Source organism: Ascaphus truei, chromosome 18, assembly GCF_040206685.1.
Source record: "Ascaphus truei isolate aAscTru1 chromosome 18, aAscTru1.hap1, whole genome shotgun sequence".
NCBI classification, from domain to species: Eukaryota; Metazoa; Chordata; class Amphibia; order Anura; family Ascaphidae; genus Ascaphus; species Ascaphus truei.
In genome coordinates, this window is record NC_134500.1 from 27,256,142 (window position 1) to 27,328,230 (window position 72,089).

A 72,089-nucleotide genomic window follows, 5' to 3' on the forward strand; every position below is an offset into this window, starting at 1 on the left:
TTGCACCCATCTTTTTGATTACCTCACTTACATAATTGATTACATTATACAATTGGTATGTTCCTGTGATCACTCCCTATCCCTTCGTTGTTTCATTAAGAGACAGTCTCATTATTGGAGAGCAGTGTCACTCATTAAGAGACAGTCTCATTATTGGAGAGCAGTGTCACTCATTAAGAGACAGTCTCATTATTGGAGAGCTGTGACACTCATTAAGAGACAGTCTCATTATTGGAGAGCTGTGACACTCATTAAGACATCCCCGTGTCCTCCCGCCGGTGGCCGCTGGTGGCGCTGCTCTCCCCTCACAATGCAGCTCTGACAGGGCCTGTCCCTTTAACAGCAACCCGGAAGTGAGCTGCAGTGTGACAGTGTGTGTGTATGTGTGTGTTAGAGCAGGTACTGAGACTCACAACACACACAGAGGGATACAACACACACAGTGAACCAAACGGACACACACCGATGTACAACACATACAAAAAACAGACATATATATAACAACACAGCGCACACACAACCCACAGTTAGACAACATACACACCGGGATACAACACAGAAACACAACACACACAGGGATACAACACACAGATACACAACACACACAGGGATACAACACACAGATACACAACCCACACATAAAGACACAGGTGTACAACACATAAAACATCCAGACATAGATACACAACGACACAGCACATCACACACAGAATGTGACACATACACACTGATACACAACACAGAGCCCGCCAAACACACACAGATATACAACACAGACTGTGACACACCTGTACACAATAACACAACAAAGGGCAAAATATCACACACAGAACCTAAAAGGCAAACGCACACAGAACTGCTGACACTCCCCCTATCACACACATCCACATCCATATAACACACACACACACACACACAACACGTCCCTATAACACGCAGTGCATGGCAGGGGAGCATGGCAGCTACAGGCTGGACTCCCCCACGACTGGACAACTTCATACTGACCGAGAGACTGGGCAGTGGGACGTACGCTACTGTGTACAAGGCATATAGGAAGGTAACGTGTGCGTTGGTCTTTGAAGTAAGAGATCCCTTGTGCAGACCCCACCCCTCCTATCTTACTCTACATGTGCAGTGTAAGCTCTGGGGGACTCGCTGTGCTTGTCCTATATGCAGGGATCCCCTCTCTGGGAGCGCTATATGAGGGTAATATATTATTAGGGTAATAAAATCAACCATTTTTATTAACCCCTTCACTGACGGGGAGGTCTGGAAAAGAAAATCTCTAACTGCTCCTATAACTTCTCTAACTGTTCCTATAACTCCTCCCCCTAACTGCTCCTATAACTCCTCTAACTGTTCCTATAACTCCTCCCCCTAACTGCTCCTGTAACTCCTCTAACTGTTCCTATAACTACTCCCCTAACTTCCTATAACCTCTCCCTATAACTCCTCCCCCCTAACTGCTCCTATAACTCCTCCTCTAACTCCTTCTATAAATGCTCCCTATAACTCCTCCCCTAACTGCTCCTATAACTCCTCCCCTAACTGCTCCTATAACTCCTCCCCTAACTGCTCCTATAACTCCTCCCCTAACTGCTCCTGTAACTGCACCTTTGACTGCTCCTGTAACTCCTCCCCTAGCTTTTCCTGTAACTCCTCCCCTAACTGCTCCTGTAACTGCACCTCTGACTGCTCCTGTAACTCCTCCCCTAGCTTTTCCTGTAACTCCTCCCCTAACTGCTCCTCTAACTCCTCCCCTAGCTTTTCCTGTACTCCTCCCCTAGCTTTTTCTGTAACTCCTCCCCTAGCTTTTCCTGTAACTCCTCCCCTAGCTTTTCCTGTAACTCCTCCCCTAGCTTTTTCTGTAACTCCTCCCCTAGCTTTTCCTGTAACTCCTCCCCTAGCTTTTCCTGTAACTCCTCCCCTAGCTTTTCCTGTAACTCCTCCCCTAGCTTTTCCTGTAACTCCTCCCCTAGCTTTTCCTGTAACTCCTCCCCTAGCTTTTCATGTAACTCCTCCCCTAGCTTTTCCTGTAACTCCTCCCCTAGCTTTTCCTGTAACTCCTCCCCTAGCTTTTCCTGTAACTCCTCCCCTAGCTTTTCCTGTAACTCCACCCCTAGCTTTTTCTGTAACTCCTCCCCTAGCTTTTTCTGTAACTCCTCCCCTAGCTTTTCCTGTAACTCCTCCCCTAGCTTTTCCTGTAACTCCTCCCCTAGCTTTTCCTGTAACTCCTCCCCTAGCTTTTCCTGTAACTCCTCCCCTAACTGCTCTCTAACGCCTCCCCTAACTGCTCCTCTAACGCCTCCCCTAACTGCTCCTCTAACTCCTCCCCTAACTGGATAAAATAGGGGAAGGGGAATGGGCTCTTGCTACAGTCTATGGAAATTGTGAGAGGTGCCTGGGGCTAATGGATATACGAGACCACTGGTCTCAGAGAAGACAAGGACAGAAAAAGGCCCCCCTCAACCCCCTCCCTCACCCCCCCCCCCCAGTGGTCTAGCACTCAACTCTTGCATTATGAATACATTTAAATATAACCTTTTATTAGGTATATGTAGTAAAATAGTGTGACACACAAAACTAACACAACAATAACAACACTTAGATTAATAATAGGTATTGGATGTTACCAGTCCACAAAAAGAAAGTATAGTTGGCCCCTATAATGGGGATCGAGTAACTATACTTGAACAGATACCGAAGAAAGGGGCGTCTTGTGGTAGATCACTGTAAACAGTGGAGAATGAGGTACACACGTACCGAGCTAAGTGTGTCTCTATATGCCAACACCAGAAATCTTATCACATAATCGTGGTGTACATTCTCAGTCTGAATATAAACCTACAAAATGCAACGAGTATGAAAAGGAGTACTGTGATAGTGCAACCCTATCTCGAATACATATATAATCAACACTCTTATATACCTAGCTATTGGTGTAGTTGGCAGACTCAGTGATCACCGGTAAACTTAACAGCCTATATTAAAAAATTCTCTCACATTCGCCCCTCGCATTCAAAACGTATCTAAAACCTGTTTCTTTTTCCTCCGCAATAACAAAGATACGCCCTTCCCTCTGTTGCTCGACTGCCCAAACTCTGACTCAGGCCCTCATTCTCTCCCGCCTCGATTACTGGAACCTCCTGCTGTCCGGCCTTCCTGCCTCTCACCTGTCTCCCCTACAATCTATCCTAAACACTGCTGCCAGAATCACTCTACTATTTCCGAAATCTGTCTCAGCGTCTCCCCTGCTGAAATCCCTCTCCTGGCTTTCTATCAAATCCCACATCTCGCACTCAATTCTCCTCCTCACTTTTAAAGCTTTACACTCTTCTGCCCCTCCTTACATCTCAGCCCTAATTTCTCGTTATGCACCATCCCGACTCTTGCGTTCTGCTCAAGGATGTCTTCTCTCTACCCCCTTTGTATCTAAAGCCCTCTCCCGCCTTAAACCTTTCTCACTTTCTGCCCCACACCTCTGGAATGCCCTTCCCCTCAATACCCGACTATCACCCTCTCTATCCACCTTTAAAACCCACCTTAAGACACACTTGCTTAAAGAAGCATATGAATAGCACCGTATCTAATACTATACACGATACATAAAGCTTGGCCCCCTGCAGACGCACTTACCAGAACGCCCTCCTACTGTCTCTGTACGTTCTTCCCACCAATTAGACTGTAAGCTGCTGGGAGCAGGGACTCCTCTTCCTAAATGTTACTTTTATGTCTGAAGCACTTATTCCCATGACCTGTTATTTGCATTACAGTATTTGTTATTTATATGATTGTCACGTGTAGTACTAATGTGAAGCGCTATGTACACTACTAATTGTGTTATATAAATACAGGTATGTGGGTATGTAGCACACCGAAACAGTGCAAATAAATGCAAGAAATGCGATACTTTCGCACAATGCCGGAGCTCCTGGTTCAAGGATGGCCTATCTGCAGCAATCCAAGTATACAGCAACAGGAAAGATGATCCAGGGCTCCACGGGTTTTTAGCAAAATAATTTATTCATAATACACAACGTTTCAGCCTCACTTAGGCCTTTGTCAAGTGACTGGTAATGTCACTTGACAAAAGCCTAAGTACCAGTACCAGTCACTTGACAAAGGCCTAAGTGAGGCCGAAACGTTGTGTATTATGAATAAATTATTTTGCTAAAAACCCGTGGAGCCCTGGATCATCTTTCCTGTTGTTATATAAATAAAGACATACATACATACAATTGCTTAATAGCATATGCAGGTGCTTCCCACAACCCAATGGTAGGGATATAACGAGGTCTAGTTCTTATGGCAACTAATAATGCCTATAAGGAAGGCACTGCCACTATATAATGTGGCGTAGCATGATAGTAGACGTAGGATGGATAGGATACATTACAGGGAGGAATTAACTGGTCATCCTCAGTATAGCAAAGGTAGGTGTATAACTTGGGATCTGCACACAATATGTCCGTGTCTAGCGTGAAACACGACATTTGTGATTGCTGGTAGTGTAGACACCCCACACAGACCACACACACTATAGCAACAAAGATACTCTATAGAGCGATACAAATAGTGTATCAAACATGGCCACCTTGATAAAGAGTCATTGTATGACGGGAAATGCGCGTCGGTGCGCAGTTTGTGGTGCACTATTACAGTACTCCTTTTCATACCCTTGCCAACTGCATCAGTAGCTATGTAAATAAGAGTGTTGATTATATATGTATTCGAGATAGGGTTGCACTATCACAGTACTCCTTTTCACACTCGTTGCATTTTGTAGGTTTATATTCAGACTGAGAATGTACACCACGATTATGTGACGAGATTTCTGGTGTTGGCATATAGAGACACACTTAGCTCGGTACGGGCGGGGGGAGGGGGCTTTTTCTCTCCTTGTTTCCTCCCGTAACTGCTCCTATAACTCCCCCCCGTTAGAATGAAACGCGTGAAGTCGTGGCCGTGAAATGCGTCAGCAAGAAAAGTCTGAACAAAGTGTCGGTGGAAAACCTGCTTACGGAGATCGGGATCCTGAAAACTGTGCATCATCCACACATTCTGGAGCTGAAGGACTTCCAGGTCAGGGGACGAGGTGTCTTTAATACTCTTCCCCCCCCTCGAGAGTCCTGTAATAGGGGGTGGGGAGGCTGAGGTCTGTCAGGAATTCCCTTAACGGGGGGGGATGAGGTCCCTCGGGAGACCTGTAAGAGAAGGGGGGGGGATAAGTCCGTCAGGGAGTCCTGTAACGGGGTATGAGGTCTGTCAGGGAATCCTATAACGGGGGGTATGAGGTCTGTCAGGGAATCCTATAACGGGGGGTATGAGGTCTGTCAGGGAATCCTATAACTGGGGGTATGAGATCTGTCAGGGAATCCTATAACTGGGGGTATGAGGTCTGTCAGGGAATCCTATAACGGGGGGATGAGGTCTGTCAGGGAATCCTATAATGGGATGAAGTTCCTTGGGGGAATCCTATAACGGGGTGAAGTTCCTTGGGGGAATCCTGTAACGGGGTGTAAGAGATGTGTGCAGAGGTACATTTAATGGAGACCAATTAGGTCTCAACCCCTTATCATCATCTCTCCCTCTTCATTCCCCCCTCCTCATCATCAGCTCTCACCCCCTCCTCATCCTCCTCATTTCTTCCCCTCCTCCTCCTCTCTCCCCCCCCTCCTCCTCCTCATTTCTCCTCCTCTCCCCTCATCATCATCTCTCCCCCTCATCATCTCTCCCTCTTCATCTCCCCCTCCTCATCAGCTCTCCCCCCTCCTCATCACCAGCTTTCTCCCCCTCCTCATCTCTCCCCCTTCTCCTCCTGTCTCCCCCTCTCCTCTCTCCCCCTCCCCTCATTTCTCTTCTTGTCTACCCCTCATCATCATCTCTCCCTCTTCATCTTCTCCCACCTCATCATCAGCTTTCTCCCCCCCTCATCATTATCATCATCATCATATCTCCCCCTCCTTAGGGTGAGCAGATTTTCAAATATAAAAAACTGGACACAAGCGCGCCCCCTTTTTTTTCTTTCTTTTCTCCCTCTCCCCCACCCTCACTCTCTCCCTCCCCCCATCCCACCCCTCTGTCCACCCAATCCTCGCACCCATCATCTCTCCTCCCCATCATCTCCCCTCCTCTCTCTCCCCTCCCCATCCTCTCTCCTCCCTTCTCCCCTTGCTCTCTCCTCCCCTTCCTCTCTCCTCCCCTTCCTCTCTCCTCCCCTTCCTCTCTCCTCCCCTTCCTCTCTCCTCCCTTCCCCCCTTCCTCTCTCCTCCCCTTCCTCTCTCCTCCCCTTCCTCTCTCCTCCCTTCCCCCCCATCCTCTCTCCTCCCTTCCCCACCATCCTCTCTCCTCCCTTCCCCCCCATCCTCTCTCCTCCCTTCCCCCCCATCCTCTCTCCTCCCTTCCCCCCCATCCTCTCTCCTCCATCCCCTCCCATCCTCTCTCCTCCCTTCCCCCCATCCTCTCTCCTCCCTTCCCCCCATCCTCTCTCCTCCCCTTCCTCTCTCCTCCCTTCCCCACCATCCTCTCTCCTCCCTTCCCCACCATCCTCTCTCCTCCCTTCCCCCCCATCCTCTCTCCTCCATCCCCTCCCATCCTCTCTCTTCCCTTCCCCCCATCCTCTCTCCTCCCTTCCCCCCATCCTCTCTCCTCCCCTTCCTCTCTCCTCCCTTCCCCCCCATCCTCTCTCCTCCCTTCCCCAATCCTCTCTCCTCCCTTCCCCCCCATCCTCTCTCGTCCCTTCCCCCCCATCCTCTCTCCTGCCTTCCCCCCCATCCTCTCTCCTCCCTTCCCCCCCATCCTCTCTCCTCCCTTCCCCCCCATCCTCTCTCCTCCCTTCCCCCATCCTCTCTCCTCCCTTCCCCCCCATCCTCTCTCCTCCCTTCCCCCATCCTCTCTCCTCCCCTTCCTCTCTCCTCCCTTCCCCCCCATCCTCTCTCCTGCCTTCCCCCCCATCCTCTCTCCTGCCTTCCCCCCCATCCTCTCTCCTCCCTTCCCCCCCATCCTCTCTCCTCTCTTCCCCCCCATCCTCTCTCCTCCCTTCCCCCCATCCTCTCTCCTCCCTTCCCCCCCATCCTCTCTCCTCCATCCCCTCCCATCCTCTGTCTTCCATCCCCTCCCATCCTCTCTCCTCCCTTCCCCCCATCCTCTCTCCTCCCTCCCATCCTCTCTCCTCCATCCCCTCCCATCCTCTCTCTTCCACCCCCTCCCATCCTCTCTCCTCCCTTACCCCCCATCCTCTCTCCTCCCTCCCATCCTCTCTCCTCCATCCCCTCCCATATAAGCACACAAACACACATACCAAACATGCAACATTAGTGTAACACACAAATATACAAATACACATTTATATTCAACATATAAAAAACCCACTAAATATACAATATATATGCACATAATGCATGAAATACACATATGCATTACAAATACACACACACACACACACACACACAACAACACAGACATACACACACACACACTTACCAACACAGACGCATACATGCACGCAACATACACACACACAAGGAACCGGGATATGTAGAGAGGAGCAGCTATGGAGAGCTCTGCAGCGCCACCTTTTGCTCGGAAGTGGTTAAGCAGCCAGACAACCCTGCTCTCCTCCCCCCTCCTACAGCTGATCTGTGATCAACTCCGCACTCCGCAGCCGGCATCCTCCGCTCTCCTCCTATTCGCCCAAGCCTGTCTCTATCTGAAGAGAGACAGATGGGCGGCCGACGGGGGGAGAGCGGGCCCCCACAAGAGCACGGACCCCGGGCCATAGCTACGCCCCTGCATGGCAGTAATAGTAGCGTTTGCAGTATCTAGATCCGTCCTCAGAACCTCCACTTCGGTCCTGGCCACCGAGTACATTGCGAGCACAGTCTTCTGTAGCTCAGCATTATTTTCTCTCTCCAGTTTCACTTCTTCCCGGAGCAGATCACAGTCACGCCTGGCAGCTTGCAGGGCATCTTCAGGGCTGGTCAAAGGATCGTCACTCACTGGTTCCGCTTCCCTGGGATGGCTGGTTGAGGGTTCCTCACTGTTAGCACCGGACCGACACTTCTTTGGGGTACACGACTTCTGCCTTGGGCTCTCTGGATATTCGGACATCCGCGGGACGAATTCTCCATTTTCTCTAGGCTGCAGGGCATCTCAGACCCCCTTTTTCTCCGCGGGATCTGCAGACGTGTCTGTTCCTTCCACGGTAAGTGAAGCACCGCTTTTCTTTTTCCGCCTCTTTGTTTTGGACGACTCCGTCCCATCAGGGATACTGGGGTCTCCTTTATTTGCAACTTCAGCAATATCACTGTATCCGCCATGTTTTCCTTGCAGTTGCGTTAGGTGACGTACATATTCAGTGATCTGCTGCTCCCGCTCTTGCTCCTGCCGATCACTTTCGTCATCATAGAGAGCGGTCTTTTCGGTGCGTACCGAGTTCAGGCACCCCCACCATCCATGGGGTGTTTTTGTGGGTGTGACTCGGTTCGGGTCCCACATACGAGATATCTTCATTCTTATCCGTATCCTCATAGGACCAGAAGGGCCACTCTTCCGTGGGGTCGGGTTCATTACAGGATCACCACATCTTGCCCTCCATTTTGTTTGTGTCAGGTGTAGTTTTCTTCCTGACCTCGGGAGGCGCTATTGCAGCTGTTTTCTCTGTTTTCTCTACACCAGCTGGTAGTCCCACAGGTGGGCAGACTTTGCTTGCAGAGTTTGTAGCTCTCACAGGCGTCTCTGTAGACTTTTTCTTTGTTACTTTGGTAGGTTCTGAAACATCGGCAGTACTGTGCACACACTTTCAGTGATACTGGATGTGCACTTGCTAACAAACTTCTGTACCTTCCTTGTGACCACAGCGCACTGCTTGCTGCTGCAGTTCCTTTGCACGTTGAAAAAAAATATTCCTCTGGCTGCAGCCCTTTTTCTGGGGCCACAGAGGGATCATCCTCATCATCCGAATAAGGCCTGAAGGGACACTGCTCCGTGTGGCTGGGCTCTTTACACCAGGAACACGTTTTCTTCCCCATTCTTGCAGAGTCTGTATTTGACTTTGGCTGGGCGGCCATTTTAAAATCCCATGTTTTTTTTCTTCCCACAAGTGGTGGTCACAGCATCAGTCCCTTGTGTGGGTCGCTGTCTGTCGCCGTCTGTCGCAGTCCCACTGTGGCATTGTGGCTTTCTCCAGGGCAGTGCAGTTTTCCTGCCCTTCAATGCTGGTGACTTCTGCACGTGATTCCTTGTTTAGTTGCCCAGGCTGTTTGCAGGAAGTTATGCAGGCAAAAGCACAACAAATTTCACAGGCAGTTTCCGGGGCCCCTTTTAAATTCAAGGGCCACCTCTCATCGCACTTAAATACACCCGATTAGGATGACATTAAATCCCGGCTTTATTGAGCCTGTCCCTATAAACAGCCCAGCAAACAAAAATATAAAAAAACAACAAATAACTATCCCTATTTACTTCCCCCAGTCCCGCTCTGCAAGGCTGGGGGTTGGGGGAGCCCCCTACCCCTTACCCACCAATCACCCCAAAGTCTAAACCGGTAGCTTTTAAAGCAGGTGGCCCTTCAGGTCAGTGGTGTCCGGGTAGTTGTCTGCTTGAGGCTCCAGGAATAGAGGTCGGGTCCTCTTGTGTCTTGCTGTCAACACACAGTCCTCCTGTGTCCTCAAGACTTTGTCTCTCTCCTGTGTCAGCACTGTTGTGTGCCAAGGAAATCTCCCTCTGTTTCTCACATGAGGCATTTTCTCAGAGTCCTAATTAGCCAGGTGGAGTCTGGTTAATTGCCTGGCTGCAATTAACCAGCTCCCTGCTGGATTTAGAGGCAGTTTCTTAAACAGGGATTAGATTAGTCCCTGTTACAAGGGGGATGAGGTCCCTCAGGGAATCCTATAATGCAGGATAAGGTCCCCCAGGGGGAATCATATAACAGGGGGATGAGGTCCCTCGGGGAATCATATAACAGGGGGATGAGGTCCCTCGGGGAATCATATAACAGGGGGATGAGGTCACTTGGGGGAATCCTATAAGGGGGGATGTAGTCTGTGTCGCGTTTATTTCCCCCTCTTTTCTCCCCTTCTCCCTTTCCTTCATGCCCTCATTCTCACCCCCTCAATCTCTCAATCCCTCACTCACTCCCCTCCTTAATCCCTCACTCTCCCCCCTCACTCCCTCACACTCTCACTCTCTCCCCCCCTTCGCTCCCTCACACTCTCACTCCCCCCTCACACTCTCTCCCCCTCACACTCTCTCCCCCTCACACTCTCTCCCCCTCACACTCTCTCCCCCTCACACTCTCTCCCCCCTCACACTCTCTCCCCTCTCACACTCTCCCCCCTCACACTCTCTCCCCCTCACTCTCTCTCCCCCACTCACTCTCTCCCCCCTCTCCCCCTCTCAGTGGGACCGGGATCACATATTCCTGATCACAGAGTTCTGTGCGGGCGGGGACCTGTCTCGCTTTATCCGAACGCGCAGGATTCTCCCGGAGAAGATTGCCCAGATCTTCCTTCAGCAGCTCGGTATATCTCCCCCCCGCCCCCCATTCCCTCTCCCTCCCCCCATTCCACTCTCCTTCCCCCCATTCCCCTCTCCTTCCCCCCATTCCCCTCTCCCTCCCCCCATTCCCCTCTCCCTCCCCCCATTCCCCTCTCCCTCCCCCCATTCCCCTCTCCTTCCCCCCATTCCTCTCTCTCCCCCCCATTCCCCTCTCCTTCCCCTCATTCCTCTCTCTCCCCCCCATTCCCCTCTCCCTCCCCCCATTCCCCTCTCATTCCCCCATTCCCCTCTCCTTCCCCCCCATTCCTCTCTCTCCCCCCCAATTCCTCTCTCTCCCCACCGTTTTTCTCTCTCCCCCACCCCCCATTCCCCTCTCCTTCCCCCCATTCCCCTCTCCTTCCCCCCATTCCCCTCTCCCTCCCCCCATTCCTCTCTCTCCCCCCCATTCCTCTCTCCCCCCATTCCCCCCCCCCCATTCCTCTCCCCCCCATTCCTCTCTCTCCCCCCCCATTCCTCTCCCCCCCATTCCTCTCTCCGCCCCCCCATTTCCCTCTCTCCCCCCCATTTCCCTCTCTCTCCCCCATTCCCCTCTCTCCCTCCCCCATTCCCCTCTCTCCCTCCCCAATCCCCTCCTCTCACTCTCTCCCCTCCTCTCACACTCTCCCCACCCTCCTCACACAATATCCCCCCTATCATCCTCTCACACTCTCTCCCCCTCCTCACTCACCCCACTCCCCATCTCTCTCACATTCTCTCCCCCCTCCTCAAACTTTCTCTCCCCCCTCCTCACACTTTCTCTCCCCCCGCCTCACACTCTCTTCCCCCCTCCTCTCTCACACTCTCTCCTGCCCTCTCACACTCTCTCCCCCCTCCTCACACTCTCTTCCCCCCTCCTCACACTCTCTTCCCCCCTCCTCACAGTCTCTTCCCCCCTCCTCACACGCTCTCCCCCCCTCCTCACACGCTCTTCCCCCCTCCTCACACTCTCTTCCCCCCTCCTCACACTCTCTTCCCCCCTCCTCACACTCTCTTCCCCACTCCTCTCACACTCTCTTGCCCCCCCTCCTCTAACGCTCTCCCCCCCTCCTCTCTCACACTCTGCCCCATCCTCACACTCTCTGCCCCCCTCCTCTCACGCTCACTCCCCCCCTCCTCACACGCTCACTCCCCCCCTCCTCTCACGCTCACTCTCCCCTCCTCTCACGCTCACTCTCCCCTCCTCTCATGCTCACTCTCCCCTCCTCTCACGTTCACTCCCCCCCTCCTCTCACGCTCTCTTCCCCCCTCCTCTCACGCTCTCTCCCACCTCCTCTCACACTCTTTTCCCCCTCCTCTCTCACACTCTCCCCCCTCCTCATACTCTCTGCCCCCTCCTCTCAAGCTCTCTCTCCCCCTCCTCTAACACATTCCCCCCTCCTCTTACACACACCCTCTCCCCCTCCTCTCACACACACCCCCTCCTCTCACACTCTTCCCCCACCCCTCCTCTCACACATTACCCCCTCCTCTCACACATTCCCCCATCCTCTCACACTCTCTCTCCCCCTCTTCTCTTACTCTCCCCCTCCCCCTCTTCTCTCACTCTCCCCCCCTCTCACTCTCTCTCTCCCCCCCATCTCTCACACTCTCTCCCCTCTTCCCCGCAGCTTGTGCCCTGAAGTTCCTTTACGAAAGGAACATTTCTCACCTGGACCTGAAGCCTCAGAACCTTCTGCTCAGCAGCCTGGACAGACCCCACCTCAAACTGGCCGGTCAGTGCCAGAACCGGGGGGGGGGGCCGCACTGACCCTCTCACTCTGCTCTCTCCCCCCCAGATGTTGGCTTTGCTCAGCACAAGTACGCGCAGGCACCGGGGGGGAGGGGGAGCACTGACCTCTCACTCTTCTCCCTCCCCCCCCCAGATTTCGGCTTTGCTCAGCACATGTACCCCCAGGATGAGCCTCAGGCATTGCGGGGGTCCCCCCTGTATATGGCCCCTGAGATGGTGTGCAGCAAGCAATATGACGCCCGCGTGGATCTGTGGTCTGTGGGGGTCATTTTGTATGGTGAGTTATACTGCAATGTACAGTGGTACTGAGTCATGTACAGTGTTGGGTACTTATACTCAGGCACACACACACACATACACTGATACACACACAGAGAGAGCAGACTGACACACACACTGATACACACACACACACACACACACACAGAGCAGACTGACACACACACTGATACACACACACACAGAGCAGACTGACACAGACACAAACATACAAGACACAAACATACAAGACACAGAGCAGACTGATGCACACACTGATACACACAGAGCAGACTGACGCGCACACTGATACACACAGAGCAGACTGACGCACACACTGATACACACAGAGCAGACTGATGCACACTGATACACACACACAGAGCAGACTGACGCACACACTGATACACACAGAGCAGACTGACGCACACACTGATACACACAGAGCAGACTGATGCACACTGATACACACACACAGAGCAGACTGACGCACACACTGATACACACAGAGCAGACTGATGCACACACTGATACACACAGAGCAGACTGACGCACACACTGATACACACAGAGCAGACTGACACACACACTGATGCACACAGAGCAGACTGACGCGCACACTGATACACACAGAGCAGACTGACGCACACACTGATACACAGAGCAGACTGACGCGCACACTGATACACACAGAGCAGACTGACGCACACACTGATACACACAGAGCAGACTGATGCACACACTGATACACACAGTGCAGACTGACACGCACACTGATGCACACAGAGCAGACTGACGCACACACTGATACACACAGAGCAGACTGACGCACACACTGATACACACAGAGCAGACTGACGCACACACTGATACACACAGAGCAGACTGACACACAAACACACACTAATACACACAGAGAAGACTGACGCACACACTGATACACACAGAGCAGACTGACACGCACACTGATACACACAGAGCAGACTGACGCACACACACACACACTGATACACACAGAGCAGACTGACGCACACACTGATACACACAGAGAAGACTGACGCACACACTGATACACACAGAGCAGACTGACGCACACACACACACTGATACACACAGAGAAGGCTGACACACACTGATACACACAGAGCAGACTGACGCACACTGATACACAGAGTAGACTGACACACACACACACACTGATACACACAGAGCAGACTGACACACACACTGATACACACAGAGAAGGCTGACACACACTGATACACAGAGAGCAGACTGACACACACACACACACTGATACACACAGAGCAGACTGACGCACACACTGATACACACAGAGCAGACTGACGCACACACTGATACACACAGAGCAGACTGACACACACACTGATACACACAGAGCAGACTGACGCGCACACTGATACACACAGAGCAGACTGACGCACACACACTGATACACACAGAGCAGACTGACGCACACACTGATACACACAGAGCAGACTGACACACACACTGATACACACAGAGCAGACTGACGCGCACACTGATACACACAGAGCAGACTGACGCACACACTGATACACACAGAGCAGACTGACGCGCACACTGATACAGAGCAGACTGACGCGCACACTGATACACACAGAGCAGACTGACGCACACTGATACACACAGAGCAGACTGATGCACACTGATACACACAGAGCAGACTGACGCACACACTGATACACACAGAGCAGACTGATGCACACACTGATACACACAAAGCAGACTGACGCGCACACTGATACACACAGAGCAGACTGACGCACACACTGATACACACAGAGCAGACTGACGCACACACTGATACACACAGAGCAGACTGACGCACACACTGATACACACAGAGCAGACTGACGCACACACTGATACACACAGAGCAGACTGACGCACACACTGATACACACAGAGCAGACTGACGCACACACTGATACACACAGAGCAGACTGACGCACACACTGATACACACAGAGCAGACTGACGCACACACTGATACACACAGAGCAGACTGACGCACACACTGATACACACAGAGCAGACTGACATGCACACTGATACACACAGAGCAGACTGACGCACACACACACACTGATACACACAGAGCAGACTGACGCGCACACTGATACACACAGAGCAGACTGACGCACACACTGATACACACAGAGCAGACTGACGCGCACACTGATACACACAGAGCAGACTGACGTACACACTGATACACACAGAGCAGACTGATGCACACACTGATACACACAGAGCAGACTGACGCGCACACTGATACACACAGAGCAGACTGACGCGCACACTGATACACACAGAGCAGACTGACGCACACACTGATACACACAGAGCAGACTGACGCACACACTGATACACACAGAGCAGACTGACGCACACACTGATACACACAGAGCAGACTGACGCACACACTAATACACACAGAGCAGACTGACGCACACACTGATACACACAGAGCAGACTGACGCACACACTGATACACACAGAGCAGACTGATGCACACACTGATACACACAGAGCAGACTGACGCGCACACTGATACACACAGAGCAGACTGACGGGCACACTGATACACACAGAGCAGACTGACGCGCACACTGATACACACAGAGCAGACTGACGCACACACTGATACACACAGAGCAGACTGACGCACACACTGATACACACAGAGCAGACTGATGCGCACACTGATACACACAGAGCAGACTGACGCGCACACTGATACACACAGAGCAGACTGACGCGCACACTGATACACACAGAGCAGACTGACGCGCACACTGATACACACAGAGCAGACTGACGCACACACTGATACACACAGAGCAGACTGACGCACACACTGATACACACAGAGCAGACTGACGCACACACTGATACACACAGAGCAGACTGACGCACACACTGATACACACAGAGCAGACTGACGCACACACTGATACACACAGAGCAGACTGCCGCACACACTGATACACACAAAGCAGACTGACGCACACACTGATACACACAGAGCAGACTGACGCACACACTGATACACACAGAGCAGACTGACACGCACACTGATACACACAGAGCAGACTGACGCACACACACACACACACACACACACACTGATACACACAGAGCAGACTGACGCACTCACTGATACACACAGAGAAGACTGACGCACACACTGATACACACAGAGCAGACTGACGCACACACACACACACTGATACACACAGAGGAGGCTGACACACACTGATACACACAGAGCAGACTGACGCACACTGATACACACAGAGCAGACTGACACCCACACACACACACACTGATACACACAGAGCAGACTGACACACACACTGATACACACAGAGAAGGCTGACACACACACACACACACTGATACACACAGAGCAGACTGACACACACACACACACACACTGATACACACAGAGCAGACTGACACACACACACACACACACACACACACACTGATACACACAGAGCAGACTGACGCACACACACTGATACACACAGTGCAGACTGACGCACACAATGATACTCACAGAGCAGACTGACGCACGCACACTGATACACACAGAGCAGACTGACGCACACACTGATACACACAGAGCAGACTGACGCACACACTGATACACACAGAGCAGACTGACGCACACACTGATACACACAGAGCAGACTAATACACACACACTGATACACACGGAGCAGACTGCCGCACACACACTGATACACACAGAGCAGACTGACACACACACACACACACACTGATACACACAGGGCAGACTGACGCACACACTGATACACACAGAGCAGACTGACACACACACTGATACACACAGAGCAGACTGATGCACACACTGATACACACGGAGCAGACTGACACACACACTGATACACACAGAGCAGACTGACGCACACACTGATACACACGGAGCAGACTGACGCACACATTGATACACACAGAGCAGACTGATGCACACACTGATACACACAGTGCAGACTGACACGCACACTGATACACACAGAGCAGACTGACGCACACACTGATGCACACACTGATACACACACACAGAGCAGACTGACGCACACACTGATACACACAGAGCAGACTGACGCACACACTGATACACACAGAGCAGACTGACGCACACACTGATACACACAGAGCAGACTGACGCACACACTGATACACACAGAGCAGACTGACGCACACACTGATACACACAGAGCAGACTGACGCACACACTGATACACACAGAGCAGACTGACGCACACACTGATACACACAGAGCAGACTGACGCACACACTGATACACACAGAGCAGACTGACACGCACACTGATACACACAGAGCAGACTGACGCACACACACACACACACTGATACACACAGAGCAGACTGACGCACTCACTGATACACACAGAGAAGACTGACGCACACACTGATACACACAGAGCAGACTGACGCACACACACACACACTGATACACACAGAGCAGACTGACGCACACACTGATACACACAGAGAAGACTGACGCACACACTGATACACACAGAGCAGACTGACGCACACACACACACACTGATACACACAGAGAAGGCTGACACACACTGATACACACAGAGCAGACTGACGCACACTGATACACACAGAGCAGACTGACACACACACACACACACTGATACACACAGAGCAGACTGACACACACACTGATACACACAGAGAAGGCTGACACACACACCCACACTGATACACACAGAGCAGACTGACACACACACACACACACACACACTGATACACACAGAGCAGACTGACACACACACACACACACACACTGATACACACAGAGCAGACTGACGCACACACACTGATACACACAGAGCAGACTGACGCACACACTGATACACACAGAGCAGACTGACGCACACACTGATACACACAGAGCAGACTGATACACACACACTGATACACACGGAGCAGACTGCCGCACACACACTGATACACACGGAGCAGACTGACACACACACACACTGATACACACAGAGCAGACTGACGCACACACTGATACACACAGAGCAGACTGACACACACACTGATACACACAGAGCAGACTGATGCACACACTGATACACACGGAGCAGACTGACACACACACTGATACACACAGAGCAGACTGACGCACACACTGATACACACGGAGCAGACTGACGCACACATTGATACACACAGAGCAGACTGATGCACACACTGATACACACAGTGCAGACTGACACGCACACTGATACACACAGAGCAGACTGACGCACACACTGATACACACAGAGCAGACTGATGCACACTGATACACACACACAGAGCAGACTGACGCACACACTGATACACACAGAGCAGACTGATGCACACACTGATACACACAGAGCAGACTGACGCACACACTGATAGACACAGAGCAGACTGACACACACACTGATACACACAGACCAGACTGACGCGCACACTGATAAACACAGAGCAGACTGACGCACACACTGATACACACAGAGCAGACTGACGCACACACTGATACACACAGTGCAGACTGACACGCACACTGATACACACAGAGCAGACTGACGCACACACTGATACACACAGAGCAGACTGACGCACACACTGATACACACAGAGCAGACTGACGCAAACACTGATACACACAGAGCAGACTGACACACAAACACACACTGATACACACAGAGAAGACTGACGCACACACTGATACACACAGAGCAGACTGACACGCACACTGATACACACAGAGCAGACTGACGCACACACACACACACTGATACACACAGAGCAGACTGACGCACACACTGATACACACAGAGAAGACTGACGCACACACTGATACACACAGAGCAGACTGACGCACACACACACACTGATACACACAGAGAAGGCTGACACACACTGATACACACAGAGCAGACTGACGCACACTGATACACACAGAGCAGACTGACACACACACACACACACTGATACACACAGAGCAGACTGACACACACACTGATACACACAGAGCAGACTGACACACACTGATACACACAGAGCAGACTGACACACACAGAGCAGACTGACACACACACACACACACACACACACACACTGATACACAGAGAGCAGACTGACACACACACACACACACACACACTGATACACACAGAGCAGACTGACGCACACACACACTGATACACACAGAGAAGACTGACGCACACACTGATACACACAGAGCAGACTGACGCACACACACTGATACACACAGAGCAGACTGACGCACACACTGATACACACAGAGCAGACTGACACACACACTGATACACACAGAGCAGACTGACGGGCACACTGATACACACAGAGCAGACTGACGCACACACTGATACACACAGAGCAGACTGACGCACACACACACACTGATACACACAGAGAAGGCTGACACACACTGATACACACAGAGCAGACTGACGCACACTGATACACACAGAGCAGACTGACACACACACACACACACACTGATACACACAGAGAAGGCTGACACACACTGATACACACAGAGCAGACTGACGCGCACACTGATACACACAGAGCAGACTGACGCACACTGATACACACAGAGCAGACTGATGCACACTGATACACACAGAGCAGACTGACGCACACACTGATACACACAGAGCAGACTGATGCACACACTGATACACACAGAGCAGACTGACGCGCACACTGATACACACAGAGCAGACTGGCGCACACTGATACACACAGAGCAGACTGACACACACACTGATACACACAGAGCAGACTGACGCACACACTGATACACACAGAGCAGACTGACGCACACACTGATACACACAGAGCAGACTGACGCACACACTGATACACACAGAGCAGACTGACGCACAATCTGATACACACAGAGCAGACTGACGCACACACTGATACACACAGAGCAGACTGACGCACACACTGATACACACAGAGCAGACTGACGCACACACTGATACACACAGAGCAGACTGACGCACACACTGATACACACAGAGCAGACTGACGCACACACTGATACACACAGAGCAGACTGACGCACACACTGATACACACAGAGCAGACTGACGGGCACACTGATACACACAGAGCAGACTGACGCACACACTGATACACACAGAGCAGACTGACGCACACACACACACTGATACACACAGAGAAGGCTGACACACACTGATACACACAGAGCAGACTGACGCACACTGATACACACAGAGCAGACTGACACACACACACACACACACTGATACACACAGAGAAGGCTGACACACACTGATACACACAGAGCAGACTGACGCGCACACTGATACACACAGAGCAGACTGACGCACACTGATACACACAGAGCAGACTGATGCACACTGATACACACAGAGCAGACTGACGCACACACTGATACACACAGAGCAGACTGATGCACACACTGATACACACAGAGCAGACTGACGCGCACACTGATACACACAGAGCAGACTGACGCACACACTGATACACACAGAGTAGACTGACGCGCACACTGATACACACAGAGCAGACTGACGCACACACTGATACACACTGATACACACAGAGCAGACTGATGCACACTGATACACACAGAGCAGACTGACGCACACACTGATACACACAGAGCAGACTGATGCACACACTGATACACACAGAGCAGACTGACGCACACACTGATACACACAGAGCAGACTGACGCACACACTGATACACACAGAGCAGACTGACGCACACACTGATACACACAGAGCAGACTGACGCACACACTGATACACACAGAGCAGACTGACGCACACACTGATACACACAGAGCAGACTGACGCACACACTGATACACACAGAGCAGGCTGACACGCACACTGATACACACAGAGCAGACTGACGCACACACACACACACTGATACACACAGAGCAGACTGACGCACACACTGATACACACAGAGAAGACTGACGCACACACTGATACACACAGAGCAGACTGACGCACACACACACACACACACACACACTGATACACACAGAGCAGACTGACGCACACACTGATACACACAGAGAAGACTGACGCACACACTGATACACACAGAGCAGACTGACGCACACACACACACACACTGATACACACAGAGAAGGCTGACACACACTGATACACACAGAGCAGACTGACGCACACTGATACACACAGAGCAGACTGACGCACACACACACACACTGATACACACAGAGCAGACTGACGCGCAAACTGATACACACAGAGCAGACTGACGCACACACTGATACACACAGAGCAGACTTATACACACACACTGATACACACAGAGCAGACTGACACACACACACTGATACACACGGAGCAGACTGACGCACACACACTGATACACACAGAGCAGACTGACACACACACACACACTGATACACACAGAGCAGACTGACGCACACACACTGATATACACAGAGCAGACTGACGCACACACTGATACACACAGAACAGGCTGACGCACACACACTGATACACACAGAGCAGACTGACACACACACACACACACACACACTGATACACACTGATACACACAGAGCAGACTGACGCACACACTGATACACACAGAGCAGACTAACACACACACTGATACACACAGAGCAGACTGATGCACACACTGATACACACGGAGCAGACTGACACACACACACACACACACACTGATACACACTGATACACACAGAGCAGACTGACGCACACACTGATACACACGGAGCAGACTGCCGCACACACACTGATACACACGGAGCAGACTGACACACACACACACACACACTGATACACACTGATACACACAGAGCAGACTGACGCACACACTGATACACACAGAGCAGACTGACACACACACTGATACACACAGAGCAGACTGACGCACACACACACACTGATACACACAGAGCAGACTGATGTCAGGGGGAATAAGGATGGGGGGATTAGGACAGGGGGAATAAGGATGGGGGGATTAGGACGGGGAATATGGATGGGGGGATTAGGACAGGGGTAATAAGGATGGGGTGATTAGGACGGGTAATAAGGATGGGGGGATTAGGACAGGGGGAATAAGGATGGGGGGATTAGGACGGGGTATAAGGATGGGGGGATTAGGACAGGGGGAATAAGGATTGGGGGATTAAGACAGCAGGAATAAGGATGGGGGGATTAGGACAGGGGGAATAAGGATGGGGGGATTAGAACAGGGGGAATAAGGATGGGGGGATTAGGACAGGGGGAATAAGGATGGGGTGATTAGAACAGGGGGAATAAGGATGGGGGATTAGGACAGGGGGAATAAGGATTGGGGGATTAGGACAGGGGGAATAAGGATGGGGGGATTAGGACAGGGGGAATAAGGATGGGGAGATTAGGACAGGGGGAATAAGGATGGGGGGATTAAGACAGGGGGAATAAGGATGGGGGGATTAAGACAGGGGGAATAAGGATGGGGGGATTACGACAGGGGGAATAAGGATGGGGGGATTAGGACAGGGGGAATAAGGATGGGGGGATTAGGACAGGGGTAATAAGGATGGGGGGATTAGGACAGGGGGAATAAGGATGGGGTGATTAGGACAGGGGGAATAAGGATGGGGTGATTAGGACAGGGGGAATAAGGATGGGGGGATTAGGGCAGGGGGAATAAGGATGGGGTGATTAGGACAGGGGGAATAAGGATGGGGGGATTAGGGCAGGGGGAATAAGGATGGGGTGATTAGGGCAGGGGAATAAGGATGGGGTGATTAGGACAGGGGGAATAAGGATGGGGTGATTAGGACAGGGGGAATAAGGATGGGGGGATTAGGACAGGGGGAATAAGGATGGGGGGATTAGGACAGGGGGAATAAGGATGGGGGGATTAGGACAGGGGGAATAAGGGTGGGGGGATTAGGACAGGGGGAATAAGGATGGGGGGATTAGGACGGGGAATAAGGATGGGGGGATTAGGACTGGGGGAATAAGGGTGGGGAGATTAGAACAGGGGGAATAAGGATGGGGGGATTAGGACAGGGGAATAAGGATGGGGGGATTAGGACTGGGGGAATAAGGGTGGGGAGATTAGAACAGGGGGAATAAGGATGGGGGGATTAGGACAGGGGGAATAAGGATGAGGTGATTAGAACTGGGGGAATAAGGATGGGGGGATTAGGACAGGGGGAATAAGGATGGGGGGATTAGGACAGGGGGAATAAGGATGGGGGGATTAGGACAGGGGGAATAAGGATGAAGAAAACACTTGATTGACAAACACTCCTAAGAAATGTAACATGTAATTAATTTCCAGAGAAACAAACGCAGCCAGATTTGTGCTCTTGTATTGCGTTGGTGTACTTGTTGGGGCCCCTGTGTGTGTTTGGGGGAGATGGTTGTATTGTGTTGGTGTACTTGTTGGGGCCCCTGTGTGTGTTTGGGGGAGATGGTTGTATTGTGTTGGTGTACGTGTTGGGCCCCTGTGTGTGTTTGGGGGAGATGGTTGTATTGCGTTGGTGTACGTGTTGCGCCCCTCTGTGTGTGTGTTTGGGGGGAGATGGTTGTATTGCGTTGGTGTACGTGTTGCGCCCCTATGTGTGTGTTTGGGGGGAGATGGTTGTATTGCGTTGGTGTACATGTTGGGCCCCTGTGTGTGTTTGGGGGAGATGGTTGTATTGCGTTGGTGTTCTTGTTGGGCCCATGTGTGTGTTTGGGGGGAGATGGTTGTATTGCGTTGGTGTACGTGTTGCGCCCATCTGTGTGTTTGGGGGGAGATGGTAGTATTGCGTTGGTGTACATGTTGCGCCCCTTTTGTGTGTGTTTGGGGGGAGATGGTTGTATTGCGTTGGTGTACATGTTGGGCGCCTGTGTGTGTTTGGGGGAGATGGTTGTATTGCGTTGGTGTACGTGTTGGGCCCCTGTGTGTGTTTGGGGGGAGATGGTTGTATTGCGTTGGTGTACGTGTTGGGCCCCCGTGTGTGTTTGGGGGGAGATGGTTGTATTGTGTTGGTGTACTTGTTGGGCCCCTGTGTGTGTTTGGGGGGAGATGGTTGTATTGCGTTGGTGTACGTGTTGGGCCCCTGTGTGTGTTTGGGGGGAGATGGTTGTATTGTGTTGGTGTACTTGTTGGGCCCCTGTGTGTGTTTGGGGGAGATGGTTGTATTGCGTTGGTGTACATGTTAGGCCCCTGTGTGTGTTTGGGGGGAGATGGTTGTATTGCGTTGGTGTACGTGTTGGGCCCCCGTGTGTGTTTGGGGGGAGATGGTTGTATTGCGTTGGTGTACTTGTTGGGCCCCTGTGTGTGTTTGGGGGGAGATGGTTGTATTGTGTTGGTGTACTTGTTGGGCCCCTGTGTGTGTTTGGGGGGAGATGGTTGTATTGCGTTGGTGTACGTGTTGGGCCCCTGTGTGTGTTTGTGGGAGATGGTTGTATTGTGTTGGTGTACTTGTTGGGCCCCTGTGTGTGTTTGGGGGAGATGGTTGTATTGTGTTGGTGTACTTGTTGGGCCCCCGTGTGTGTTTGGGGGGAGATGGTTGTATTGCGTTGGTGTACATGTTGGGCCCCTGTGTGTGTTTGGGGGGAGATGGTTGTATTGCGTTGGTGTACGTGTTGGGCCCCTGTGTGTGTTTGGGGGGAGATGGTTGTATTGCGTTGGTGTACATGTTGGGCCCCTGTGTGTGTTTGGGGGGAGATGGTTGTATTGCGTTGGTGTATGTGTTAGGCCCCTGTGTGTGTTTGGGGGGAGATGGTTGTATTGCGTTGGTGTACTTGTTGGGCCCCTGTGTGTGTTTGGGGTGAGATGGATGTATTGCGTTGGTGTTCTTGTTGGGCCCCCGTGTGTGTTTGGGGGGAGATGGTTGTATTGCGTTGGTGTACATGTTAGGCCCCCGTGTGTGTTTGGGGGGAGATGGTTGTATTGCGTTGGTGTACGTGTTTGTCCCCTGTGTGTGTTTGGGGGGAGATGGTTGTATTGTGTTGGTGTACTTGTTGGGCCCCTGTGTGTGTTTGGGGGGAGATGGTTGTATTGCGTTGGTGTACGTGTTGGGCCCCTGTGTGTGTTTGTGGGAGATGGTTGTATTGTGTTGGTGTACTTGTTGGGCCCCTGTGTGTGTTTGGGGGAGATGGTTGTATTGTGTTGGTGTACTTGTTGGGCCCCCGTGTGTGTTTGGGGGGAGATGGTTGTATTGCGTTGGTGTACATGTTGGGCCCCTGTGTGTGTTTGGAGGAGATGGTTGTATTGCGTTGGTGTACGTGTTGGGCCCCTGTGTGTGTTTGGGGGGAGATGGTTGTATTGCGTTGGTGTACATGTTGGGCCCCTGTGTGTGTTTGGGGGGAGATGGTTGTATTGCGTTGGTGTATGTGTTAGGCCCCTGTGTGTGTTTGGGGGGAGATGGTTGTATTGCGTTGGTGTACTTGTTGGGCCCCTGTGTGTGTTTGGGGGGAGATGGTTGTATTGCGTTGGTGTACTTGTTGGGCCCCTGTGTGTGTTTGGGGTGAGATGGTTGTATTGCGTTGGTGTATGTGTTAGGCCCCTGTGTGTGTTTGGGGGGAGATGGTTGTATTGCGTTGGTGTACGTGTTGGGCCCCTGTGTGTGTTTGGGGGGAGATGCTTGTATTGGTGTTGGTGTACTTGTTGGGCCCCCGTGTGTGTTTGGGGGGAGATGGTTGTATTGCGTTGGTGTACATGTTGGGCCCCTGTGTGTGTTTGGGGGGAGATGGTTGTTTTGCGTTGGTGTACGTGTTGGGCCCCTGTGTGTGTTTGGGGGGAGATGGTTGTATTGCGTTGGTGTACATGTTGGGCCCCTGTGTGTGTTTGGGGGGAGATGGTTGTATTGCGTTGGTGTATGTGTTAGGCCCCTGTGTGTGTTTGGGGGGAGATGGTTGTATTGCGTTGGTGTACGTGTTGGGCCCCTGTGTGTGTGTTTGGGGGGAGATGGTTGTATTGCGTTGGTGTACTTGTTGGGCCCCTGTGTGTGTTTGGGGTGAGATGGATGTATTGCGTTGGTGTTCTTGTTGGGCCCCCGTGTGTGTTTGGGGGGAGATGGTTGTATTGCGTTGGTGTATGTGTTGGGCCCCTGTGTGTGTTTGGGGGGAGATGGTTGTATTGCGTTGGTGTACTTGTTGGGCCCCTGTGTGTGTTTGGGGGGAGATGGTTGTATTGCGTTGGTGTACTTGTTGGGCCCCTGTGTGTGTTTGGGGTGAGATGGTTGTATTGCGTTGGTGTATGTGTTAGGCCCCTGTGTGTGTTTGGGGGGAGATGGTTGTATTGCGTTGGTGTACATGTTGGGCCCCTGTGTGTGCTTGGGGGGAGATGGTTGTATTGCGTTGGTGTACGTGTTGGGCCCCCGTGTGTGTTTGGGGGGAGATGGTTGTATTGCGTTGGTGTACATGTTAGGCCCCTGTGTGTGTTTAGGGGAGATGGTTGTATTGCGTTGGTGTACTTGTTGGGCCCCTGTGTGTGTTTGGGGTGAGATGGTTGTATTGCGTTGGTGTTCTTGTTGGGCCCCTGTGTGTGTTTGGGGGGAGATGGTTGTATTGCGTGGGTGTACGTGTTGGGCCCCTGAGTGTGTTTGGGGGGAGATGGTTGTATTGCGTTGGTGTACGTGTTGGGCCCCCGTGTGTGTTTGGGGGGAGATGGTTGTATTGCGTTGGTGTTCTTGTTGGGCCCCCGTGTGTGTTTGGGGGGAGATGGTTGTATTGCGTTGGTGTACTTGTTGGGCCCCTGTGTGTGTTTGGGGTGAGATGGTTGTATTGCGTTGGTGTACTTGTTGGGCCCCTGTGTGTGTTTGGGGGGAGATGGTTGTATTGCGTTGGTGTACGTGTTGGGCCCCTGTGTGTGTTTGGAGGAGATGGTTGTATTGCGTTGGTGTACTTGTTGGGCCCCTGTGTGTGTTTGGGGGAGATGGTTGTATTGCGTTGGTGTACTTGTTGGGCCCCTGTGTGTGTTTGGGGGGAGATGGTTGTATTGCGTTGGTGTACTTGTTGGGCCCCTGTGTGTGTTTGGGGGGAGATGGTTGTATTGCGTTGGTGTACTTGTTGGGCCCCTGTGTGTGTTTGGGGGGAGATGGTTGTATTGCGTTGGTGTACTTGTTGGGCCCCTGTGTGTGTTTGGGGTGAGATGGTTGTATTGCGTTGGTGTACTTGTTGGGCCCCTGTGTGTGTTTGGGGGGAGATGGTTGTATTGCGTTGGTGTACGTGTTGGGCCCCTGTGTGTGTTTGGAGGAGATGGTTGTATTGCGTTGGTGTACTTGTTGGGCCCCTGTGTGTGTTTGGGGGAGATGGTTGTATTGCGTTGGTGTACTTGTTGGGCCCCTGTGTGTGTTTGGGGGGAGATGGTTGTATTGCGTTGGTGTACTTGTTGGGCCCCTGTGTGTGTTTGGGGGGAGATGGTTGTATTGCGTTGGTGTACTTGTTGGGCCCCTGTGTGTGTTTGGGGGGAGATGGTTGTATTGCGTTGGTGTACTTGTTGGGCCCCTGTGTGTGTTTGGGGGGAGATGGTTGTATTGCGTTGGTGTACTTGTTGGGCCCCTGTGTGTGTTTGGGGGGAGATGGTTGTATTGCGTTGGTGTACTTGTTGGGCCCCTGTGTGTGTTTGGGGGAGATGGTTGTATTGTGTTGGTGTACTTGTTGGGCCCCCGTGTGTGTTTGGGGGGAGATGGTTGTATTGCGTTGGTGTACATGTTGGGCCCCTGTGTGTGTTTGGGGGGAGATGGTTGTATTGCGTTGGTGTACGTGTTGGGCCCCTGTGTGTGTTTGGGGGGAGATGGTTGTATTGCGTTGGTGTACATGTTGGGCCCCTGTGTGTGTTTGGGGGGAGATGGTTGTATTGCGTTGGTGTATGTGTTAGGCCCCTGTGTGTGTTTGGGGGGAGATGGTTGTATTGCGTTGGTGTACTTGTTGGGCCCCTGTGTGTGTTTGGGGTGAGATGGATGTATTGCGTTGGTGTTCTTGTTGGGCCCCCGTGTGTGTTTGGGGGGAGATGGTTGTATTGCGTTGGTGTACATGTTAGGCCCCCGTGTGTGTTTGGGGGGAGATGGTTGTATTGCGTTGGTGTACGTGTTTGTCCCCTGTGTGTGTTTGGGGGGAGATGGTTGTATTGTGTTGGTGTACTTGTTGGGCCCCTGTGTGTGTTTGGGGGGAGATGGTTGTATTGCGTTGGTGTACGTGTTGGGCCCCTGTGTGTGTTTGTGGGAGATGGTTGTATTGTGTTGGTGTACTTGTTGGGCCCCTGTGTGTGTTTGGGGGAGATGGTTGTATTGTGTTGGTGTACTTGTTGGGCCCCCGTGTGTGTTTGGGGGGAGATGGTTGTATTGCGTTGGTGTACATGTTGGGCCCCTGTGTGTGTTTGGAGGAGATGGTTGTATTGCGTTGGTGTACGTGTTGGGCCCCTGTGTGTGTTTGGGGGGAGATGGTTGTATTGCGTTGGTGTACATGTTGGGCCCCTGTGTGTGTTTGGGGGGAGATGGTTGTATTGCATTGGTGTATGTGTTAGGCCCCTGTGTGTGTTTGGGGGGAGATGGTTGTATTGCGTTGGTGTACTTGTTGGGCCCCTGTGTGTGTTTGGGGGGAGATGGTTGTATTGCGTTGGTGTACTTGTTGGGCCCCTGTGTGTGTTTGGGGTGAGATGGTTGTATTGCGTTGGTGTATGTGTTAGGCCCCTGTGTGTGTTTGGGGGGAGATGGTTGTATTGCGTTGGTGTACGTGTTGGGCCCCTGTGTGTGTTTGGGGGGAGATGCTTGTATTGGTGTTGGTGTACTTGTTGGGCCCCCGTGTGTGTTTGGGGGGAGATGGTTGTATTGCGTTGGTGTACATGTTGGGCCCCTGTGTGTGTTTGGGGGGAGATGGTTGTTTTGCGTTGGTGTACGTGTTGGGCCCCTGTGTGTGTTTGGGGGGAGATGGTTGTATTGCGTTGGTGTACATGTTGGGCCCCTGTGTGTGTTTGGGGGGAGATGGTTGTATTGCGTTGGTGTATGTGTTAGGCCCCTGTGTGTGTTTGGGGGGAGATGGTTGTATTGCGTTGGTGTACGTGTTGGGCCCCTGTGTGTGTGTTTGGGGGGAGATGGTTGTATTGCGTTGGTGTACTTGTTGGGCCCCTGTGTGTGTTTGGGGTGAGATGGATGTATTGCGTTGGTGTTCTTGTTGGGCCCCCGTGTGTGTTTGGGGGGAGATGGTTGTATTGCGTTGGTGTATGTGTTGGGCCCCTGTGTGTGTTTGGGGGGAGATGGTTGTATTGCGTTGGTGTACTTGTTGGGCCCCTGTGTGTGTTTGGGGGGAGATGGTTGTATTGCGTTGGTGTACTTGTTGGGCCCCTGTGTGTGTTTGGGGTGAGATGGTTGTATTGCGTTGGTGTATGTGTTAGGCCCCTGTGTGTGTTTGGGGGGAGATGGTTGTATTGCGTTGGTGTACATGTTGGGCCCCTGTGTGTGCTTGGGGGGAGATGGTTGTATTGCGTTGGTGTACGTGTTGGGCCCCCGTGTGTGTTTGGGGGGAGATGGTTGTATTGCGTTGGTGTACATGTTAGGCCCCTGTGTGTGTTTAGGGGAGATGGTTGTATTGCGTTGGTGTACTTGTTGGGCCCCTGTGTGTGTTTGGGGTGAGATGGTTGTATTGCGTTGGTGTTCTTGTTGGGCCCCTGTGTGTGTTTGGGGGGAGATAGTTGTATTGCGTGGGTGTACGTGTTGGGCCCCTGAGTGTGTTTGGGGGGAGATGGTTGTATTGCGTTGGTGTACGTGTTGGGCCCCCGTGTGTGTTTGGGGGGAGATGGTTGTATTGCGTTGGTGTTCTTGTTGGGCCCCCGTGTGTGTTTGGGGGGAGATGGTTGTATTGCGTTGGTGTACTTGTTGGGCCCCTGTGTGTGTTTGGGGTGAGATGGTTGTATTGCGTTGGTGTACTTGTTGGGCCCCTGTGTGTGTTTGGGGGGAGATGGTTGTATTGCGTTGGTGTACGTGTTGGGCCCCTGTGTGTGTTTGGAGGAGATGGTTGTATTGCGTTGGTGTACTTGTTGGGCCCCTGTGTGTGTTTGGGGGAGATGGTTGTATTGCGTTGGTGTACTTGTTGGGCCCCTGTGTGTGTTTGGGGGGAGATGGTTGTATTGCGTTGGTGTACTTGTTGGGCCCCTGTGTGTGTTTGGGGGGAGATGGTTGTATTGCGTTGGTGTACTTGTTGGGCCCCTGTGTGTGTTTGGGGGGAGATGGTTGTATTGCGTTGGTGTACTTGTTGGGCCCCTGTGTGTGTTTGGGGGGAGATGGTTGTATTGCGTTGGTGTACTTGTTGGGCCCCTGTGTGTGTTTGGGGGGAGATGGTTGTATTGCGTTGGTGTACTTGTTGGGCCCCTGTGTGTGTTTGGGGGAGATGGTTGTATTGCGTTGGTGTACTTGTTGGGCCCCTGTGTGTGTTTGGGGGGAGATGGTTATATTGCGTTGGTGTACATGTTGGGCCCCTGTGTGTTTTTGGGGGGAGATGGTTGTATTGCGTGGGTGTACGTGTTGGCCCCCGGGTGTTTTGGGGTGATGGCGGGACCACGCAGAGCTGCGTCTCACCCTATGTCTCTCACACAGAGGCTCTGTTTGGGAAAGCTCCGTTTGCGTCCAAATCCTTCTCTGAACTTGAGGAGAAAATCCGCAGTGACCGTTCCGTAGAGGTAAGGGGGGTGTGGGGGGGGGGGGGGGGGAGAGAGAGGGATGGTGAGAGATAAGGAGTGGGGGATATTGGGGGGGGGCAGAGATGGAGAGTGCAACATGGAGAGAAAAAAGAAACAGCCTGTCTCTTCTCCCCTGGCCTATCTCTTCCCCCCAACCTGTCTCTTGAACCCACCCCCCACCCCGGTTTGCCCCAACCTGTCTCTTTCCCCACCACCCAGGTTTGCCACAGCCTGTTTCTTGCCCCTGGTTTGTTTCGGCCTGTCTCTTACCCCAGCCTGTCTCTTGCCCCCGGTTTGCTTCGGCCTGTCTCTTCCCACCGGTTTGCCCCAGCCTGTCTCTTGCCCCCAGCTCCCCACGAGGCCCCGGTTGTCCCCTGAGTGCCGGGATCTCCTGCAGCGGCTCCTGGTGAGAGACCCAGATCAGCGCATCTCTTTCCTGGACTTCTTCTCTCACCCGTTTGTAGACCTGGAACACGTTCCGTGTGCGGAGAACCTGCAGAAAGCGGTGAACCACCGACGCCTCAACTCTCTCTTTGTCTCTCACTCACACTCTCTCTGTCTCTCTATCTCTCTGTCTCTTACTCTCTCTCACTCTTTTTCTATCTCTGTTTCTCTCTCACTCTCTCCTCCTGTCTCTCTCTATCCATCTATCTCTCTCTCTCTCTCTACATATCTATCTCTCTCTCTACATTTATACATATCTTTCACTCTCTGTCTCTCACTCACACTTTCTCTCTCTATCTATTTCTCTCTCTCTACATAACTGTAGGATGTAGATGGGATCCGTGGTGCGGTGGTGTAGGTGTAGGTGGGATCCGTTGTGCAGTGGTGTAGGGTGTAGATATGATCTGTGGTGTAGGGTGTAGATGGGATCCACTGTGCGAGGGTGTAGGGTGTAGATAAGATCCGTGGTTTTGAAGCTGTGCCCCCCTGTCTTCCCTTCCCTCTCTCGAGCACCCCCCCCCCCCACCACCCATCTTGTATCCGCGTCAAATGACGTTGCGGGGTTCACATGACCTGCGGTGTCATTTGACGCGCGTGACATCATGTCACATGGCCCGCAGCGTCATTTCACGCCGCATTGCCATGGTGACGCGTCACACAGCCGTCTGAATCCCGGTAAATGGAGTGTTGCAGGGGCCTCACGCGATCCCCCGGCATTTCATTAAATGCCTGGGGGAAGCGCCCCCCCCCCAGCAAAATCTCCCGCCCCCCCAGTTTGTGCACCGCTGGTGGTGGGTGTAGATGAGATCCGTGGTGCGATGGAGTAGAAGGGATTCGTGGTGTAGGATGTAGATGGGATCTGTGGTGCTGAGAGCACGTGGCCTCTGTAACTCACTTTCCCGGCTTCAGTCCACGCTTCTCCATGGCAGCGCCATGTCAAATGACGCTGCGGGGTCATGTGACCCCACGGTGTCATTTGATACCGCATTAGAGATAAGGGGGGGGCACGACACAGGGGGAGAGCAGGCAGGGGGGCGCAGCGCAGGAAGTTTGCGCACTCCTGGTGTGATCACGGACGTGATCTGTGGTGCGGTGGTTTGGCAGGAAGCCGGTCTGGCTCTTACTCAGTACGCTCTGCTCTGTCAGGAAGGTGAGGATTCTGCTGCTGACACAGATGCCTCTGTAATTGGATGGGTCCATCCGGTCTGCTTTCTTGTGAATAGGGGTGCCATGATAATGTCGTGAGATATTAGGTATTTTAATCCCTCTGGTGCTTAATATATTATTTTAATATTTTAAAATTGTATTTTGTATTGTATTTGAATATAAAAATACAGTGCTTAGATTACAGAAAAGGAATTACAATAAACATACAGTTACAATACAAGGCAGAACAGCTTCTTAAAATAAAAGGGGAAAACATCGAACAAAACCTATACTTTACCAAATGCCGTATATTTTTCCCCAGAGAGGTCACTGGTAAGAGACGATGAAATATCCCGTATCTGGTCTCAAATACTCCTCTGTAGACATCTAATTTTTACTCAGTGTTAAATACAGTGTTTTCCATTGAACACAACCTAGACCCAGCCCCTGTCGTAAATCAGCGGTGAGAATAACAGTTTTACGACAGAGACAAACACCACGCACCAAATGGCGTCTACCTAAAGCCCGCAATATCTAATATATGATGAAACAAAAAGTGTTACCGCTCTTCAAATGTACAGGAAATATATATATACGTGTGGATAAGGGGTGCATACGGGAACCAGGTACATATAGCAAGACGGGAGAGGGTTAAAGGATAACCCAAAAGAATTCCTATTGGCACTCCCCTAAGGGGAGTGCCAATAGGAATTCTTTTGGGTTATCCTTTAACCCTTTCCCGTCTTGCTATATCTAATATATACTCATAACTTTACCTCTGTAATACGTACACAAACGAGAGACACATCAATACATTCAGGCACTCACTGCGGACGCAATTAGACTAAATGTGAACAGCGTAATCTCTCTTTTTTTTTTTTTTTACAATCTTTTTCCTTTATTGGAATCAAACAGGGAACATATAGCGGTACATTACGTTCGTATGCACATAACAATTAAACTACAGACATTGAACCCAACAAGGCATTTTCGTTTTTTGTTGGGAGGGAGGGACGGGCGGGGAGGGGGAGTGTGAGTGACAAACAGAGGGGGGGGGGGGAAAGGTCTGAGGGCGGGGGGAGGGGTCGGTCGGGCGGGGGGCGGGGGGAGGGGTCGGTCGGGCGGGGGGAGGGGTCGGTCGGGCGGGGGGCGGGGTGTAATCGACTCCTTTTTAAACCTTATCTTGTTGGAGGGGCCGACTGGTTCGGGTTCTTGTTTATGGGAAAGTTGGGCCTCAGCGGTCTAGCCATGGCCCCCGGGTGTTGTAGAACTGGGGGATGTTCTGTGTGAGCATGGCCGTAAGTTTTTCCATGGTCATAACCGTGGTAATTCTTTTAAAGACCGTAATTTTTGAGGGAGCTTTTACCTGCTTCCAAGCAGCTGCGATAGAGCACCTAGTAGCAGTAAGGATGGCCGAGATAAGTTTAGTTAGGGGAGCGGGAAGACCATCGACTTGTTTTCCTAACAGAAAGGTCAGAGGGTCCAGGGGAATTTCCAGCCCTGAGGTTTCACAGAGTAGTTTCTGGATCTTAGACCAGAACCCCTGGATCACTGGGCATGACCACCAAATGTGGGCCATGTCTCCTTTTTGACCACATCCCCTCCAGCACAGATCTGACGTGCCGGGGAAGATCTGGCTCAGTCTACTCGGGGTTAGGTACCACTGGAATAGGATTTTGTAGATATTTTCTTTTGTAATCGTGCAAATTGAGGTCTTGGAGGCTGCCTCCCAGGCGTCCTTCCAATCATCCATATCTAGTTGTAGGTTAAGGTCTGCACACCACTTTTGCATATATGCATGGCTTGGATTCTCCGATGTTGACTCTCACCCCCTATAGATCTCTGAGATCAATCCCTTCTGATAAAAACCACTGAGACAAAGGGACTCAAATTTGGTCGGTTTGGGGAATTTGGCGTTTCGGGAGAGCGCTATAAGGAAGTGCCTGATTTGAAGGAATTTAAACAGGTTGAGGTCTCGTACCTGATATTTAGTTTGGAGCTCCTGGAAGGACAGGATTTCCTCTTTCTTCAGCAAGTCTGCTACCCTCCTAATATTGAGGTCTTGGAATTGTTGGAATTGCCTCCGAGAACACCCGGGCGGGAAGTCCGGGTTGTCAAAAATGGGGGTAAGTTGAGAGGGGGTGTCCAACAGGGCGTACTTCCCTTTGTTTCTAAGCCAAATGCCACACGTACACCTCATTGCCCCCAGATCGTATTTCCTAGACCCTTTCTCCTTATCGTTCTGAACCCACAGGATCGCCGACAGGGGTAAAGGCGCCGCATAGTGGGATTCTATCTCAAGCCAACATGATGGGGCCGGGTTGTTATTCCACGTCGCCGCTTGGCATAGCTGGGCAGCCTGGTAGTATTTAATCACATCGGGGACCCCCAGTCCCCCACTCAGCTTGGGAGATTGAACAGCGTAATCTTAAAGCTCAGATAAATATTAATGTCTGTCTCTTAGTACCTGCTAGACCTCACGTGTCTGTAATCATTATCTGCGACTCGGTTCCACGAATACACACATGTAATGTTTAGCATGTTCAGCAGAGGACGTCACATGATTTTCTCATATCAAATTTTGTTTAATACCTTCTGTAGCCAAGTCCCTGGCCATCCATACACCCCCTGCCAAGAAATGCGTTGAAGCTCGGTCTCCTGTGCACAGACAATTGTCCCAGGGGCTATATTTTACACCCAAGTCTCCAGACATTGCCCTTGTCTCGACTCTACCAGCCATATACACTAGGCCTGCAAAAAGGTGTTAACATACAATGAATCCCACTCTTTGTACTTCTCACACCCAACTTCAATCAAGGCCTTTTGAAGCCCCTACAGATTCCTGACAAGGCAGACCACACATTTTGTATTTTAAACTCAAACTGTAGCTCGTTAACCCCATTAGCACCAGAGGGATTAAAATACCTAATATCTCATGACATTATCATGACAAGGGATTATCAGTCCTCGGTCCCACAAGTCAGGAAAGTAGCCAGCAGTAAGGACCAGGTTGAACATTTTCAGCAGAGCTTCTTGTTTCACTGGGTGGCTGTACTTCAGCATCTCATGTAGAATGCCATGTGGTCCACTGACTTTCTTGGGTTGTATTAGTTTATTTTTTCCTTTATTTCCTGGATTGTAATTGGTATGTCCAGGGGGGTTTTGGTTATCTGTTATCTCTAGCGTTGTTTGTTTGGTGGGGATTTGTTTTTGTTCTTGTGTCGGATTTTCTTCTGGGATTTCTTGGTAAAGCTTTTTCCAGATGTTGCCATTCTGAATGGCCAGGTTATTCTGTTTTGTAGCAAGATGGTTCCATCATGGTTCTTCCATTCTCTCTCATTTTTTGGCGATGTGGTTGTGTTTTTTCTTTCTTAGGCTGCGCTTATAGTGCCGGCGACAGCGACACCACCGTCGCGTCAAAACAAATACATTGTCGCCGTCGTCGGCGCTTATAGTGCACGCGACAGCGACGGAGCGACGGAGCGACAGCGCTACCAAAAAAAAATCTGGTAGTCGCTGATATTTGATTTTTTCCGGCGATGGTCTACTCTTGCGGCCAATCAGGAGCGTCTCCCTCCCTCTGCCCTCCCCCTTTTGTGACGTCACTGGCCTTGTAGCCAGCGACGTCGCCTAAACTTAAAATATAACTTTCGCAATGGCGACGGGTGGCGTCATCGGTCGCGTCTCCCGCACTAAACAAGAAATCAACTACCACAAGGGACCAGGAGAGAAGGGGATTCTTCCCACACAGATACCTTTTGTAGGTCCATATTCACTCCAGGCCTTGTGAGCAGGGGCTCTGATCACTTGTTGAACAATTATTTCTTCTAAGACTGTTTGCCAGGACGATATTGCACTGTATGCACAATTTATATTTGACATGATACCGCGCTCCCCACAATCCTACAAGCAACTCCCTTTAAGAACGGAAGGAGGATCTTCATTGGTTGAGCAGCGTATCATTTATCACAATATTCACTTTATCTACATTGTGTATTGTTTTCATTCCACTTTCACCTATTCGCTTATTATCTACTTAGACAGCGCAAGAGAGAGCCTCAGTTTCCTTTCTATATACTTTCTTAGGTTGTGCCTGTATTGCTTCAGATGTGTATGCATGTATGTCTTTATTTATATAGCGCCATTAATGTACATAGCGCTTCACAGTAGTAATACATTGTATTGTATGTCTTTATTTATATAGCGCCAAAAGTGTACTCAGCGCTTCACAAAGAATACAGTACAGGGAATTATAATAATACAATAAGAGCAGCAAAATCAGACATTAGGAAAGGAAACCCCTGCCCCGAAGAGCTTACAATCTAAGGCTTGAGGGGAACTCACAGAGAAAACAGGTCAGGGAATAAGTGCTGTAGATGGCTGTGCTTGGCCACAATGGGAGGTAGGTGTGTGGGACATGAGTGCAGGCTATTGGGATGCTTGATTTGTGAGGCGAGTTTTAAGGGTAGTCTGTATTAAATGAGAAGGTTGAAACCATTTGCATGGGAGGAGATGGCAGTGAGGCATGAATGAGAGCAAGTGTGTATGTCTGGCTTCAGGGAGATCCCCAGCAGCAGGAAGGAGTAGATAAGGGGTGTGAATAGAGGATTTGTGGGGGTGCTTTTTTATTGAGGGGTAAAGAAGTTGTTGGGAGAGAGGTGTATAAATAATGGTGCAGTGGGGAAGTTGGAGAGAACAGAGACATTCACAAAGGAGCGAAGAAACAGTAAACAGAAAAGGCAATAGGGAGGGCATAGTGAGATGCAGGAGGAGAGACTTCCCAGTTATTGGAGGATAGGAAGAGAACAAATAATCACAGCATTTAGCAAGTCAAGTTCTCACAGTTGCAAAGTTGTTGTGTGGAGTCCAGATCTTCCTCAATCTTCACCTCCAATTTCAACTCCAATGTTAACTCTGCCAAACACTTAAATATGATACTTTAAGATGGGACATACAGCCATAATACATGTGACAATCATATAAATAACAGATAATACAAATAACAGAACATGGGAATAAGTGCTTCAGACATAAAAATGAACATTTAGGAAGAGGAGTCCCTGCTCCGAAGAGCTTACAATCTAATTGGTAGGTAGGAAGAATGTACAGAGACAGTAGGAGGGCGTTCTGGTAAGTGCGTCTGCAGGGGGCCAAGCTTTATGTATCGTGTATAGTATTAGCCACGGTGCTATTCATATGCTTCGTTATGCAGGTGTGTTTTAAGGTGGATAGAGCGGATGCTAGTCGGATATTGAGGGGAAGGGCATTCCAGAGGTGTGGGGCAGTCAGTGAGAAAGGTTTAAGGCGGGAGAGGGCTTTAGATACAAAGGGGGTAAAGAGAAGACATCCTTGAGCAGAACACAAGAGTCGGGATGGTGCATAGCGAGAAATTAGGGCTGAGATGTAAGGAGGGGCAGAAGAGTGTAAAGCTTTAAAAGTGAGGATGAGAATTGAGTGAGAGATGCAGGATTTGATAGGACGCCAGGAGAGGGATTTCAGCAGGGGAGACACTGAGACAGATTTAGGAAAGAGAGTGATTCTGGCAGCAGCATTTAGGATAGATTGTAGGGGAGACAGGTGAGAGGCAGGAAGGCCGGACAGCAGGAGGTTACAGTAATCGAGGCGGGAGAGAATGAGGGCCGGAGTCACAGTTTTAGCAGTCGAGCAACAGAGGAAAGGGCGTATCTGTGTTATATTGCGGAGGAAAAAGGGTGTTGGTGGTACCTTGTCCGGAGCTGTATTGTTTGGGTCTGTGTTTTTGATGTGACATTTTTCTTAGGGTGTTGCATTCATTATCAAACCATTTCTCTCTGATTTTGGCGTTTGTTTTGGTCTATAAGGGATGATTTTTTTCAGGTTTTATTTTCCTGCTATTAGATGGAATATTGGGATGAGGTTTCTTACTGCCGGTTCACTCTGTGTTTGTTCTGCTCGGAGTTTGTGTTCTGGAAGCTTTGGAGCAGGTTTCCCACTTCTGAGCTGTTGATTGTTCTGTGTATGCCGCGAGGCTCTGTGGAGTTTGGAGAGGGGGTTTTCGTGTTGTGATTGGTTGGTCTGGTCTCTGAATAAAGAGCAGGGTGTGATTGTGGTCTGATAGGGGTGATGCTGGTGTGAGTATGATAGCACTGATGACTTGTGGGTCTATATCGGTGATTGTATAATCCACTACGCTGCTGCCCAGCACAGAGCTGTATGTGTATCTGCCCAAGGAGTCTCCCCTTGTCCGTCCATTGATTAGTATGCACAATTCCTCTCTTTCTCTCCTCTCTCTCTCCTTTCTCTCCTCTCATTCTCCTCTCTCTCTCTTCTAACTATATATTTCCCACTCATTAAAAATTGTTCTCTCTCACCCCCTTTTATCCCTCATCCTTTCTCCCCCCCCTCCTCACGCTCTTCACTCCCTATCCCTGTCTAACTCCTAACCCTCTCTCCCCATTTCCTGTCTCGCTTCCCTTTCCCTATCTCTCTCCACTCTTCCCTGTCTCTCCCCCTCTTCCCTGTCTCTCTCACCCCCTTCTCTCTCTCTTCCCCCCTCCTCCTCTCTCTCCCCCCACACCCTCTCTCTCTCTCCCCCCTCCCACTCTCTCCCCCTCCCCATCTTCCCCTCCTCTTTCCCCACCATCTCCTCTCCCCCCATCTCCTCTCCGCTCCTCCTCTTTCCCCCTCCTCCTCTTTCCCCCTCCTCCTCTTTCCCCCTCCTCCTCTTTCCCCCCTCCTCCTCTTTCCCCCCTCCTCCTCTTTCCCCCCTCCTCCTCTTTCCCTCCTCCTCCTCTTCCTCTCTCCCCCCCTCCTCCTCTCTCCCCCCCTCCTCCTCTCTCCCACCCCCTCCTCCTCTCCTCCCCCCTCCTCCCCCCCTTCTACTGTTCCCCCCCTCCTCTTCCCTCCTCCTCTTCCCTCCTCCTCCTCCTCTTCCCCCATCTCTTCTTCCTCCCCCCCTCATCTTCCTCCCCCCTCCTCTTCCTCCCCCCTCTTCTTCCTCCCCCCCTCCTCTTCCTCCCCCCCTCCTCTTCCCCCACCTCCTCCTCACCCCCCTCCTCCTCTCCCCCCTGCCCCCTTCTCAGGCCGATGTGGTGGTTGATGCAGTGAGTAAGGATGAGGTTGGTGATCACTCCGCCGCTCTCACTCTATACTGCAGGGCTCTGGAGTACTTTATACCTGCCCTGCACTGTGAGTATCACCCCACTGACCCCACTCCCATCACAGGATGGTTCCTTGTTAACCCTTCCAGTGCCTGTGATAATGCACCTTCTCCTCTTCCACGTACAGAGATAACCCAACTCCTGAAGTGGATTCTTCCAACAGCAGGGAGAGTGGAGAATGGAGGGTGGAGATGGGGTGATGTAGATACCCCCTCCCCCTCATAATTAATGTCCCTGAATTTTTCATGCAGATGAAACGAATGTCCAGCGGAAAGAAGCCATGAGGTCAAAGGTCAGTGTCCAGACGCTCCTTTGCATTTATTTTTATCTCGGCTGCAGTGGGTTCTGGACTCGCGCAGCTCAGATTGCGTGCATGTGCGTGTCTCATCCAGCGCGTCACTCACCCATCCAGCGCATTACTCGCCCATCCAGCGTGTCACTCGCCCATCCAGTGCGTCTCTCGCCCATCCAGTGCGTTACTCGCCCATCTAGCGCGTCACTCGCTGATCCAGCGCCTCACTCGCTCATCTAGCGCGTCACTCGCCCATCTAGCGCGTCACTCGCCCATCCAGCACGTCACTTGCCCATCTACCGCGTCACTCGCCCATCCAGCGCGTCACTCGCTCATCCAGCGCGTCACTCACCCATCCAGCGCATTACTCGCCCATCAGTGCGTCACTCGCCCATCCAGTGCGTCACTCGCCCATCCAGCGCGTCACTCGCTCATCTAGCGCGTTACTTGCCCATCCATTGCGTCACTCGCTCATCCAGCGCGTCACTCGCTCATCCAGCGCGTCACTCGCTCATCTAGCGCGTCACTCGCCCATCCAGCGCGTCACACGTCACTCGCTCATCCAGCGCGTCACTCGCTCATCCAGCGCGTCACTTGCCCATCTAGCACGTCACTCACCCATCCAGCGCGTCACTCACCCATCCAGCGCGTCACTCGCTCATCCAGCGCATCACTCGCTCATCTAGCGCGTCACTCGCCCATCCAGCGCGTCACTCGCCCATCTAGAGCGTCACTCGCTCATCCAGTGCGTCACTCGCTCATCCAACACGTCACTCGCTCATCCAGCGCGTCACTCGCTCATCCAGCGCGTCACTCGCCCATCTAGCACGTCACTCACCCATCCAGCGCGTCACTCACCCATCCAGCGCGTCACTCGCTCATCCAGCGCATCACTCGCTCATCTAGCGCGTTACTCGCTCATCCAGGGTGTGACTCGCCCATCCATTGCGCCCATCCATTGCCTCGCTCATCCAGCACATCTCTCGCTCACACTGCGCGTCTCTCTGATCTCCGCAGGTCTCACAGTACGTCTCTCGCTCACACAGCGCGTCTCTCTGATCTCCGCAGGTCTCACAGTACGTCTCTCGCTCACACAGCGCGTCTCTCTGATCTCCGCAGGTCTCACAGTACATCTCTCGCTCACACAGCGCGTCTCTCTGATCTCCGCAGGTCTCACAGTACGTCTCTCGCTCACACATCGCGTCTCTCTGATCTCCGCAGGTCTCACAGTACGTCTCTCGCTCACACAGCGCGTCTCTCTGATCTCCGCAGGTCTCACAGTACATCTCTCGCTCACACAGCGCGTCTCTCTGATCTCCGCAGGTCTCACAGTAGGTCTCTCGCTCACACAGCGCGTCACTCGCTCACACAGCGCGCCTCTCTGATCTCCACAGGTCTCACAGTACGTCTCTCGCTCACACAGCGCGTCTCTCTGATCTCCGCAGGTCTCACAGTACATCTCTCGCTCACACAGCGCGTCACTCGCTCACACAGCGCGCCTCTCTGATCTCCGCAGGTCTCACAGTACGTCTCTCGCTCACACAGCGCGTCTCTCTGATCTCCGCAGGTCTCACAGTACATCTCTCGCTCACACAGCGCGTCTCTCTGATCTCCGCAGGTCTCACAGTACGTCTCTCGCTCACACAGCGCGTCTCTCTGATCTCCGCAGGTCTCACAGTACATCTCTCGCTCACACAGCGCGTCACTCGCTCACACAGCGCGTCTCTCTGATCTCCGCAGGTCTCACAGTACGTCTCTCGCTCACACAGCGCGTCTCTCTGATCTCCGCAGGACTCACAGTACATCTCTCGCTCACACAGCGCGCCTCTCTGCTCTCCGCAGGTCTCACAGTACGTCTCTCGCTCACACAGCGCGTCACTCGCTCACACAGCGCATCACTCGCTCACACAGCGCGTCTCTCTGATCTCCGCATGTCTCACAGTACGTCTCTCGCTCACACAGCGCGTCTCTCTGATCTCCGCAGGTCTCACAGTACGTCTCTCGCTCACACAGCGCGTCTCTCGCTCACACAGCGCGTCTCTCTGATCTCCGCAGGTCTCACAGTACGTCTCTCGCTCACACAGCACGCCTCTCTGATCTCTGCAGGTCTCACAGTACGTCTCTCGCTCACACAGCGCGTCTCTCTGATCTCCGCAGGTCTCACAGTACGTCTCTCGCTCACACATCGCGTCTCTCTGATCTCCGCAGGTCTCACAGTACGTCTCTCGCTCACACAGCGCGTCTCTCTGATCTCCGCAGGTCTCACAGTACATCTCTCGCTCACACAGCGCGTCTCTCTGATCTCCGCAGGTCTCACAGTACATCTCTCGCTCACACAGCGCGTCACTCGCTCACACAGCGCGCCTCTCTGATCTCCGCAGGTCTCACAGTACGTCTCTCGCTCACACAGCGCGTCTCTCTGATCTCCGCAGGTCTCACAGTACATCTCTCGCTCACACAGCGCGTCTCTCTGATCTCCGCAGGTCTCACAGTACGTCTCTCGCTCACACAGCGCGTCTCTCTGATCTCCGCAGGTCTCACAGTACATCTCTCGCTCACACAGCGCGTCACTCGCTCACACAGCGCGTCTCTCTGATCTCTGCAGGTCTCACAGTACGTCTCTCGCTCACACAGCGCGTCTCTCTGATCTCCGCAGGACTCACAGTACATCTCTCGCTCACACAGCGCGCCTCTCTGCTCTCCGCAGGTCTCACAGTACATCTCTCGCTCACACAGCGCGTCTCTCTGATCTCCGCAGGTCTCACAGTACATCTCTCGCTCACACAGCGCGTCACTCGTCACACAGCGCGCCTCTCTGATCTCCGCAGGTCTCACAGTACGTCTCTCGCTCACACAGCGCATCACTCGCTCACACAGCGCATCACTCGCTCACACAGCGCGTCTCTCTGATCTCCGCATGTCTCACAGTACGTCTCTCGCTCACACAGCGCGTCTCTCTGATCTCCGCAGGTCTCACAGTACGTCTCTCGCTCACACAGCGCGTCTCTCTGATCTCCGCAGGTCTCACAGTACGTCACTCGCTCACACAGCGCGTCTCTCTGCTCTCCACAGGTCTCACAGTACGTCTCTCGCTCACACAGCGCGTCTCTCGCTCACACAGCGCGTCTCTTTGATCTCCGCAGGTCTCACAGTACGTCTCTCGCTCACACAGCACGCCTCTCTGATCTCCGCAGGTCTCACAGTACGTCTCTCGCTCACACAGCGCGTCTCTCTGATCTCCGCAGGTCTCACAGTACGTCTCTCACTCACACAGCGCGTCTCTCTGATCTCCGCAGGTCTCACAGTACGTCACTCGCTCACACAGCGCGTCTCTCTGCTCTCCACAGGTCTCACAGTACGTCTCTCGCTCACACAGCACGCCTCTCTGATCTCCGCAGGTCTCACAGTACGTCTCTCGCTCACACAGCGCGTCTCTCTGATCTCCGCAGGTCTCATAGTACGTCACTCGCTCACACAGCGCGTCTCTCTGCTCTCCACAGGTCTCACAGTACGTCTCTCGCTCACACAGCGCGTCTCTCGCTCACACAGCGCGTCTCTCTGATCTCCGCAGGTCTCACAGTACGTCTCACGCTCACACAGCGCGTCTCTCTGATCTCCGCAGGTCTCACAGTACATCTCTCGCTCACACAGCGCGTCTCTCTGATCTCCGCAGGTCTCACAGTACATCTCTCGCTCACACAGCGCGTCTCTCTGATCTCCGCATGTCTCACAGTACGTCTCTCGCTCACACAGCGCGTCTCTCTGATCTCCGCAGGTCTCACAGTACGTCTCTCGCTCACACAGCGCGTCTCTCTGATCTCCGCAGGTCTCACAGTACGTCACTCGCTCACACAGCGCGTCTCTCTGCTCTCCACAGGTCTCACAGTACGTCTCTCGCTCACACAGCGCGTCTCTCGCTCACACAGCGCGTCTCTCTGATCTCCGCAGGTCTCACAGTACGTCTCTTGCTCACACAGCACGCCTCTCTGATCTCCGCAGGTCTCACAGTACGTCTCTCGCTCACACAGCGCGTCTCTCTGATCTCCGCAGGTCTCACAGTACATCTCTCACTCACACAGCGCGTCTCTCTGATCTCCGCAGGTCTCACAGTACGTCACTCGCTCACACAGCGCGTCTCTCTGCTCTCCACAGGTCTCACAGTACGTCTCTCGCTCACACAGCACGCCTCTCTGATCTCCGCAGGTCTCACAGTACGTCTCTCGCTCACACAGCGCGTCTCTCTGATCTCCGCAGGTCTCATAGTACGTCACTCGCTCACACAGCGCGTCTCTCTGCTCTCCACAGGTCTCACAGTACGTCTCTCGCTCACACAGCGCGTCTCTCGCTCACACAGCGCGTCTCTCTGATCTCCGCAGGTCTCACAGTACGTCTCTCGCTCACACAGCGCGTCTCTCTGATCTCCGCAGGTCTCACAGTACATCTCTCGCTCACACAGCGCGTCTCTCTGATCTCCGCAGGTCTCACAGTACATCTCTCGCTCACACAGCGCGTCTCTCTGATCTCCGCAGGTCTCACAGTACGTCTCTCGCTCACACAGCGCGTCTCTCTGATCTCCGCAGGTCTCACAGTACGTCTCTCGCTCACACAGCGCGTCTCTCTGATCTCCGCAGGTCTCACAGCACGTCACTCGCTCACACAGCGCGTCTCTCGCTCACACAGCGCATCACTCGCTCACACAGCGCGTCTCTCGCTCACACAGCGCGTCTCTCGCTCACACAGCGTGTCTCTCTGCTCTCCGCAGGTCTCACAGTACGTCTCTCGCTCACACAGCGCGTCTCTCTGATCTCCGCAGGTCTCACAGCACGTCACTCGCTCACACAGCGCGTCTCTCGCTCACACAGCGCGTCTCTCTGATCTCCGCAGGTCTCACAGTACGTCTCTCGCTCACACAGCGCGTCTCTCTGATCTCCGCAGGTCTCACAGTACGTCTCTCGCTCACACAGCGCGTCTCTCTGATCTCCGCAGGTCTCACAGTACGTCTCTCGCTCACACAGCGCGTCTCTCTGATCTCCGCAGGTCTCACAGCACGTCACTCGCTCACACAGCGCGTCTCTCGCTCACACAGCGCGTCTCTCTGATCTCCGCAGGTCGCACAGTACGTCTCTCGCTCACACAGCGCGTCTCTCTGCTCTCCGCAGGTCTCACAGTACATCTCTCGCTCACACAGCGCGTCACTCGCTCACACAGCGCGTCTCTCTGATCTCCGCAGGTCTCACAGTACATCTCTCGCTCACACAGCGCGTCTCTCTGATCTCCGCAGGTCTCACAGTACATCTCTCGCTCACACAGCGCGTCACTCGCTCACACAGCGCGTCTCTCTGATCTCCGCAGGTCTCACAGCACGTCACTCGCTCACACAGCGCGTCTCTCGCTCACACAGCGCGTCTCTCTGATCTCCGCAGGTCGCACAGTACGTATCTCGCTCACACAGCGCGTCTCTCTGCTCTCCGCAGGTCTCACAGTACATCTCTCGCTCACACAGCGCGTCACTCGCTCACACAGCGCGTCTCTCTGATCTCCGCAGGTCTCACAGTACATCTCTCGCTCACACAGCGCGTCTCTCTGATCTCCGCAGGTCTCACAGTACATCTCTCGCTCACACAGCGCGTCACTCGCTCACACAGCGCGTCTCTCTGATCTCCGCAGGTCTCACAGCACGTCACTCGCTCACACAGCGCGTCTCTCGCTCACACAGCGTGTCTCTCTGATCTCCGCAGGTCTCACAGTAAGTCTCTCACTCACACAGCGCGTCTCTCTGATCTCCGCAGGTCTCACAGTACGTCTCTTGCTCACACAGCGCGTCTCTCTGATCTCCGCAGGTCTCACAGTACGTCTCTCGCTCACACAGCGCGTCTCTCTGATCTCCGCAGGTCTCACAGCACGTCACTCGCTCACACAGCGCGTCTCTCGCTCACACAGCGCGTCTCTCTGATCTCCGCAGGTCGCACAGTACGTCTCTCGCTCACACAGCGCGTCTCTCTGCTCTCCGCAGGTCTCACAGTACATCTCTCGCTCACACAGCGCGTCACTCGCTCACACAGCGCGTCTCTCTGATCTCCGCAGGTCTCACAGTACATCTCTCGCTCACACAGCGCGTCTCTCTGATCTCCGCAGGTCTCACAGTACATCTCTCGCTCACACAGCGCGTCACTCGCTCACACAGCGCGTCTCTCTGATCTCCGCAGGTCTCACAGTACGTCTCTCGCTCACACAGCGCGTCACTCGCTCACACAGCGCGCCTCTCTGCTCTCCGCAGGTCTCACAGTACATCTCTCGCTCACACAGCGCGTCTCTCTGATCTCCGCAGGTCTCACAGTACATCTCTCGCTCACACAGCGCGTCTCTCTGATCTCCGCAGGTCTCACAGTACTGCACCGACACACTTTATTCGAGCAAATACCCAGTATGTACCTGGCAGATACCTGGAATGCGCCGCTCCTCACCTCTGACAAGCCCCGTTGTGTTTGCCTTCCCAGCCTGGGTTCATGCCTGGCTGACGGGCGGCTGATCTGTTAAATGATAATGATTAGGATTTAATAGGCTGCAATGCTTCGCGTGTCTACCAGATGGCATAAATTCATGAATTGTAATGCAGTATATATATATACTGTGCAGTATTGCAGCCAGCGGGAATAAAATGCTTCAATCCCTGCTTGGAAAATACCTCAATGCACTCGGGCAGAAAACAGTCACAAACCTCAATACACCCGGGTATACCCGAATTCGTGGGACTAGCCGAGCTCGAATAAAGTGTGTCGCCAGTGTACGTCAGTCGCTCACACAGCGCGTCACTCGCTCACACAGCGCGTCTCTCGCTCACACAGCGCGTCACTCGCTCACACAGCGCGTCTCTCTGCTCTCCGCAGGTCTCACAGTACGTCTCTCGCTCACACAGCGCGTCTCTCGCTCACACAGCGCGTCTCTCTGATCTCCGCAGGTCTCACAGTACGTCTCTCGCTCACACAGCGCATCACTCACTCACACAGCGCGTCTCTCTGATCTCCGCAGGTCTCACAGTACGTCTCTCGCTCACACAGCGCGTCTCTCTGATCTCCGCAGGTCTCACAGTACATCTCTCGCTCACACAGTGCGTCTCTCGCTCACACAGCGCGTCTCTCTGCTCTCCGCAGGTCTCACAGTACATCTCTCGCTCACACAGCGCGTCTCTCTGCTCTCCGCAGGTCTCACAGTACGTCTCTCGCTCACACAGCGCGTCTCTCTGATCTCCGCAGGTCTCACAGTACGTCACTCGCTCACACAGCGCGTCTCTCTGCTCTCCGCAGGTCTCACAGTACGTCTCTCGCTCACACAGCGCGTCACTCGCTCACACAGCGCCTCTCTGCTCTCCGCAGGTCTCACAGTACGTCTCTCGAGCGGAGGAGCTGAAGGTTCTAGTTTCCTGTAATAACCAGGCTCTCCTGAGACAGGGCTGCCCAGCACGGGAAGTCCTGAAGGGTGAGATCCCAACACCACCTACAGGGGGAGCGCTCACCACCAGCATGTGATGTTTGTGTGTGCGATGTGTGTGTGTGTACTCATGGGGTCCTGTGCTGGGATACATGTCTAAAAGCTCGGTACGTGTGTGTGTGTGTGTGTATATGTGTATGTCGCAGTGTTCGACAAACCTATACATTTGCTCGCCCCGGGCGAGTGGATTTAACCCCCGGGCGAGTAAATATTGGCCCAAGCAGCACACGTTTGGTACTAGGTGGCGAGTAGATTTTTTTGTGTGGCGAGTAGATTTTTTGGTGATTTGTCAACCACTGTGTATGTATATATATCTTAAACACACAAAGAAAGATATCGCAATCAACATCGTAATATAACTGAGATCGGAAAGCGGACTATCCCTGAGAGTATAACCAGGACTGGCCAGACTGTCCAATCCCAAAAGGAAGCACTCTGATATTTCAGTTTAAAATAAACACTCGACGCGTTTCGCCCCACTGGACTAAGTCCAGTTTCTATGGCGATGTGTTTAATTAAAATTATTTTGTAATCTTTATAACATATCTGTTTATTTTCATCTGAAATATCAGAATGCTTCCTTTTGGGATTCTTTGTGGGTGTGTGTGTGTGTGTGTGTGTGTGTGTTGTGTGTGTGTGTGTGTGTGTGTGTGTGTGTGTGTGGTTTATATATATATGTTCGACAAACCTATACATTTGCTCGCCCGGGTGAGTGGATTTAACATCGTGGCGAGCTCCTATTGGCCCAAGCAGCACACGTGTGGTACTAGGTGGCGAGTAGATTTTTTTGTTCGGCGTGTACATTTTTTGGTGATTTTGTCCGACCATTGTATATATATATGTATATATCTCTAAAGATCTATATATCTCTCTTCTCTCTCACCCTCCCTCCCTGTCTCTCATCTCTCCTCCCTCTGTTCCCCCTCTCTCTCTCCCCCCCTCTTTCTTCCCTCCCCCCCCCTTCCCTCTCTTCCCCCCCTTCTCCTCTCTCCTCCCCCTTCTTCTTCCCTCCCCCCCATTCTCTCCCCCCCTTCTCTCTTTCTCCCCCCTTCTCTTCCCCCCCCCTTCTCTCTCTTCCCCCCCTTCTCTCTCCCCCCCCCCTTTTCTCTCTCCCCCCCCCTCTCTCTTCCCTCCCCCTCTTCTCTCTTCCCCCCCTTCTCTCTCCCCCCCCCCCCTCTTCTCTCTCCCCCCCCTCCTTCTCTCTTCCCCCCCCCCCCTTCTCTCTTCCCCTCTCCCTCTGATAATCATTGAACTAATCCTCTCCGACGTGCCCAGAAATGGCCAAGGGACAAACCCCGGCTGTTTGCCGCCCTGGATGTGGCATCAGCCGCAGTTGCCAAGGTAAGAACCATGAGTGGGGGTAGGAGGGGGTCAGTGTGCTGGGGGGGATCAGAGCCCAAGGAGGCCGGGGGGTGGGCTGTGTGTTGGGTGGGGGCAGGTGGGGTCAGTGTGTGTGGGAGTGGGGGAGGTGTTCACTGAGGAGATCAGAGCCCATGAGGAGTGTGGGGGGGGGGGGGGAGGATAGCGCATGAGGAGTGATCTGTATCTTGGGGCATAACCAATGAGGTTTCGGCTGTTTCCTGGGTGGAAGGGGGGGCATAGCGCATGAGGAGGGGGGGTGGCATAGCGCATGAGAAGGGGGCTGTTTCCTGGGGGGGGGGGGAGGCATAGCACATGAGGAGGGGGCTGTGTCCTGGGAGGGTACATAGCGCATGAGGCTGTGTCCTGGGAGGGGACATAGCGCATGAGGAGGGGGCTGTATCATGGGAGGGGACATAGCGCATGAGGAGGGGGCTGTATCCTGGGGGAGGTGGGGGCATAGCACATGAGATGGGGCTGTGTCCTGGGGGAGGGGATACATAGCGCATGAGGAGGGGGCTGTGTCCTGGGGGAGGGGGTACATAGCGCATGAGGAGGGGGCTGTGTCCTGGGAGGGGACATAGCGCATGAGGAGGGGACTGTGTCCTGGGGGAGGTGGGGGCATAGCGCATGAGGAGGGGGCATAGCCAGGAATCTTCGCCCTGCTTCACCGCATCCTGCCCTGATTATCTGCCTCAGGAGGAGGAGGGGGGGCAGTGCTGGAGACGCCCTGGATTTGTACGAGCAAAGTCTGGGGGAGCTACTGCTGATGCTGGCTGGTGAGTGGCAGCTGTGTGTATGTATGTATGTACTGTATGTGTGTATTTATGTGTGTGTGTGCGTGTGTATGTGTGCGTGCATATATTTGTGTGTGTGTGTGCATAGATATGTGCGTGCTTGCATGTGTCTGTGTGCACGTGCGTGTACGTGCGTGTGTATGTATATATATGCGTGTGTGTATAATATATATATGTGTGTGTGTGTATAATATATATATATGTGTGTGTGTGTGTGTGTATTTAGCAAAGACAAAAATATATAGACAGCGCCCTATATAAGTGATTGTAATATTACTGCAAAGACATATTACCGGTATGTGCAAAATAATTTGGTATATAAAAAAATTAATGGTGCCACTAACAATACCAAGATAGATATATCCGATTGGTTGTGACTAATGTAATCACGATAGCTACAAAACAAGAGAACAAAGCACACGCTCCCCGCGTAACATCTATGAGACATTTAATCAACTGAACAAATCTAAAAGCATCGCACTCACAAACGCCGGGACAATCTGAGCAGGTTATGAGCTATACTCACGCTCCGTCACTGCAGCAGGGGAGGCCGTGGTCTTCCGCCACACACCGAGACGCCGACCGCAGATCCGGGAACCGGAGCAAGTGGTACCACCTCCAAATCCGGTCCTCCGGTAGCCAGGCAGCTCGTGTCGAGTTCCCTTGGCTCCGCGCCTCTCCAGCTCATCCTGCGTGATGACGGGATTGTGCGGGTGACAACGTCCCTACGCGTTTCGCCGTGGTTTACGACTTCATCAGGGGCTATTGCCGTATCACAAGAGGTACGCTTATATTGTCTAAATTGTCCCAGGTGATGGTGAATGGCACTCGTGTCTAAAACATGTTTTGAGTCCAATTTAAAGAGATATACACAGCGAACCCCATATGGATCCCCATATGGTTGGACAAACACACAGCTATTAACTATACCATGATGCAGGGGGCATCAACATTACATGTGAAATGCATAAAAAGGCCCATTTGTTGGGGAAAAACATTGCTATAACTATAAACAATGCTCTGGAATATAAAAATGTGTACGTAGTGCAAAATGAGTTTGATCAACCTAAGGTTATTAGAAAATGAAGACCCAACACCTACAGCATGCGGACTTGTTGAAAATGATCAGGGACCAACACGTATGTCGGAATCTGAAGTAACCCCTTGTCACCTATACAATAGAGATCTAAAGACCATACTGTGTAGCGACCATGCAGCAAGAAAGGTTTGTGAGATATACTAATGTGCAGTGGTTGACAAATCACCAAAAAATCTACTCGCCACACAAAAAAATCTACTCGCCACCTAGTACCAAACGTGTGCTGCTTGGGCCAATATTTACTCGCCCGGGGGTTAAATCCACTCGCCCGGGGCGAGCAAATGTATAGGTTTGTCGAACACTGCTAATATGTATTTATATCTATTGTCATTTAGTGGCGATGCGTTGCCGAAGACAAGGGAAGTTGCAGGTGCCTCACGCGATCCCTCAGCATTTAATTTAAATGCCTTGGGGAAGGGGCGCTGGGCCTCTGCAACCACCGCGCCCCCCTTGGAAAATCTTGAGCCCCTCAGGTTGCACACCCCTGCCCTAGAGAATTGAATGAGTGCATCGACGTCTGTACCATTATATAGTCATCTTCCCTCTGGCTCTGTGGCCCGAGTTGTCTCTGAGGGTCTGTGTTTGAATGTACACATTCCCGGATTCAGTGGATAGACATCAGCCCCTCCGTGCTGTAACCGTTGTGGGTGAATTCAGCAGGTGAACTTGGATCTTGAGTGAGGATAAGAGAAACAGGGACTAATAGTGCAGTGTGTAAAAGAACTTGTAATACAATATACACAGAATAAAAACCGTCCCTTTGGATGCACACTCACATTTGGGAATGTCTTTCAGGGCACCGGAAGGTTTCTTTGCAGAAGTCTCTTGCTCCTCCAGACTCCGGTGGACGCCTCGGCTCCTTGGTTACGCCTTGTGCTCTCTCCTCATGCGGCCGCTGGAAACTGCCCTCCGTCCCCCTTCAGCTCTGACGTCACGATTCTCCGGTTGTCTGGGGTTGTTTCTCCTTGCTCTCGCCCGACGCGTTTCGTTGGCTCACGGCCGACTTCGTCAGGAACGATTGATGAACCGGCTCCTGCACTAAATACTACCCGCCTCCACTTCCTATTGGTTAAGTGGGAAACCTGGTACTGAGTACACATTCAGCTGATTCGCTACACTGCTGACTGCAACTACTAGATAAACGATCTTTAATACGATCAAATAACACTGATTAAAATCATATTGATCTTAAATCTTCCAATTAGTAATAATAATAGAAATTAAGCTTATCAAAGGGTCATACACACAATCTACCGGTTCTATATATACACAGTAGACGTACATAAAGGGGGAAGGAGTGCAGTTTCCAGCGGCCGCATGAGGAGAGAGCACAAGGCGTAACCAAGGAGCCGAGGCGTCCACCGGAAGTCTGGAGGAACAAGAGACTTCTGCAAAGAAACTTCCGGTGCCATGAAAGACATTCCCAAATGTGAGTGTGCATCCAAAGGGACGGTTTTATTCTGTGTATATTGTATTAAATGTTCTTTTACACACTGCACTATCAGTCCCTGTTTCTCTTATCCTCACTCAACGTCCAAGTTCACCTGCACCTACAGCTGTATTCACCCCCAATTATTACAGCACGGATGGGCTGATGTCTACCCACTGAATCTGTCAAGCAGCCACTCCCTCGTTCTGTGTCCCATCTATGTCTTCTGAAGAATCCTGTTTCTTTTAGAAGTTGAGTAGCTGCTTAGATTTTCTATTTTTTATTCTATCTTGTAGTATATTCTCCTGTATATGCACACTGGTATATTTGTAGTATATTCTCCTGTTTATGCACACTGGTATATTTGTAGTATATTCTCCTGTTTATGCACACTGGTATATTTGTAGTATATTCTCCTGTTTATGCACACTGGTATATTTGTAGTATATTCTCCTGTTTGTGCACACTGGTATATTTGTAGCATATTCTCCTGTTTATGCACACTGGTATATTTGTAGTATATTCTCCTGTTTGTGCACACTGGTATATTTGTAGCATATTCTCCTGTTTATGCACACTGGTATATTTGTAGTATATTCTCCTGTTTGTGCACACTGGTATATTTGTAGTATATTCTCCTGTTTATGCACACTGGTATATTTGTAGTATATTCTCCTGTTTGTGCACACTGGTATATTTGTAGTATATTCTCCTGTTTGTGCACACTGGTATATTTGTAGTATATTCTCCTGTTTATGCACACTGGTATATTTGTAGTATATTCTCCTGTTTATGCACACTGGTATATTTGTAGTATATTCTCCTGTTTATGCACACTGGTATATTTGTAGTATATTCTCCTGTTTTATGCACACTGGTATATTTGTAGTATATTCTCCTGTTTATGCACACTGGTATATTTGTAGTATATTCTCCTGTTTATGCACACTGGTATATTTGTAGTATATTCTCCTGTTTATGCACACTGGTATATTTGTAGTATATTTTCCTGTTTATGCACACTGGTATATTTGTAGTATATTCTCCTGTATATGCACACTGGTATATTTGTAGTATATTCTCCTGTTTATGCACACTGGTATTTGTAGTATAATCTCCTGTTTATGCACACTGTTATATTTGTAGTATATTCTCCTGTTTATGCACACTGGTATATTTGTAGTATATTCTCCTGTTTATGCACACTGGTATATTTGTAGTATATTCTCCTGTTTATGCACACTGGTATATTTGTAGAATATTCTCCTGTTTATGCACACTGGTATATTTGTAGAATATTCTCCTGTTTATGCACACTGGTATAGTGGTCATTTTACGTGTGCATCTTGCCTGCTCTCTTTGTGCTATTAGCACTTTTTACCACGAGGTGGCGCTGTTGCAGTGTTTTAACATTTGGGGGAAGCGCCAAACAAGTTTATTTCTTCTATAAATCTTTGTCCACATTCCCGTCAGGTCAATTCAAGTTAATTAGAACATGCACACATCGAGTGGATCAATCATCAGTTCCATATCCCCATTCACTACTTCACCATCCCACTTCTTCCCTCTCATTCCCATCTCCTCCCCATCCCTTCCTCCCCCACCCTCCCCTTCATTTCCCCCATCACACCTATTATAATTACAAATAATATTTGTGTATATATCTATCACAAACCAATTAATTATTTCATAATTGACAACATTATCATATCAATACAATACTATTTTATATTTATATTTTATACATTATAATCATTATTAATTCATTTACTATATTTTACACGATATAACTTAGGTAGATCAAACTCATTTTGCACTACGTACAATTATTTTGTTATAGCTATATCAATGTTTTTTCTCCAACAAATGGGCCTTTTTATGTATCTCACATGTAATGTTGCTGCCCCTTGCATCATGGTATAGTTAATAGCTGTGTGTTGTCCAACCATATGGAGTTCGCTGAGCTCTTTAAATTTGATGCAAAACATGTTTTAGACATGAGTGCCATTCACCATCACCTGGGACAATTTAGACAATATAAGCGTTCCTCTTGTGATACGGCAATAGCCCCTGATGAAGTCGTAAGCCACGGCGAAACGCGTAGGGACGTTGTCACACGCATATTCCCGTCATCACGCTGGATGAGCTGGAGAGGCGCGGAGCCAAGGGGAACTCGACACGAGCTGCCTGGTTACCGGAGGACCGGATTTGGAGGTGGTACCACTTGCTCCGGTTCCCGGATCTGCGGTCGGCGTCTCGGTGTGCGGCGGAAGACCACTTACCTAATCTGCTGCAGTGACGGAGCGTGAGTATAGCTCAGATTGTCCCCAGCTTTTGTGAGTGCGATGCTTTTAGATTTGTTCAGTTGATTAAATGTCTCATAGATGTTACACAGGGAGAAATCTGCCGCTCATTACTGAGGTCGGAGGGGAATGAAGGTTTCCCCACATAATAGGATAATGTTTCATGGGGTTTTGTATTTGCTTCCTCTGGATCAGCAGCAGTATAAATGTAGGAGTCTCTTGCCCAGTTGGGTTACACTGTATGTATATGTGACTATGTAATGATGAGGATTAACCATGGCTGTCTCTGGCAGCTGAACCTGCGGGAAGAAGGAGGAGTTACTGCATGGAGAGGTGAGTGTGAGACCCGGGAGGTGAGTGTGAGACCCGGGAGGTGAGGGTGAGTGTGAGACCCGGGAGGTGAGTGTGAGACCTGGGAGGTGAGTGTGAGACCGGGAAGTGAGTGTGAGACCGGGAAGTGAGTGTGAGACCCGGGAAGTGAGTGTGAGACCCGGGAGGTGAGTGTGAGACCCGGGAGGTGAGTGTGAGACCCGGGGGGTGGGGGTGGAGACCCGGGAGGTGAGTGTGAGACCCGGGAGGTGAGTGTGAGACCCGGGAGGTGAGTGTGAGACCCGGGAGGTGAGTGTGAGACCCGGGAGGTGAGTGTGAGACCCGGGAGGTGAGTGTGAGACCCGGGAGGTGAGTCTGAGACCCGGGGGGGTGAGGGTGAGACCCGGAGGGTGAGACCCGGAGAGGTGAGTGTGAGACCCGGGAGGTGAGTGTGAGACCCGGGAGGTGGAGTGTGAGACCCGGGAGGTGAGTGTGAGACCCGGGAGGTGAGGGCGAGACCCGGGAGGTGAGTGCGAGACCCGGGAGGTGAGTGCGAGACCCAGGAGGTGAGGGCGAGACCTGGGAGGTGAGGGGCGAGTGTGAGACCTGGGAGGTGAGTGTGAGACCTGGGAGGTGAGGGCGAGTGTGAGACCTGGGAGGTGAGTGTGAGACCCGGGAGGTGAGGGCGATTGTGGGTGAGGGCGAGTGTGAGACCCGGGAGGTGAGGGTGAGACCCGGGAGAAGAGGGTGAGACCCGGGAGGTGTGGGCGAGACCCGGGAGGTGTGGGCGAGGAGGGGGGGTGGGGTGAGACCATGTAGGGGAAATCAAAGGGGGGGTGAGACCTGGGAGAGGAGGGGCGGTGAGACCCGGGAGGGGGAGGTGAGTGTGAGACCTGGGGGTGGATGAGAGTGTGAGATGGGGGTGGTGAGTGTGAGATCTGGGAGGTGAGTGAGACCCGGGAAAGGGGGGGGGCTTGAGACCCGGGAAGGGGGGGGGGCTTGAGACCCGGGAAGGGGGGGGAGGGCTTGAGACCCGGGAGTGGGTGGTCAGACCTGGGAGGGGGGGGTGAGGCCCGAGGGGGGGTGAGCGACCCGAGTGGTGGGGGGTAGGCGAGATCCGAGTGGTGGGGGGCGAGATCCGTGTTGAGGGGGGGCGAGATCCCAGTGGAGTGGCGGGTGAGACCCGAAGGTGCGGGTGAGACCCGGGAGGGGCGGGTGAGTGTGAGACCTGGTAGGGGGAGGTAAGTGTAAGACCCGGGGGCGGGATGTGAGTGTGAGGAGGTGGAGGTGAGTGAGACACGGGAGTGGGTGGTCAGACCTGGGAGGGGAGTGAGACCCGAGAGGGGGTGGGGAGACTCGGGGGGGGGGGTGAGACGCGAGAGGGGGAGGTGAGACCCGAGAGGGGGAAGTGAGACCCGAGAGGGGGAAGTGAGACCCGAGAGGGGGAGGGGAGACCCGACAGGGGCAGGGGAGACCCGAGAGGGGGAGGTGAGACCCGAGAGGGGGAGGTGAGACCCGAGAGGGGGAAGTGAGACCCGAGAGGGGGAGGTGAGACCCGGAAGGTGAGTGTGAGACCCGGGAAGTGAGTGTGAGACCCGGGAGGTGAGTGTGAGACCCGGGAGGTGAGTGTGAGACCCGGGAGGTGAGTGTGAGCCCTGGGAGGTAAGTGTGAGACCCGGGGGGTGGAGGGTGAGACCCGGGAGGTGAGTGTGAGACCCCGGGAGGTGAGTGTGAGACCCGGAGGTGAGTGTGAGACCCGGGAGGTGAGTGTGAGACCCGGGAGGTGAGGGTGAGACCCGGAGTGAGGGTGAGACTTGGGTGTTGAGGGTGAGTGTGAAACCCGGGAGGTGAGTGTGAGACCCGGGAGGTGAGTGTGAGACCCGGGAGGTGAGTGTGAGACCCGGAGGTGAGTGTGAGACCCGGGGGTGAGGGCAAGACCCGGGAGGTGAGGGCGAGACCCGGGAGGAGAGGGCGAGACCCCGGAGGTGAGGGCGAGACCCGGGAGGTGAGTGCGAGACCCGGGAGGTGAGTGCGAGACCTGGGAGGTGAGGGCGAGTGTGAGACCTGGGAGGTGAGGGCGAGTGTGGGTGAGGGCGAGTGTGAGACCCGGGAGGTGAGGGTGAGACCCGGGAGGTGTGGGCGAGACCCGGGAGGTGTGGGCGAGACCCGGGAGGTGTGGGCGAGGAGGGGGGGTGGGGTGAGACCATGTAGGGGAAATCAAAGGGGGGGTGAGGACCTGGAGAGGAGGGGCGGGTGAGACCCGGGAGGGGGAGGTGAGTGTGAGACCTGGGGGTGGGTGATGAGAGTGTGAGACCTGGGGGGTGGGATGAGAGTGTGAGATGGGGGTGGTGAGTGTGAGACCTGGGGGTGGATGAGAGTGTGCGATGGGGGTGGTGAGTGTGAGATCTGGAAGGTGAGTGAGACCCGGGAAGGGGGGGGGCTTGAGACCCGGGAAGGGGGGGGGGGGCTTGAGACCCGGGAGTGGGTGGTCAGACCTGGGAGGGGGGGTGAGGCTCGAGGGGGGGTGAGCGACCCGAGTGGTGGGAGGGGCGAGATCCGAGTGGGGGGGGGGGCGAGATCCGTGTTGAGGGGGGGCGAGATCCCAGTGGAGTGGCGGGTGAGACCCGGAGGTGCGGGTGAGACCCGGGAGGGGCGGGTGAGACCCGGGAGGGGCGGGGTGAGTGTGAGACCTGGTAGGGGGGAGGTAAGTGTAAGACCCGGGGGCGGGAATGTGAGTGTGAGGAGGTGGAGGTGAGTGAGACACGGGAGTGGGTGGTCAGACCTGGGAGGGGAGTGAGACCCGAGAGGGGGTGGGGAGACTCGGGGGGGGGGGGTGAGATGCGAGAGGGGGAGGTGGACTCGAGGGGGGGGGGAGACCCGAGAGGGGGAGGAGACTCGAGGGGGGGGAAGTGAGACTCGAGGGGGGGGGGGAGACCCGAGAGGGGGAGGTGAGACCCGAGAGGGGGAAGTGAGACCCGAGAGGGGGAGGTGAGACCCGAGAGGGGGAGGTGGGACCCGGAGAGGGGGAGGTGAGACCCGAGAGGGGGAGGTGAGACCCGAGAGGGGGAGGTGAGACCCGAGGAGACCCGAGAGGGGGAGGCGAGACTTGAGGGGGGTTGAGACCCGAAAGGGGGGTTGAGACCCGGGAGGGGGATGAGACCCGGGAGAGGAGGGTGGTAGAGGGGCGGGTGGAGAACCGGGAGGGGCGGGTGAGATCCGCGGGGGGGGCGCAGGGTTGGGGACACTGTCTCACACTCGGTTTCCTGTCTCACTCAGATACAGACACTGATGGGTCGGGCGGAATTCCTGAAGGAGCAGGTGAAGGTAACGTGGGCGAGAAAGAGCTCAGGGTCACACAGGGCGAGAGAGAGCTCAGGGTTACACAGGGCGAGAGAGAGCTCAGGGTCAGACAGGGCGAAAGAGAGCTCAGGGTCAGACAGGGCGAGAGAGAGCTCAGGGTCACACAGGGCGAGAGAGAGCTCAGGGTCAGACAGGGCGAAAGAGAGCTCAGGGTCACACAGGGCGAGAGAGAGCTCAGTGTCAGACAGGGTGAGAAAGAGCTCAGGGTCACACAGGGCGAGAGAGAGCTCAGGGTCACACAGGGCGAGAGAGAGCTCAGGGTCAGACAGGGTGAGAGAGAGCTCAGGGTCAGACAGGGTGAGAGAGAGCTCAGGGTCACACAGGGCGAGAAAGAGCTCAGGGTCACACAGGGCGAGAGAGAGCTCAGGGTCACACAGGGCGAGAGAGAGCTCAGGGTCACACAGGGCGAGAGAGAGCTCAGGGTCAGACAGGGTGAGAGAGAGCTCAGGGTCACACAGGGCGAGAGAGAGCTCGGGTCACACAGGGCGAGAGAGAGCTCAGGGTCACACAGGGCGAGAGAGAGCTCAGGGTCAGACAGGGTGAGAGAGAGCGCTCTGGGTCACACAGGGCGTGAGAGAGCTCAGGGTCACACAGTGCGAGAGAGAGCTCAGGGTCAGACAGGGTGAGAGAGAGCGCTCCGGGTCTCACAGGGCGAGAGAGAGTTCAGGGTCACACAGGGTTAGAGCGCGCTGCGGGTCACACAGGGCGAGAGAGAGAGCGAGCTCGGGTCACACAGGGCGAGAGAGAGAGCTCCGAGGCTCACAGGGCGAGAGAGAGAGCGCTCTGGGCCACACAGGGCGAGAGAGTTCAGGGTCACACAGGGTTAGAGCACGCTCCGGGTCACACAGGGCGAGAGAGAGAGCTCTGAGGCTCACAGGGCGAGAGAGAGAGCGCTCTGGGCCACACAGGGCGAGAGAGAGTTCAGGGTCACACAGGGTGACAGAGCGCTCAGGTACTCAGCTCCTGTCCCTCCCTCCCCAGGTAAAGTTATCTCACTGGGAATCTGTGTCCCGCGAGCACGTGGCGCTGTCAGAATCTGTGCAGAGCTGTGAGTGCAATAAGGCACCGTCCTACCGGTGGCTGCCTCTCGCCCTCTCTCCCTCTCTCCCTCTACTCCCCTCTCATTTTCCCCCACCCCTCTCCCCCTCTCAATATCATTCTCCTCTCACTCTCCCCCCCACTCATTCTCTCCTCCTCTCACTCTCCCCCCCACTCATTCCTCCCCCCCACTCATTCTCTCCTCCTCTCACTCTCTCCACCTCTCACTCTCCCCCCCCACTCATTCTCTCCTCCTCACACTCTCTCCTCCTCCTCACTCTCCCCCCCACTCATTCTCCCCTCCTCTCACTCCTCCTCTCACTCTCTCCTCCTCTCACTCTCCCCCCCACTCATTCTCCCCTCCTCTCACTCTCCCCCCCCACTCACTCTCCCCCCCACTCATTCTCTCCTCCTCTCACTCTCTCCTCCTCTCTATCCCCCCACTCATTCTCCCCCTCCTCTCACTCTCCCCCCCCACTCATCTCCCTTCCTCTCACTCTCCCCCCCACTCACTCTCCCCCCCACTCATTCTCTCCTCCTCTCACTCTCTCCTCCTCTCACTCTCCCCCCCACTCATTCTCCCCTCCTCTCACTCTCCCCCCCACTCATTCTCCCCTCTTCTCACTCTCCCCCCCACTCATTCTCCCCTCCTCTCACTCTCCCCCCACTCATTCTCCCGTCCTCTCACTCTCCCCCCCCACTCACTCTCCCCCCCACTCATTCTCTCCTCCTCTCACTCTCCTCCTCCTCTCACTCTCCCCCCCACTCATTCTCCCCTCCTCTCACTCTCCCCCCCACTCATTCTCCCCTCTTCTCACTCTCCCCCCCATTCATTCTCCCCTCCTCTCACTCTCCCCCCCACTCATTCTCCCGTCCTCTCATTCTTCCTCTCTCTCTTTCACCCCCCCCCCCATCTCTCACTTTTCCACCCTCTCTCATTCTCTCCCTCTCATTCTCCCCCCTCTCATTCCCACACCCCCTTCCCTCTCATTCTCTTTCCCATCTCTCACCTCTCTTTGTGTTTCCCTCCCCGTATGGTGGCAAACACTTTCTTTTCTGTTCTCTCTCTACCTCTCTCTCTCCCTCCCTCTCTTCCTCCCCCCCTCTCTCTTCCTCCCCCCCTCTCTCTTCCTCCCCCCCTCTCTCTTCCTCCCCCCCTCTCTCTTTCTCTCCCTCTCTCTCTCCCTCTCTCCTTCGCACCCTCTCTTCTCTCACTCCCTGCGCATCTTTCTCTCCTCCCCCTCCCTATCTTTCTGTTTGCACTTCCCTCACCTCACCCTCTCACTCCCTACTTCTTTCTCCCCCCCCCCCAACCTTCTCTCTCTCCCCCCCCCCAACCTTCTCTCTCTCCCCCCACCCCCCAATCCTCTCTCCCCCTGTCTCTGATGGTGTGTCTTTTTGCAGCGTGCTCCCTGCAGTGACCCCTCCGCTGTCGCACACCGCCTGCCCGGCCACGCTCCGTGGTCCTGCCTGCCTGGCCACGCTCCGTGGTCCTGCCTGCCTGGCCACGCTCCGTGGTCCTGCCTGCCTGGCCACGCTCCGTGGTCCTGCCTGCCTGGCCACGCTCCGTGGTCCTGCCTGCCTGGCCACGCTCCGTGGTCCTGCCTGCCTGGCCACGCTCCGTGGTCCTGCCTGCCTGGCCACGCTCCGTGGTCCTGCGTGGGACCGGTCAGGGACACCAAGATTCTGTTTGTAATGTAATAAATTATTTGACACTGGTCGCTGCATCGTGTGTATGTGTGTTATACGCAGGGAAAGCGGGTAGCGCACACACAGCACAGGGAGCACACACACAGCACAGGGAGCACACACACAGCACAGCACGGGGAGCACACACACAGGGAGCACACACACAGCACAGGGAGCACACACACCGCACGTGGAGCACACACACACAGCACGGGGAGCACACACACACACAGCACAGGGAGCACACACACACCGCACGTGGAGCACACACACACAGCACGGGGAGCACACACACACACACAGCACGTGGAGCACACACACACACACAGCACGTGGAGCACACACACACAGCACGGGGAGCACACACACACACAGCACAGGGAGCACACACACCGCACGTGGAGCACACACACAGGGAGCACACACACAGCACAGGGAGCACATACACCGCACGTGGAGCACACACACACACACAGGGAGCACACACACAGCACAGGGAGCACACACACACCGCACGTGGAGCACACACACACAGCACGGGGAGCACACACACAGCACGGGGAGCACACACACAGCACAGCACGGGGAGCACACACACAGGGAGCACACACACAGCACAGGGAGCACACACACCGCACGTGGAGCACACACACACAGCACGGGGAGCACACACACACACAGCACAGGGAGCACACACACACCGCACGTGGAGCACACACACACAGCACGGGGAGCACACACACACACACAGCACGTGGAGCACACACACACAGCACGGGGAGCACACACACACACAGCACAGGGAGCACACACACACACAGCACGGGGAGCACACACACACACACAGCACGTGGAGCACACACACACAGCACGGGGAGCACACACACACACAGCACAGGGAGCACACACACCGCACGTGGAGCACACACACAGGGAGCACACACACAGCACAGGGAGCACATACACCGCACGTGGAGCACACACACACACACAGGGAGCACACACACAGCACAGGGAGCACACACACACCGCACGTGGAGCACACACACACAGCACGGGGAGCACACACACACACAGCACAGGGAGCACACACACCGCACGTGGAGCACACACACACAGCACGGGGAGCACACACACACACAGCACAGGGAGCACACACACACACCGCACGTGGGGCACACACAGAGCACGGGGAGAACATGCACAGCACATGGGAGCACACACACAGCACAGGGAGCACACACACAGCACGGGGAGCACACACACACACAGCACGGGGAGCACACACACAGCACAGGGAGCACACACACAGCACAGGGAGCACACACACACCGCACGTGGAGCACACACACACAGCACAGGGAGCACACACACACACCGCACGTGGAGCACAAACACACAGCACAGGGAGCCCACACACACACCGCACGTGTGGAACACACACACAGCACAGGGAGCACACACACACACAGCACGGGGAGCACACACACACACACCGCACGTGTGGCACACACACACAGCACAGGGAGCACACACACACACCGCACGTGTGGCACACACACACAGCACAGGGAGCACACACACACACACAGCACGGGGAGCACACACACACACCGCACAGGGAGCACACAAACACACGGCACGTGGGGCTCACACACACCGCACGTGGGGCACACACACACACAGCACAGGGAGCACACAAACACACAGCACGTGGGGCACACACACACCGCACGTGGGGCACACACACAGCACAGGGAGCACACACACACAGCACGGGGAGCGTGCGCACACACAGGGCTACACACACACACTCGCACAGCACAGGGCTCCACACGCGTGCACACACAGGGCTACACACACACGCTCACACTCGGACAGCGCAGGACTCCACACGTGCGCACACACACACATAGCACAGAGAGCACACACACAGCACAGGGAGCACACACGCACACACAGCACGGAGAGCACACACACACAGCACGGGGAGCACACACACACAGCACGGGGAGCACACACACACAGCACGGGGAGCATACACGCACAGCACAGGGAGCACACACGCACACACAGCACGGGGAGCACACACACACAGCACGGGGAGCACACACACACAGCACGGGGAGCACACACACACAGCACGGGGAGCACACACACAGCACGAGGAGCACACACACAGCACAGGGAGCACACACACAGCACAGGGAGCGCGCACACACAGCACGGGGAGCACACACGCACACACAGCACGGGGAGCACACACACACAGCATGGGGAACGCACACACTGCACGGGGAGCGTGCACACACACATGGCTACACACACGCTCACACTCGCACAGCACAGGGCTCCACACGCGCGCGCACACACACAGCATGGGGAGCACACACACACAGCACGGGGAGCACACACACACAGCACGGGGAGCACACACACACAGCACAGGGAGCACACACACAGCACGGGGAGCACACACACAGCACGGGGAGCACACACACAGCACAGGGAGCACACACACACAGCACGGGAAGCACACACACACAGCACGGGGAGCACACACACACACACAACAGCACAGGGAGAACACACACAGCACGGGGAGCACACACAGAGCACGGGAAGCACACACACACAGCACGGGGAGCACACACACACAGCACGGGGAGCACACACACACACAGCACGGGGAGCACACACACACAGCACGGGGAGCACACACACAGCACGGGGAGCACACACACAGCACGGGGAGCACACACAGAGCACGGGAAGCACACACACAGCACGGAGCACATGCACAGCACGGGGCGCACACGCACAGCACGGGGAGCACACGCACAGCACGAGGAGCACACAGACAGCACAGGGAGCATACACACACAGCACGGGGAGCACACACACAGCACAGGGAGCACACACACAGCACGGGGAGCTCGCACACACAGCACGGGGAGCACACACACACACAGCACGTGGAGCACACACACAGCACAGGGAGCACAGACACACACACAGCACGGGGAGCGTGCACACACACAGAGCTACACACACACGCTCACACTCGCACAGCACAGGGCTACACACGCGCGCACACAGGGCTCCACACGCGCGCACACACACACAGCACGGGGAGCACACACACTCACAGCACAGGGAGCACACACACAGCACGGGGAGCACACACACAGCACGGGGAGCACACACAGCACGGGGAGCACACACACAGCACGGGGAGCACGCACACACACAGCACGGGGAGCACACACACACAGCACGGGGAGCACACACACACAGCACGGGGAGTACACACACACAGCACGGGGAGCACACACACAGCACGGGGAGCACACACACACAGCACGTGGAGCACTCACACACAGCACAGGGAGTACACACACACAGCACGGGGAGCACACACACAGCACAGGGAGCACACACACACAGCACAGGGAGCACACACCGCACACACAGCATGTGGAGCGTGCACACACACAGGGCTACACACACGCTAACACTCGCACAGCACAGGGCTCCACACACGCGCGCGCACACACACAGCACGGGGAGCGCACACACACAGCACGGGGAGCGCACACACACAGCACGGGGAGCACACACACAAAGCACGGGGAGCACACACACAGCACGGGGAGCACACACACAGCACGGGGAGCACACACACACACAGCATGAGGAGCACACACACAGCACGGGGAGCACACACACAGCACGGGGAGCACACACACACAGCACAGGGAGCACACACACATACAGCACAGGGAGCACACACACAGCACAGGGAGCACACACAGCACAGGGAGCACACACAGCACGGGCAGCACACACAGCACAGGGAGCACACACGCACATACAGCATGGGGAACGCACACACAGCACGGGGAGCGTGCACACACACAGGGCTACACACACGCTCACACTCGCACAGCACAGGGCTCCACACGCGCACACAGCACAGGGAGCACACACACACAGCACGGGGAGCACACACACACAGCACGGGGAGCACACACACACAGCACGGGGAGCACACACACAGCACGGGGAGCAGACACACAGCACGGGGAGCACACACACACAGCACGGGGAGCACACACACAGCACGGGGAGCACACACACACACAGCACGAGGAGCACAAACAGCACGGGGAGCACACACACACAGCACAGGGAGCACACACACAGCACGGGATTACACACACACACAGCACAGGGAGCACACACACACACAGCACGGGGAGCACACACACACAGCACGGGGAGCACACACACAGCACGGGGAGCACACACACACACACACAGCACGGGGAGCACACACACACAGCACGGGGAGCACACACACACAGCACAGGGAGCACACACACACACAGCACGGGGAGCACACACACACAGCACGGGGAGCACACACACAGCACGGGGAGCACACGCACAGCACGGGGAGCACACACACAGCACGGGGAGCACACGCACAGCACGGGGAGCACACGCACAGCACGGGGAGCACACGCACAGCACGGGGAGCACACGCAGCACGGGGAGCACACACCCAGCACGGGGAGCACACACACAGCACGGGGAGCACACGCACAGCACGGGGAGCACACGCACAGCATGGGGAGCACACACACACACAGCACGAGGAGCACACACAGCACAGGGAGCACACACACACAGCACGGGATCACACACACACACTGCACGGGGAGCACACACACAGCACGGGAGCACACAGAACACACACAGCACGGGGAGCACACTCACACACACAGCACAGGGAGCACACACACAGCACGGGGATCACACACACAGCACGGGGAGCACACAAACACACAGCACGGGGAGCACACACACAGCACGGGGAGCACACACACAGCACGGGGAGCACACACAGCACGGGATCACATACACACACAGCACGGGGAGCACACACGCACGCAGCACGGGGAGCACGCACACAGCACGGGGAGCACACACACACAGCACGGGGAGCACACACACACAGCATGGGGAGCACACACACACAGCACGGGGAGCACACACACACAGCACGAGGAGCACACACATACACAGCACGAGGAGCACACACACAGCACAAGGAGCACACACACACAGCACGGGGAGAGCACACACACAGCACGGGGCACACACAGCACAGGGAGCACACACACACAGGGCTACACACACGCGCGCACACACACACACACACACAGCACGGGGAGCACACACACAGCACAAGGAGCACACACACAGCACGGGGAGCACACACACAGCACGGGGCACACACACAGCACGGGGAGCACACACACACAGCATGGGGAGAGCACACACTCACACAGCACATGGCTCCACACACACAGCATGGGGAGCACAGGGCTCCTCACACACACACACAGCACAGGGAGTGCGCGCACACAGCACGGGGAGCACACACACAGCACGGGAGCACACACACTCACAGCACGGGGAGCACACACACTCACAGCACAGAGAGCACACACACAGCACGGGGAGCGTGCACACACAGCACAGGGCTCCACACACACACACACAGGGATACACACACACACACTCACACAGCACAGGGCTCCTCACACATACACACACACAGCACCGGGAGCGCGCACACACACATCACAGGGCTACACACACAGCACAGGCCTACGCTCACACGCTCACACACACACAGCACCGGGAGCGCGCACACACACAGCACAGGGCTACACACACACAGCACAGGCCTACGCTCACACGCTCACACACACAGCACAGGGAGCGCGCACACACACAGCACAGGGCTACACACACACAGCACAGGCCTACGCTCACACGCTCACACACACACAGCACAGGGAGCGCGCACACACACAGGACAGGGCTCCACACACACACACACACACACAACACAGCACAGGGCTGCTCACACTGTCACGCACACACGTACGCACAGCACTACTGTGGATGTTGGGCCCTTTTAAACATTGAAATACAATCAAAACACGAGGCACACACACGCTCACACTCTGACAGCACAGGGCTCCACACGCGCGCGCACACACACAGCACGGGGAGCATACAAACACTCACAGCACGGGGAGCACACACACAGCACGGGGAGCACACACACCCAGCACGGGGAGCACACACACCCAGCACGGGGAGCACACACACACAGCACGGGGAGCACACACACACAGCACGGGGAGCACACACACACAGCACGGGGAGCACACACACACAGCACGGGGAGCACACACACAGCACGGGGAGCACACACACAGCACGGGGAGCACACACACACAGCACATGGAGCACACACACACAGCACGGGGAGCACACACACACAGCACAGGGAGCACACACACACAGCACGTGGAGCACACACACAGCACGTGGAGCACACACACAGCACGAGGAGCACACACACACACAGCACGGGGAGCACACACACAGCACGGGGAGCACACACACACAGCACAGGGAGCACACACATACAGCACGTGGAGCACACACACAGCACGTGGAGCACACACACAGCACGAGGAGCACACACACACACAGCACGGGGAGCACACACACACAGTACAGGGAGCACACACACACAGCACGGGGAGCACACACACACTCACAGCACCGGGAGCACACACCCAGCACGGGGAGCACACACACCCAGCACGGGGAGCACACACACCCAGCACGGGGAGCACACACACACACAGCACGGGGAGCAAACACACATAGCACGGGGAGCACACACAGCACGGGGAGCACACACACACAGCACGGGGAGCACACACACACAGCACGGGGAGCACACACACACAGCACGGGGAGCACACACACACAGCACGGGGAGCACACACACACAGCACGGGGAGCACACACACAGCACGGGGAGTACACACACAGCACGGGGAGCACACACACACACAGCACAGGGAGCGCGCACACACAGCACGGGGAGCACACATGCACACACAGCATGGGGAACACACACACAGCACGGGGAGCGTGCACATACACAGGGCTACACACACGCTCACACTCGCACAGCACAGGGCTCCACACGCACACACACACACACACAGCACGGGGAGCACACACAGCACGGGGAGCACACACACACAGCACGGGGAGCATACACACACACAGCACGGGGAGCACACACACACAGCACGGGGAGCACACGCACAGCACGGGGAGCACACGCACAGCACGGGGAGCACACGCACAGCACGGGGAGAGCACACGCACAGCACGGGGAGAGCACACGCACAGCACGGGGAGAGCACACACACAGCACGGGGAGCACACACACAGCACGGGGAGCACACAGCACACACAGCACGAGGAGCACACACACAGCACGGGGAGCACACACACAGAGCACAGGGAGCACATACACACAGCACGGGATCACACACACAGCACGGGGAGCACACACACAGCACGGGGAGCACACAGAACACACACAGCACGGGGAGCACACACACACAGCACGGGATCACACACACACAGCATGGGGAGCACACAAACACACAGCACGGGGAGCACACACAGCACGGGGAGCACACACACACTCACAGCACGGTGAGCACACACACACTCACAGCACGGTGAGCACACGCACACAGCACGGGGAGCACACACACAGCACGGGGAGCACACACACACAGCACGGGGAGCACACACACACAGCACGGGGAGCACACACACAGCACAGAGAGCACACACACACTCACAGCACAGGGAGCACACACACAGCACGGGGAGCACACACACACAGCACGGGGAGCACACACACAGCACAGGGAGCACACACACACTCACAGCACGGTGAGCACACACGCACACAGCACGGGGAGCACACGCACACAGCACGGGGAACACCCACACATACAGAGCACGGGGAGCACACACAGCACAGGCAGCGTGCACACACTCCACAGGCAGCTTGCACACACACACACACAGCACAGGGCTCCATACACACACACTTAGCACGGGGAGCACACACACAAAGCACAGGGAGTGCGCACACAAAGCACAGGGCTCCACACACACAGCACAGCACAGGGCTAAACACACACTCACACTCACACAGCACAGGGCTCCACACACCCACAGCACGGGGAGCACACACACACAGCCATGTGCTCCACACACACATACACACAGCACAAGGCTCCACACACATGCGCACACACAAACAGCATGGGGAGCACACACACACAGCATGGGGAGCACACACACACAGCATGGGGAGCACACACACACAGCATGGGGAACAAACACACACAGCATGGGGAGCACACACATACAGCATGGGGAGCACACACACACAGCACGGGGAGCACACACAGCACGGGGAGCACACACACACAGCATGGGGAGCACACACACACAGCATGGGGAGCACACAAACACAGCACGGGGATCACACACACACAGCACGGGGAGCACACACACACAGCATGGGGAGCACACACCCACAGCACGGGGAGCACACACACACAGCCCTGTTCTCCACACACACATACACACAGCACAAGGCTCCACACACACGCGCACACACAAACACAGCATGGGGAGCACACACACACAGCATGGGAAGCACACGCACACAGCATGGGGAGCACACACACACAGCATGGGGAGCACACACACACAGCATAGGGAACACACACACACAGCATGGGGAGCACACACACACAGCATGGGGAGCACACAAACACAGCACAGGGATCACACACACACAGCACGTGGAGTGCAAACACACACAGCACGTGGAGTGCAAACACACAGCACGCGGAGTGCAAACACACACAGCACATGGAGTGCAAACACACACAGCACGGGGAGCACACTCACAGAGCACGGAAGGCACACACACATACAGCATGGGGAGCGTTCACACACACGATCACACTCGCACAGCACAGGGCTCCACACGCGCGCACACACACACACAGCACGGGGAACACACACAGCACAGGGAGCACACACACAGCACGGGGAGCACACACACACAGTACGGGGAGCACACACATACACAGAACGGGGAGCACACACACAGCACAAGGAGCACACAAACACAGCACGGGGAGCACACACACACACAGCACGGGGAGCACACGCACAGCACGGGGAGCACACACACACAGCATATTATAGGGAGCACACACACAGGGCTACACACACACACTCACACAGCACAGGGCTCCACAGACACACACACAGCATGGGGAGCACAGGGCTCCTCACACACACACACATCACAGGGAGCGCGCGCACACAGCACGGGGAGCACACACACAGCACGGGAGCACACACTCACAGCACGGGGAGCACACACACAGCACAGGGAGTGCGCACACAAAGCACAGGGCTCCACACACACAGCACAGCACAGGGCTAAACACACGCTCACACTCACACAGCACAGGGCTCCACACACCCACAGCACGGGGAGCACACACACACAGCCCTGTGCTCCACACACACATACACACAGCACAAGGCTCCACACACACGCGCACACACAAACACAGCATGGGGAGCACACACACACAGCATGGGAAGCACATGCACACAGCATGGGGAGCACACACACACAGCATGGGGAGCACACACACACAGCATGGGGAACACACACACACAGCACAGGGATCACACACACACAGCACGTGGAGTGCAAACACACACAGCACGTGGAGTGCAAACACACAGCACGTGGAGTGCAAACACACACAGCACATGGAGTGCAAACACACACAGCACGGGGAGCACACTCACACAGCACGGAAGGCACACACACATACAGCATGGGGAGCGTTCACACACACGATCACACTCGCACAGCACAGGGCTCCACACGCGCGCACACACACACACAGCACGGGGAACACACACAGCACAGGGAGCACACACACAGCACGGGGAGCACACACACAGCACGGGGAGCACACACACACAGCACGGGGAGCACACACATACACAGAACGGGGAGCACACACACAGCACGGGGAGCACACACACACACAGCACGGGGCACACACACACAGCACGGGGAGCACACACACACAGCATATTATAGGGAGCACACACACAGGGCTACACACACACACTCACACAGCACAGGGCTCCACAGACACACACACAGCATGGGGAGCACAGGGCTCCTCACACACACACACATCACAGGGAGCGCGCGCACACAGCACGGGGAGCACACACACAGCACGGGAGCACACACTCACAGCACGGGGAGCACACACACAGCACAGGGAGCGTGCACACACAGCACAGGGAGCGTGCACACACAGCACAGGGCTCCACACACACACACACAGGGCTACATACACACGCTCACACTCACACAACACAGGGCTCCTCACACACACACACACAGCACAGGGCTACACACACAGCACAGGCCTACGCTCACACGCTCACACACACACAGCACAGGGAGCGCGCGCACACACCGCACAGGGCTTCACACACACACACACACAGCACAGGGCTCCACACACACACACAGCACGAGGAGCACAGGGCTACACATACACTGTCACGCACACACGTACGCACAGCACTACTGTGGGTGTTGGGCCCTTTTAAACATTGAAATACAATCAAAACACGAGGCACAAATAAAAATAAGGAATGTTTTATGTGGTTTAAAGAACATCACAGGGATCCCACTTTCAAAATAGGACAAAATGTGGAGGACGCACCTCTAATGGACCAGCACATCTCTACACCGGCAAAAACACACAAGGACTTTAATCTCCGACTCCAGGCACCCACTACACATTGCCTGATATACAGTGCGCTGGGCAAACCTCTTTAAAGTGCCCCACAAAGGGTTAACATCGTTGGGAGGTGAATTTTCTGGGTGCTGGGATCCGATTTGCGCTATGACCCCCAGGGCTCCGGTGTTACCCCAACAGCACGTGGACTGCAGAGATTATTTGGATTTCTTCACGTGAGTACATTTCCGTGGTTTTTGGAAGTGTCCGACCCTTATCTACTAAATGGAGCTTTCCAACCACGAAGAGAGTGGGTTTCCTGATTTTTTTTATTTTGCATCAGTTGGAGGTTACAGGGCCGAGTTGAAAGATAGGGCACGAGAGGGACAATTTGGGATCTGTTGGCTAATGTCTCATCCTCTCTTCTTCCTGGTGACTTTGAGATAGGACATGGGTTAACCCTTGTGGCCCGGTATACAGCATCCAACCTTATCTCTCCCCCCACCCCCCAATCCTCTCTCCCCCTGTCTCTGATGGTGTGTCTTTTTGCAGCGTGCTCCCTGCAGTGACCCCTCCGCTGTCGCACACCGCCTGCCCGGCCACGCTCCGTGGTCCTGCCTGCCCGGCCACGCTCCGTGGTCCTGCCTGCCTGGCCACGCTCCGTGGTCCTGCCTGCCTGGCCACGCTCCGTGGTCCTGCCTGCCTGGCCACGCTCCGTGGTCCTGCCTGCCTGGCCACGCTCCGTGGTCCTGCCTGCCCGGCCACGCTCCGTGGTCCTGCCTGCCTGGCCACGCTCCGTGGTCCTGCCTGCCTGGCCACGCTCCGTGGTCCTGCCTGCCCGGCCACGCTCCGTGGTCCTGCCTGCCTGGCCACGCTCCGTGGTCCTGCCTGCCTGGCCACGCTCCGTGGTCCTGTCTGCCTGGCCACGCTCCGTGGTCCTGCCTGCCTGGCCACGCTCCGTGGTCCTGCGTGGGACCGGTCAGGGACACCAAGATTCTGTTTGTAATGTAATAAATTATTTGACACTGGTCGCTGCATCGTGTGTATGTGTGTTATACGCAGGGAAAGCGGGTAGCGCACACACAGCACAGGGAGCACACA

The 72,089-nt window shown here is 54.2% G+C and overlaps 1 protein-coding gene across 1 annotated transcript; it reads left to right on the plus strand.

Annotated features, from left to right (window-relative positions):
- The first annotated feature begins 321 nt into the window (after window positions 1-321).
- ULK3 (unc-51 like kinase 3) lies at window positions 322-60,245 on the plus strand. Its single transcript, XM_075575942.1, is given in 18 exon segments — window positions 322-1,057; window positions 4,942-5,082; window positions 10,400-10,520; window positions 12,144-12,248; window positions 12,399-12,542; window positions 30,242-30,324; window positions 30,674-30,829; window positions 38,976-39,081; window positions 39,305-39,345; window positions 46,719-46,821; window positions 48,109-48,119; window positions 48,121-48,174; window positions 48,332-48,333; window positions 48,895-48,971; window positions 54,114-54,153; window positions 57,406-57,453; window positions 58,471-58,537; window positions 59,932-60,245. Coding segments are annotated over 16 exon segments (1,299 nt in total). The 5' UTR covers window positions 322-955; the 3' UTR covers window positions 57,419-57,453; window positions 58,471-58,537; window positions 59,932-60,245.
- Window positions 60,246-72,089: the final 11,844 nt, after the last annotated feature.